Source organism: Mustelus asterias, unplaced genomic scaffold (genome assembly GCF_964213995.1).
Source record: "Mustelus asterias unplaced genomic scaffold, sMusAst1.hap1.1 HAP1_SCAFFOLD_1140, whole genome shotgun sequence".
Taxonomy (NCBI): domain Eukaryota; kingdom Metazoa; phylum Chordata; class Chondrichthyes; order Carcharhiniformes; family Triakidae; genus Mustelus; species Mustelus asterias.
In genome coordinates this window covers 3515-72370 of record NW_027591085.1, presented here as the reverse complement: position 1 = coordinate 72370, position 68856 = coordinate 3515, and the positions used below count along the sequence as shown (strand labels likewise).

Below are 68856 nucleotides of genomic sequence, written 5' to 3'. Positions count from 1 at the left end.
CGGTTGATGGAGGAGAACCGGTGGATGCGGTGTTTTTGGATTTCCAAAAGGCGTTTGATAAGGTGCCCCATAAAAGGCTGCTGAAGAAGATTAGGGCTCACGGAGTTGGGGGTAGTGTGTTAAAGTGGATTGGGGACTGGCTATCCGACAGGAAGCAAAGAGTCGGAATAAATGGGTGTTTTTCCGGTTGGAGGAAGGTAACTAGTGGCGTGCCGCAGGGATCGGTACTCGGGCCGCAACTGTTTACCATTTATATAGATGATCTGGAGGAGGGGACGGAGTGTAGGTTAACGAAGTTTGCAGACGACACAAAGATAAGTGGAAAAGTGAATCGTGTGGAGGACGGAGAAGATCTGCAGAGAGATTTGGACAGGCTGAGTGAGTGGGCGAGGATATGGCAAATGGAGTATAACGTTGAGAAATGCGAGGTTATACACTTTGGAGGAAATAATAACAAATGGGATTACTATCTCAATGGAAACAAACTAAAACATGCTACCGTGCAAAGGGACCTGGGGGTCCTTGTGCATGAGACGCAAAAGCCCAGTCTGCAGGTACAACAGGTGATCAAGAAGGCAAATGGGATGTTGGCCTATATTGCGAGGGGGATAGAATATAAAAGCAGGGATGTCTTGATGCACCTGTACAGGGCATTGGTGAGGCCGCAGCTGGAATACTGTGTGCAGTATTGGTCCCCTTATATGAGGAAGGATATATTGGCATTGGAGGGAGTGCAGAGAAGGTTCACCAGGTTGATGCCGGAGATGAGGGGTTTGGATTATGAGGAGAGGCTGAGGAGATTGGGTTTGTACTCGTTGGAGTTTAGAAGGATGAGGGGGGATCTTATGGAGACTTATAAGATAATGCGGGGGCTGGATAGGGTGGAGGCGGAGAGATTCTTTCCACTTAGTAAGGAAGTTAAAACTAGAGGACACAGCCTCAAAATAAAGGGGGGTCGGTTTAGGACAGAGTTGAGGAGGAACGTCTTCTCCCAGAGGGTGGTGAATCTCTGGAATTCTCTGCCCACTGAGGTGGTGGAGGCTACCTCGCTGAATATGTTTAAAGCGCGGATGGATGGATTCCTGATCGGTAAGGGAATTAAGGGTTATGGGGATCAGGCGGGTAAGTGGTACTGATCCACGTCAGATCAGCCATGATCTTATTGAATGGCAGGGCAGGCTCGAGGGGCTAGATGGCCTACTCCTGCTCCCATTTCTTATGTTCTTAGCTGCTGGAAATCTGAAATGAAAAGAGAAAACGTTGTAAATACTCATCAGGTTAGACAGCACCTATGGAGACAGAAGCAGAGTTAATGTTTGCAGTCACTGACGCTTCTCTAATAAAACACATACCAATAGCTGCTGTTTTATGGGGCCGTGAATCCCACAATCCCCTGTGCCCCAGAAACAGCTCTATCCATCATACACATTTCCCATTATGACACTTCTATGTCAACAGGGCAAGCTGTTTAAAAGTCATCAAGTTCCATTTTTGCGTGTTGATGTTCATTAAAGATACAGATCGACTTCCCCCTTATCATGTTATTATGTATCAATTTCAGATATTTTGGTCGGGAATTTCCATTCCCTTACTTTTTGGTGGATAATGAATGCCTTGAGTACTTAGGTTACAGTATAATTTGATTCCTAATGACTGCACCACGATCCCTAATTTTCACATCGCAGCAGGAAAAGTTCACTGTTCACAAATGAGGCGTCTCGATGGCGTGCGCTTTACCCACCATTCCTCGCGGTAGTGAATGTCCCCTATCCACAGCACGGGAGAGAGCTGCGCATCCGCAGTCAGGCAGTGTGCGGCGCATGCGCAGCGTGAATGATGGCAATGGGGAGAGACATTCCTTTGTCTCATCAGCAACCGGTAAGGATGCGGATACATGGAGGGAGGATTGGAACCGGCAGATGGACGGAGAGGGTTTCTAAATATCTGGTGAAGGTCTCAAACCTCTAATAGGAATCCGCAGGTCCCGTGTTTGCAGCTTTGGATCTTTTTCCCGAGACGAGGCTCAGGTTAACAGCCGCCATCTTGATTCAGCAGGGAGCTCACAGGGAGCGCATGCTGGTGTCTTGATGACGCAACAATAAGGGGGTGGGGCTTCAGCGTATTATGGTCCCAACCGGGTCCTAGTGACCGGATCGCACAGCAGATTGAGCAACAGGTTTTCAACAGCTTCACCCACTCCCAGGGAAAATTGGAGTATGGAAGTAAGCTGGCAGGGAACATAAAAACTGACTGTCAAAGTTTCTATAGATATGTAAAGAGAAGAAGATTGACAAAAACGAATGTTAGAAATGGGAGAATTCATAACGGGGAATAAAGAAATGGCTGAGGGATTAAATTGGTACTTTGCTTCAGTCTTCACAAAGGAAGACGTGAATAATGTACCAGAAGTGCTGAAAGAAACATGTTTTAGTGAGGGGGCTGAAGGAAATCAGCATCTGTCGAGAAATGGCTTTGGGGAAATTGATGGGATTGAAGGTGGATAAATCTCCAGGTCCAGATAATCTTCATCCCAGAGTACTTAAGGAAGTGGTCCTGGAAATAGTGGTTATTTTCCCAAATTCTTTGGAATCGGTAATAGTTCCTACAGATTGGCGGGTAGCTAATGTAAACCCACTGTTCGAAAAGTGAGGGAGAGAGAAAACAGGGAACTATAGACCAGTGAGCCTAACATTGGTACTGGGGAAGTTGCTGGTGTCTATTATCAAGGATTTCACAACTCGGCATTTGGAAGGCAGTGGTATAATCAGACAAAGACAGCATGGATTTACAAAAGGGAAATCATGCTTGACGAATCTATTGGAATTTTGTAAGGATGTAAGGAGTAGAGTTGACCGAGGAGAACCAGTGGATGTGGTTTATTTAGATTTTCAGAAGGCTTTCGACAAGGTCTCACATAATAGACTGCTATGTAAAGTTAAAGGACATGGGATTGCAGGGAATGTCTTGAGATGGATAGAAAGCTGGTTCGCAGATGAGAAGCGAAGCGTTGGCATAAATGAGTCTTTTTCTGATTGGCAGTCAGTGATTAGTGGGGTTTGGCAGGGATCTGTGCTAGGACCCCAACTCTTCAAATTATATATTAATGATTTGGAAGAGGGAACTGAATGTATTATCTCCAAATTTGCAGATAATACAAAGTTGGGTGGGAGGGTGAGCTGTGAGGAGGCTGCTGAGGTGCTTTAGCGTGATTGGGACTGGCTGAGTGTGTGGGCATCTTCAACCGGGATATTGGGTTCATGTCACACTATTTGTAACTCCCACAGTTGCGTGGACCTGCAGAGTTTCACTGGCTGTCCTGTCTGGAGACAATACACATCTTTTTAGCCTGTCTTGTTGCTCTCTCCACTCACATTGTTTCGTCTCTTAAAGACTTGATTAGTTGTAAGTATTTGCATTCCAACCATTATTCATGTAAATTGAGTCTGTGTCTTTATAAGCTCTGTTTGTGAACAGAATTCCCACTCACCTGAAGAAGGGGCTAAGAGCTCCGAAAGCTTGTGTGGCTTTTGCTACCAAATAAACCTGTTGGACTTTAACCTGGTGTTGTTAAACTTCTTACTGTGTTTACCCCAGTCCAACGCCGGCATCTCCACATCGTTATTATATGGGACAGATTTACTTCTGGTCCTGTAATAAATGCATTTATTATTTCCAGTCTTGTAATATAGTCCTGTAGCTACGTTATATATTTCCAGTCATAGAGTCATTCCAGCACAGAAGGAGTCCATTGGATAACTCGAGTGCATACCGACTCTCACTGTAATTTCATACTTTTTCATGATTTTCACAGTGACTTCATTGCAGTGTTAATGTCAGCATCCTTGTGACACTAATTAATAAATTATCAAAAATAAACTGTCTGTCGAGCAATTCTGTCCGTCTGGAGTGGGTCCCATTCTGTAACCCTGCAGCACCCATCTAATCTCATTGAGAAATTATTGATCACCTCTGCTTGACTACCCCCACAGGCAACAAGTTCAAGATCATCATCAATCGCAACCCCCTGTATCTTCACCAACTGGAGCCATCTTATCCATTAAATATATTTTTAGTTCAATCATAGCTGAGGTATTTGTATCATCGATAGTCACAGGTGAGGTGCCTGAAGACTGGAGGGTGGCAAATGTTGTGCCTTTGTTTAAAAAGGGCTGCAGGGAAAAGCCTGGGAACTATAGGCCGGTGAGCCTCACATCTGTGGTGGGTAAGTTGTTGGAAAGTATTTTGAGAGACAGGATCTACAGGCATTTAGAGACGCAAGTACTGATTAGGGACAGTCAGCATGGTTTTGTGAGTGGAAAATCATGTCTCACAAATTTGATTGAGTTTTTTGAAGGGGTAACCAAGAAGGTAGATGAGGGCAGTGCAGTCGATGTTGTCTACATGGACTTTAGCAAGGCCTTTGACAAGGTACTGCCTGGTAGGTTGTTGCATAAGGTTAATTCTTACGGGACCCAGGGTGAGGTAGCTAAATGGATACAAAATTGGCTTCTTGACAGAAGCCAGAGGGTGGTTGTAGAGGGTTGACCAGCGGTGTGCCTCAGGAATCCGTGCTGGGTCCCCTGTTATTTGTCATTTATATTAATGATTTGGATGAGAATATAGGAGGCATGGTTAGTAAGTTTGCAGATGACACAAAGATTGGTGGCATAGTGTAATTAATCTGACTGTAATTAATTATTTATTTTTTCAGTTAATTTTGGGTTTAAAATCGGAGGTTTTTTTCAAAACCGGAAGTCAGGCCAGGAGTGGCCAGGGGAAGTTTTTGGAGGGTTTAAAAAGGGCTTACCTTGGAGGTTCAGCTTCATTGTTCCCAGGAGCAGGCTGAGGGTTAGAGAGTGGGTTTTCTGACTGTAATTAATTAATTATTTTTTCAGTTAATTTTGGGTTTAAAATCGGAGGTTTTTTTCAAAACCGGAAGTCAGGCCAGGAGTGGCCAGGGGAAGTTTTTGGAGGGTTTAAAAGTGCACCAAAGTATACAGCGGGCAGCATCGTAGCAGGCAGCAGAGTGAGTGGGAAGTTGAGTGAGCTGTCAGGGCTTTGGCTCACAGGGCTTGGACGAGCAGGGGTGAGTTTTTGTTTCCTTACACTCTTATTAACTTTTCACTGTCTTACTTGACATAAAGTGTCCAATATGAGTGTGAAACCAGTGTGTTGTTCTCAGTGTAGGATGTGGGAGGTCCTGGAGGCATCTTGCCTCCCGGACATCCACATCTGTGAGGGGTGTGTCGAGCTGCGGTTCCTGAGGGACCGTGTTAGGGAGCTGGAACTACAGCTCGAGGATCTTAGGCTGATGAGGGAGAATGAGAAGGTGATAGACAAGAGCTATCATCAGGTGGTCACACCAGGGCCACGGGAGGAGGCTAAGTGGGTGACGGCCAGGAAGGGTAAGGCTAGGGTGGTTGAGAGCACCCCGGTGGATTTGCCCCTGCACAACAAGTACTCCTGCTTGAGTACTGCTGGGGGGGACAGCCCACCTGGGGGAAGCAGCAGTGGCCGTGTCTCTGCAGTGGAGTCCAGCCCTGTAACTCAGAGGGCTAAGGAAAAGAGGAGGAAGGCGGTATTAATCGGGGACTCGATGGTGAAGGGGACAGACAGGCGTTTCTGCGGAGGTAGGCGGGATTCTCGCATGGTGGTCTGCCTCCCTGGGGCCGGGATCCAGGATGTCGCTAGTCGCGTCCCGGAAATCCTGAGATGGGAGGGAGAGGAGCCTGAGGTAGCGGTACATATTGGTACCGCTGATGTGGGTAGGAAGGGAGAAGGGGTCGTGAAAAGGGAGTACAGGGAATTAGGGAGACAGCTGAGAAAGAGGAAAGCAAAGGTAGTAATCTCAGGATTACTGCCTGTGCCACGGGAAGGTGAGGGCAGGAATGGAGTGAGGTGGAAGATGAATGTGTGGCTGAGGGACTGGTGCAGGGGGCAGGGATTCAGGTTCCTGGACCATTGGGACCTCTTTAGGGGCAGGGGTGATCTGTATACAAAAAACGGGTGGAACTTGAACCACACGGGGACCAATATCCTGGCCGGTAGGTTGGCTAAGGCTACTGGGGAGAATTTAAACTAGATAGGTTGGGGGGAGGGGAGCTAGAAGAGTTGACTAGGATCAAGGAACTAATTGATGGGGGGGGAGGATGCAGGGGTAAGGGGAATTACAAAATTAATGGTAGAGGAGAGGGTGCAAGTGAATGAAGGCGGTAATTTAGATAAGGGAGTAGAGGGAGAGGGTGTTCGCGACTCATCAAAGCGGGTCCAGATAAAAGCTGGAATAAGGACACTTTGCCTGAATGCACGAAGCATTCGGAACAAGGTGAATGAGTTGATGGTGCAAATCAGCACAAGTGGGTACGATCTAGTGTCCATTACAGAAACGTGGCTGAAAGGTGACCAGGACTGGGAGATGAATATCCAGGGGTATCAGGCGTTTAGGAAGAATAGACAGGAAGGAAAAGGTGGTGGGGTCGCGCTATTAATAAGAGATAATATCAGGGTAGTACTGAGGGATGACATAGGCTCTGAGGAACAAAACGTGGAATCGTTATGGGTAGAGATGAGGAATAGTAGAGGGAGAAAGACACTAGTAGGTGTGGTATATAGGCCCCCAAATAATAATGTTGAGGTGGGGAGGGCTATAAACAAGCAGATAAGGGATGCGTGTAAAAACGGAACGGCAATAATCATGGGGGACTTCAACATGCACATTGACTGGCAGACTCAAGTCGGTAAGGGTGGAATGGAGGAAGAGTTCTTAGAATGCTGTTGGGATAGTTTCCTTGAACAGCATGTTACGGAACCGACGAGGGAACGAGCTATTTTGGATCTGGTATTGTGTAACGAGGTAGGTAGAATTAAGGATCTTATTGTGAAGGACCCTCTTGGGTCTAGTGACCACAATATGGTCGAATTTCTGATTCAGATGGAAGAGGAGAAAGTTTGGTCTCAAACCAGTGTCCTCTGTTTGAACAGAGGGAAATATGATAGGATGAGGGATGAATTGGCTAAGGTAGACTGGGAGAGCAGGCTGGCAGGTAGGATAGCTGAGGAACAGTGGAGGATTTTTAAGGAGATCCTTTTCAGTTCTCAGCAAAAATATATTCCAGCAAAAAACAAGGATTGTAAGAAAAGGGAGAACCAGCCGTGGATAACGAAGGAAATAAAGGAGAGTATTAAAATAAAAACAGCTGCGTACAGAGTGGCCAAAAATAGTGGAGAAACAAGTGATTGGGAAAAATTTAAGAAACAACAAAGAGAGACTAAGAAAGCGATAAAGAAAGGAAGGATAGACTATGAAGCTAGGCTAGCAATTAATATAAAAAATGATAGTAAAAGTTTTTATAAATATATAAAAAGGAATAGAGTGGCTAGAGTGAATGTTGGACCCTTGGAGGACGAGAGGGGGGAGTTAATAGTGGGAAATGAGGATATGGCTGAGTCTTTAAATAAGTTTTTTGTGTCGGTCTTCACAGTGGAGGACACAAATAGTATGCCAAATATTAACGATAGAGGGTTGGCAGCAGGAGAAATACTTAATACGATTAATGTTACCAGAGAGGCAGTGCTGGGTAGACTAATGGGACTGAAGGTGGACAAGTCCCCGGGTCCGGATGGAATGCATCCCAGGGTATTGAAAGAAATGTCAGAGGTAATAGTGGATGCGTTAGTGATTATTTATCAAAACTCGTTGCATTCTGGGGTAGTGCCGGTTGATTGGAAAACGGCTAATGTTACGCCGCTGTTTAAAAAAGGAAGGAGACAAAAGGCGGGTAACTATAGGCCGGTCAGCTTAACGTCTGTAGTAGGGAAAATGCTGGAATCCATTATTAAAGAGGAGATAGCAGGGCATCTGGATAGAAATGGTTCGATCAATCAGACGCAGCATGGATTCATGAGGGGAAAGTCGTGCTTGACGAACATGTTGGATTTTTATGAAGATGTGACGAGGGCGGTTGATGGAGGAGAACCGGTGGATGCGGTGTTTTTGGATTTCCAAAAGGCGTTTGATAAGGTGCCCCATAAAAGGCTGCTGAAGAAGATTAGGGCACACGGAGTTGGGGGTAGTGTGTTAAAGTGGATTGGGGACTGGCTATCCGACAGGAAGCAAAGAGTCGGAATAAATGGGTGTTTTTCCGGTTGGAGGAAGGTAACTAGTGGCGTGCCGCAGGGATCGGTACTCGGGCCGCAACTGTTTACCATTTATATAGATGATCTGGAGGAGGGGACGGAGTGTAGGGTAACGAAGTTTGCAGACGACACAAAGATAAGTGGAAAAGTGAATCGTGTGGAGGACGGAGAAGATCTGCAGAGAGATTTGGACAGGCTGAGTGAGTGGGCGAGGATATGGCAAATGGAGTATAACGTTGAGAAATGCGAGGTTATACACTTTGGAGGAAATAATAACAAATGGGATTACTATCTCAATGGAAACAAACTAAAACATGCTACCGTGCAAAGGGACCTGGGGGTCCTTGTGCATGAGACGCAAAAGCCCAGTCTGCAGGTACAACAGGTGATCAAGAAGGCAAATGGGATGTTGGCCTATATTGCGAGGGGGATAGAATATAAAAGCAGGGATGTCTTGATGCACCTGTACAGGGCATTGGTGAGGCCGCAGCTGGAATACTGTGTGCAGTATTGGTCCCCTTATATGAGGAAGGATATATTGGCATTGGAGGGAGTGCAGAGAAGGTTCACCAGGTTGATGCCGGAGATGAGGGGTTTGGATTATGAGGAGAGGCTGAGGAGATTGGGTTTGTACTCGTTGGAGTTTAGAAGGATGAGGGGGGATCTTATGGAGACTTATAAGATAATGCGGGGGCTGGATAGGGTGGAGGCGGAGAGATTCTTTCCACTTAGTAAGGAAGTTAAAACTAGAGGACACAGCCTCAAAATAAAGGGGGGTCGGTTTAGGACAGAGTTGAGGAGGAACTTCTTCTCCCAGAGGGTGGTGAATCTCTGGAATTCTCTGCCCACTGAGGTGGTGGAGGCTACCTCGCTGAATATGTTTAAAGCGCGGATGGATGGATTCCTGATCGGTAAGGGAATTAAGGGTTATGGGGATCAGGCGGGTAAGTGGTACTGATCCACGTCAGATCAGCCATGATCTTATTGAATGGCGGGGCAGGCTCGAGGGGCTAGATGGCCTACTCCTGCTCCTATTTCTTACGTTCTTATGTTCTTATAGTGGACAGTGAAGAAGGTTATCTCAGATTGCAATGGGATCTTGATTTATTGGGCCAGTGGGCTGACGAATGGCAGATGGAGTTTAATATAGATAAAGGCAAGGTGATGCATTTTGGTAGATTGAACCAGGGCAGGACTTACTGAGTTAATGGTAGGGCGTTGGGGAGAGTTACAGAACAAAGAGATCTCGGGGTACAGGTTTATAGCTCCTTGAAAGTGGAGTCACAGGTGGACAGAGTGGTGAAGAAGGCATTCGGCATGCTTGGTTTCATTGGTCAGGACAATGAATACGGGAGTTGGGATGTCTTGTTGAAGTTGCACAAGATATTGGTAAAGCCACACTTGGAATGCTGTGTACAGTTATGGTCACCCTATTATAGAAAGGATATTATTAAACTTGAAAGAGTGTAGAAAATACTTACTAGGATGCTACCCAGACTTGGTGGTTTGAATTATAAGGAGAGGCTGGATAGACTGAAACGTTTTTCCCTGGAGCGTAGGAGGCTGAGGGGTGATCTTATAAAGGTCTATAAAATAATGAGGGACATAGATCAGCTAGCTCGTAAATATATTTTCCCAAAGGTAGGGGAGTCTAAAACTAGAGGGCATAGGTTTAAGGGGAGGAAGGAGAGATAAAAAAGGGTCCAGAGGGGCAACTTTTTCACACAGGGTGGTGAGTGTCTGGAACAAGCTGCCAGAGGTAGTAGTAGAGGCAGGTACAATTTTGTCTTTTAAAAAGCATTTCGACAGTGACATGGGTAAGATGGGTATAGAGGGATATGGGCCAAATGCGGGCAATTGGGATTAGCTTAGGGGTTTAAAAAAAAAGGTGGCATGGACAAGTTCGGCCAAAGAGCCTGTTTCCTCTATGACTCTACAAAGACATATATCTGTCTGGCCGCCTGCATGGAGATTTTCAGCTCTCTGTGTCCAGGACAGGAAGCAGTGAGCATGGATCTGTCAATCAGCCTCAATCAGCCCCTTCAGGAGAATTGGGAGGGTGAATATTAGATACAGCAGAGTGAGAATGGAGGGAGAGTGTGTGGGATGGAGAGTCACAGCTTTTGGGGAATGAGAGAGGAAAGAATGTTCCATAGAAACTAGAATTGTCTGTTCTGAATTTCTATCCTGTACTGACTGTGATGACTTTTGTAAACTCCTTTTACAGGATATCTAGAAGGTGAGGATTTACAGACAAAAATCTCAGACCAAATGTCACATCAACATCTGACAGAGTCACTCAATTCATCGGGACCTGAATATCATCAGCCTTTGAATCTCGAAGGAGAGATGTTTCTTTGCTCTGTCTTTCATATTTTAAATATCAGTGTGACTGGAAAGCACCGAATCTGACACACACCAGAGTGAGAGTGTTCCAGTTCATTGCATGTGGAAAACGCTTCAGTTGCACAGCCTGAAAAAACATCGCAGCATTCACAGCGGGGAGAGACTGTACCCGTGTTCTGTGCGTGGATGAGGTTTCAACTGTTTGTCCGACCTGGAGAGTCACAAGGACACCTGCACCATGGAGAAACGGTGGAAATGTGGGGACTGTGGGAAGGGATTTAGATACCCTTCTCACCTGGAAACTCATCGACACAGTCACACTGGGGAGAGACCGTTCACCTGTTCTCAGTGTGGGAATGGATTCAGTCGATTATCCACTCTGCAGACACACCAGAGAGTTCACAATGAGGAAAGGCCATTCATCTGCTTTCATTGTGGGAAGAGATTCACTCAGTCATCCAGCCTGCAGACACACCAGCGAGTTCACAATGAGGAGAGACCATTCATCTGCTCTCAGTGTGGGAAGGGATTCAGTCAGTCATCCAGCCTGCGGACACACCAGCGAGTTCACACTAGGGAGAGGCCGTTTATCTGCTCTCAGTGTGGGAATGGGTTCACTCAGTTATCCCATCTGAAGACACACCAACGGTTTCACACTGGGGAGAGGCCGTTCACCTGCCCTCAGTGCGAGAAGGGATTTGCTCAGTTATCCACTCTTCAGACACACCAGCGAGTCCACACCAAGGAGAGACCATTCACCTGCTCTCAGTGTGGGAAAGGATTCACTCAGTTATCCAATCTGCGGAGACACCAACAAGTTCACGAGTGATTCCAGGGGTTGGATTCTGCTGTTATTGTTTCTGCTCTCAGTTACATCCAGGACTGCATTTTGTTCATTCTCACAGTTGGTCACTGGGGAGAATTGGAGGCTCTCTGTCTGCTGGACTGGCCGGTCTCACAACTTTGCCTCCAGTGGGCTGATAATCTTTTAACCTTGTTGCGAATATCTGGCTTTGGATTTCTCAAGGATCACAGAGTGAAAGGGTGTTTGGAAGTTTAAAGATATTTTGTTCGCAATTATGTTTGGAAGGCTCGCAAAGCACGCAGAGGGAGTAGTGAGCATGAGGAACTGAAAGAGATTAGTATTCGTGAAAAAGTAGCACTGGAGAAATTAATGGGGTTGGAAGTGAATAAATCGGCAAAAAGCTGCTGATCTACATCCCAGAGTGTTGGAAGAGGTGGCTGTGGAGATAGTGGATACATTGGTGGTCATCTTTCCAAATTCTATAGATTGTGGAATTTTTGCTGCAGATTGGAAGGTGGTAAATGAAACCCCACTGTTTAAGGAGGGAGAGAGAAAACGGGGAACCACAGACCCATCAGCCTGACATCAGCCGGAGGGAAAATGCTACAATCTATTGTACAGGATGTGATAACAAATGAATATGCACATTCAGAACAGGGGTACGTCCCTCACGCCTGCTCCACCATTCAATACGTGCACAGCTGATCTGATTGTAACCTCAACTTCACATTCCCGCCGACCCCCCGATAAACTTTCACCCCCTTGCTTATTAAGAATCTATCCAGCTCTGCCTTCAAAAGATTCAGAGACTCTGCGTCCACTGCCCTTTGAGAAAGAGAGTTCCAGACATTCAGACCCTCTGAGAGGAAGAAGTTCTCCTGTTATTTGTTTTAATCGAGCCGCCTCTTACTCTTCTAAACTCCAGTAGATACAAGTCTAACCTGTCCAATCATTCCTCATTAGACAAACCAGCCATTTCAGGTATTAGTCCAGTAAACCTTCTCTGAGCTGTTTCCAATGTGTTTACATCTTTCCGAAGTGAGAGCCATATTGTACACACTACTCCAGATGGTTTCACCAATATCCTGTATAACTGAAGCATAACCTTCCTACTTTTTTATTAAATTCCCTTCGCAATAAACAGTAACAGTCTATTAGCTTTCCCAATTCCTTGCTGTACCTGTATACCGGCCTTTTGTGATTCACGCACTGGGACACCCAGATCCCTCTGCAATCCCAGCTCTGCAATCTCACACCATTTAAATGATAAGCTTCTCTTTTATTCTTCCTGCCAAAATGGATGATTTGACTTTTTGCCACATTATATTCCATTTGGCAGATCTTTGCCCCGGTCTTAACCTATCGATATATTTTTGTAACCAAAAAGAGAAAATGCTGGAAAATCTCAGCAGGTCTGGCAGCATCTGTAAGGAGAGAAAAGAGCTGATGTTTCGAGTCCAGACGGCCCTTTGTTAAAGCTAAAAGGCAGAGAAAGTGGGAGATGTTTATACTGCCGGGTGAGGGAATTAAAGATGAGTCATAGCCACAGAAACCAGGGGAAAAGACTGCTCATAGCTGTCCACAGAGAGAATAAAGGGTGTGAATGGCCAAAAGACAGAGAAGCTAAAATGAAGATGTTTGGGATTTGTGGGGCGGGTGGGGGGGGGGGGGGGGGGGGGGGGGTGGCGGGGGGGAGCATGGGGGTGGAATGAATGGGACGAGGTAAGATTTAGCAAAGGGGGAGAAAAGGTCAGGGAAGGGGAATAAAGAAGGGGGAAAGAGTGGGAGGGAGGAAGAAAAATGAAGAAACACAATAAAGAAATAAAAGAAATCTCCTTATGTCGTCTTCACAACTTTCCCACCTATCTTTATGCCATTAGCAAATTTAGCAACCATCCCCTCAGTCCTTTCACCCAAGTCTAAGGGCTAAAAGGGGTCACGAGAAAGCATTGGGCAGCAGGATTAAGGAAAATCCCAAGGCTTTTTATACATATATAAAGAGCAACAGGGAGAGGGTTGGCCCACTCAAGGACAGTGGAGGGAATCTATGCACGGAGGCAGAGGAAATGGCGATGTATTAAATGAGTACTTTGCGTCCGTATTCATCAAAGAGAAGGACTTGGTGGATGATGAGTCTGGGAAAGGATGTGTAGATAGTTTGAGTCATGTTGAGATCAAAAAGGAGGAGGTATTGGGGTTCTTGAGAAACATTAAGATAGACAAGTCCCCAGGGCCTGATGGGATATACCCCAGAATACTGAGGGAGGCAAGGGAGGAAATTGCTGGGGCCTTGAGAGAAATCTTTGTATCATCACTGGCTACAGAGGAGGTAAACACAGTAAGAAGTTTAACAACACCATGTTAAAGTCCAACAGGTTTATTTGGTAGCAAATGCCACTAGCTTTCGGAGCGCTGCCCCTTCGTCAGGTGGACTTGCAAATCTCACTAGCTCTCCTGTCTGGAGACAATACATATCTCTTTAACCTGTGCTTAATGCTCCCTCCACTCACATTGTCTGTACCTTTAAGACTTGATTAGCTGTATTAGCGTTGATTAGCATTCCAATCATTATTCTGTAAATTGAGTTTGTGTCTCTGTATGTCCTGTTTGTGAGCACATCTCCCACTCCACCTGACGAAGGGGCAGCACTCCGAAAGCTAGTGGCATTTGCTACCAAATAAACCTGTTGGACTTTAAGCTGGTGTTGTTAGACTTCTTACTGTGTTTAGCCCAGTCCAACGCTGGCATCTCCACATACAGAGGAGGTCCCAGAGGATTGGAGAATAGCCAATCTTGTTCCTTTGTTTAAGAAGAGTAGCAAGAACAATCCAGGTAATTACAGGCTGCTGAGCATTACATCAGTGGTAGGGAAATTATTGGAGTGGATTCTTCAAGATAGGATTTATTCCCACTTGGAAACAAGTGGATGTATTAGCAAGAAGCAACATGGTTTTGTGAAGGGGAGGTCGTGTCTCATTAAATTGATTGAGTTTTTCAAGGAAGTGATGAAGATGATTGATGAGGGTAGGGCAGTGGATGTTGTCTACATGGATTTCAGTAAGGCCTTTGACAAATGTAACTGGTTTGCGGACGACTCAAAGGTTGGTGGATTTGTGGATAGTGTTCACGACCATCAGAGGATACAGCAGGATATAGATCGGTTGGATGGCAGATGGAGTTTAATCTGGACAAATGTGAGGTAATGAATTTTGGGATGTCTAATACAGATAGGAAATATACAGTAAATGGCAGAACCCTTTAGAGCATTGATAGGCAAAGGGATCTGGGTGGACAGGTACACAGGTCACTGAAAGTGGCAATGCAGGTGGAGAAGGTAGTCAAGAAGACATACGGCATGCTTGCCTTCATTGGCTGAGGCATTGAGTTTAAAAATTGGCAATTCATGTTGCAGCTTTAGAGAAGCTTAGGCTTCACTTGGAATATAGTGTTCAATTCCGGTCGCCACACTACCAGAAGGATGTGGGAGGCTTTGGAGAGGGTACAGAAAAGATTTACCAGGATGTTGCCTGGTGTGGAGGGCATTAGCTATGAGGAGAGGTTGGAGAAACTTGGTTTGTTCTCACCGGAGCGACCTAGTACTGTCTGCAATTCGGGTCGCCACATTTTAGCAAGGATGTGATGGCGCTCGAGAAGGTGCAGAGGAGATTCACCAGGATGCTGCCTGGGCTGGAAAGTTTCAGCCATGAAGAGAGGCTGGTGAGGCTGGAATTGTTTTCCCTAATTCAGAGAAGGCTGAGGGGGCCCTGATTGGGGTGGACAAAAATATGAACCCTTAGTTCAAGTAACTTTAGTCGCTGGGTCAACTTCCAGATTTAAGGGGAGGGGCAGGAGATTTAGAGGGGAATTGAGGGAAAAGATTTTCACCCAGAGGGTTATGGAATCAGGAACTCACTGCCTGAAAGGGTGGTAGAGGTGGGAACGCTCAACATTAAGAAGCATTTAGATGAGCACTTGAAATGCCATCGCTTACAAGGCTACTACTGATCAAATGGTGGAAGGTGGGATTAGAACAGATCGATGCTTGAGAGCTGGCACAAATTCGATGGGCCAAAGGGCCTCTTGCTGTGCTTTAAAACTCTGAGAACAGAAATATGACCAGTGTTGTTATGTGATAAATATCAGATGGTTCTGCAATAAAGGACATTTATTATTATTTCTAGTCTTGTAATATTGTACTGTAGCTACGTTATATATTTCCAGTCAGAGTCATTACAGCACAGGAGGAGTTCATTGGACAACTCCAGACCCTGCTGAGCAATCCTGTCCGTCTGGAGTGGGTCCCATTCTGTAACCCTGCAGCACCCATCCAATCACATTCAAAATTACTGACCATCTCTGCTTGACTCCCCTCACAGGCAGCAAGTTCGAGAACATGACCAATCACAACCCCCTGTATCTTAACCAATTTACAGATTTAGGGGAATGCGTGGGGAAAGAATGTTCCTTAGAAACTAGAATTCTAGTTCTGAATTTTGATCCTGTACTGACTGTGATTTCTGCCGCAAACTCCTTTACAGGATATCAGAAGGTTAAGATCCATAGACGGAAATCCCAAACCAAACATCACATCAAGATCTGACAGTCGCTCAATTCATCTGGACCTCAACATCATCGACCTTTGAATCTAGAAGGAGAAATATTTCTCTGTTTTTTCTGCTTCAGAATGTTTAAACATCAGTGTGACTGGAAAGCACCGAGACACAAACACACCAGAGTGAGAGTGTTCCAGTGCAGTGAGTGTGGAAAGAGCTTTAACCAGTTACACAGCCTGAAAATACATCGCAGCATTCACAGCGGGGAGAGACTGTACCCACGTTCTGTGTGAGATTTAACTGATTGTTTAACCTGGAGAGTCACAAGGACACCCGCATCATGAAGAAACTGTGGAAATGTGGGGACTGTGGGAAGGGATTCAGGTTCCCATCTCAGCTGGAAACTCATCAATGCAATTACACTGGGGAGCGGCCGTTCACCTGCTCTGTGTGTGGGAAGGAATTCACTCGGTCATCCAATCTGCTGAGTCACAATCTCACTCATACCAGTGAGAGACCCTTTAAATGCTCTGACTGTGGGACTGGTTTCGAAAGCTCTCGGGATCTGGTGTCCCACCAGCGCATTCACACTGTGGCGAGACCGTTCAGCTGCTCTCACTGCACAAAGACGTTTAGAAGATCATCCAACCTGCGGAATCACCAACGAGTTCACACGAGGGAGTGGCCATTCACCTGCTGTGTGTGTGGGAGGGGATGCAGTGATTTATCCAGCTTGCAGTCACAAAGTCAATCACAGCAATGAGCGACCCTTTAAATGCTCTGACTGCGGGAAAGATTTCAAAAGTTCTCATCAACTGTTGGTCCACCCGCGCATTCACACTGAGGAGAGACCGTTCAGCTGCTCTCACTGCACAAAGAGGTTTACAACATCAACCTACCTGTGGGAACACCAGCGAGTTCACACCAATGAGCGACCCTTTAAATGCTCTGACTGTGGGAGTGGCTTCAAAAGGTCTCAGGATCTGGTGTCCCACCAGCGCATTCACACTGAGGAGCGACTGTTCACCTGCTCTCACTGCACAAAGAGCTTCAGAACTTCATCCAACCTGCGGAAACATGAGCGAGTTCACACCGGAGCGAAACCGTTCACATGCTCTCTGTGTGGGAAGGGATTCAGTGATTCATGCAACCTGCGAGAACACCAGCGAGTTCACACCGGGGAGAGGCCATTCACCCGCTCTCAGTGTGGGAAAGGATTTAGTGATTCATCCCTCCTGCTGAGACACCAGCGAATTCACAAGTGATTACTGGTGTTGGATTCTGCTGTTATTGCTGCTGTTAATCACATCCAGGACTGAACAGTGTTCGTTCTGACAGTTGGTGAAGTGGGAGGGTCGGAGGGTTTCTTTCTGCTGGACTGGCCGGTCTCCCAACTTTGCTTCCAGTGGGCTGATGCTCTTTGAGCTTGGGAGAGCGCATTTCCACTGAAATGATCCACAAAAGCTGATGAAGGACATTTATTTTATCCTGGATAGTAAAGAGTGCTTTTCCTATGACTAAGGTAGATTTAAAATAAATACAGAAAGAACTGAAAAAACACAGCAGGTCTGGCAGCATCTGTGGAGAGAGAAACAGAGAATGTTTCACGTCCAATGTAACTCTACTTCAGAACGAAAGAGAGGGAGAAATGTGATGGGTTTGATGCTGCTGAGAAAGGGGGGAGGGGCAGGTAGAACTAAAGGGAGAGTCAGGGATTGGTTAGAGGACGGGTGAGATTAAATGACAAAAATGTCCTGGAACAAAAGGCAAAGGGAGAGGTAATGGTTGTAATAAAGAAACAATCAGAGTTTTAACAACAGCAGGTTAAAGTCCAACAGGAACCTGGTGTTGTTAAAACTCTTACGGTGTTTACCCCAGTCCAACGCCGGCATCTCCACATCGTAAAGAAACAAAGCATTGGTAAGTGTTAATGGCAGAATAAAGGACAGCTCTGTCTGGAAGCAAAAAAACATGAAAACAAGATGCAGACTGGCACTCAGCAAATAAAAAACAAATCAAAATGGAGGAGAGAGTTCAGGGTGTGAAGTTGTTGAACTCAATGTTGAGTCCAGGAGGCTGTAAAGTGCCTCATCGGAAGATGAGGGGCTGTTTGTCCAGCTTGTGTTGGGCTTCTCCGGAACATTGCAGCAGGCCGAGGACAGAAATGTGAGTGTGAGAGCAAGGTGGTGAATTCTAATGGCAAGCGGAAGGTCAGGGTCATGCTTGTGGACTGAGCGGAGGTGTTCCACAAAGAGGGCAGGGAACAGGCTACAGATGAATTAAAGAGAAACCATATTTGTGTCCAGAACATTGTGAACATCCTTTTACTCTGGTTGTCTTTGATCCTCAAGTCATTTTCTGTTTGTTTTAACCATGTTCTGTTTCATTAATAAACTTTTATCAGTAAATGTTACATAGAACATAGAACATAGAAAGCCACAGCACAAACAGGCCCTTCGGCCCACAAGTTGCGCCGATCACATCCCCACCTCTAGGCCTATCTATAGCCCTCAATCCCATTAAATCCCATGTACTCATCCAGAAGTCTCTTAAAAGACCCCAACGAGTTTGCCTCCACCACCACCGACGTCAGCTGATTCCACTCACCCACCACCCTCTGAGTGAAAAACTTACCCCTGACATCTCCTCTGTACCTACCCCCCAGCACCTTAAACCTGTGTCCTCTCGTAGCAACCATTTCAGCCCTTGGAAATAGCCTCTGAGAGTCTACCCTATCCAGACCTCTCAACATCTTGTAAACCTCTATCAGGTCACCTCTCATCCTTCGTCTCTCCAGGGAGAAGAGACCAAGCTCCCTCAACCTATCCTCATAAGGCATGCCCCCCAATCCAGGCAACATCCTTGTAAATCTCCTCTGCACCCTTTCAATGGCTTCAACATCTTTCCTGTAATGAGGTGACCAGAACTGCGCGCAGTACTCCAAGTGGGGTCTAACCAGGGTCCTATAAAGCTGCAGCATTATCTCCCGACTCCTAAACTCAATCCCTCGATTAATGAAGGCCAGTACGCCGTACGCCTTCTTGACCGCATCCTCCACCTGCGAGGCCGATTTAAGAGTCCTATGGACCCGGACCCCAAGGTCCTTCTGATCCTCTACACTGCTAAGAATGGTACCCTTCATATTATACTGCTGCTTCATCCCATTGGATCTGCCAAAATGGATCACCACACACTTATCCGGTTCCTCCAGTTTGCATTGGAGTGCCTCCTGTTACCATTGTTTATTGCCCCTTCCGTCACGTTACAGATGATCAAGAGTAGACTGGTAGTTATTGGCGGTGTTGGATTTGATCTGAGTTTTGTAAAGCGGGCAATCTTGGGCATATTGTACCATTGGCGGTTAGATGCCCGTGTTCTAGCTGAGGAACATCTTAGCTAAGGTTGCGGCAAGTGCTGAAGCACAATTCTTCAGCACCATTGCCAGAATCTTTTTCAGGGCTGTAGTATTTGCTCTTTCCAATGCTCCAAGTTTGTTTTTTTCTTGAAATCATAAGGAATGGTGAAGTGTATCTGTTCCGTTCAATGTCTACCCCACTCTGTCTCTATATTTACCTCTTTCTCTCTGGACATCTGCCTTGGTCTTTCCCTCTTTCAGTCTAACTCTCCATTTCCCCTCTTTTGTTTTTGTTCCTTCTCTTCTCTCCCTGTCTGGGTGGAATCAAGTTTCATTGATTTGATTCCTGAAATGAGGTGGTCGTTGAGCTGGGGATCCGTCTTGATTTTAAATGGCAGAAGAGACTCAAAGGGACATGTGACCGAATTCAACTCCATTGATTTTGTTCACTGCCAATACCAGCTCTGACAGCAATGACTTCTGCTGCTGCCGTTGTTGGGAAGTCTAAGACACAAATTTAGGATCGTGATGTTTATGGCGGAGTGGGATCAAATCCCCCACTGTCACATTTTCACTTAAATTACTATAAACGTTCTGAACACCTTTGGTCAAAGCATGTGATTACTTGAATTGAATGCAGTAGAATGTATCATCATTCATTTTGACTCGAAAAACCAGCAGAGACAATGCAAAGCGAGTAACTGACAGCCTTGAAACGAGTTTAGTTGTTCCGCCAGTTAGCCGGATCTGTTTCACATGCATGCATCGCCGTGTTTCTGTAGTGTAGTGGTTGTCACGTTGGCCTCACATGTGGAAGGTCCCCGGTCACATTTGAACATTTCCATAATGGTTCTGATTTCAGTTGTTCTCGTTTCGCATGAAACATTAATTGAGCTGATGAGTTTTTCCAGCATTTAGGACGGGAATCACACAGTGAAAAGAATCCCTGTGATAGCGAGCAAGACAGGATGGATTAACTGACACAAGGATTGATGGACAAGGACAACGTTGATTGGTTCTCATTAATTTTAAACGTTGCTGCATCACCTCTCAAACTGAGACTGTCTCCATCCCGCTTTGCTAATCTCACAGTTACTGTTTTCTGAATGAAAACTGCTTACAATCAGTCGAAGTCAAATAGTTTAGTGTTTCATTCAGTGAGAAGTTTTTTGTCATTTCGCCCGAGATTTTCATCCACAAATGAGTGATTTTTCTGTCAGTGCACACGGTTAAATCTGACCCATTACCCAGACTTTACCCTGTATCACCACATCCATCGTCAGTGCTTTGCATCCGAACACCCCCTTTTCACTATCTGTGTTTGTTCTCAGCCTGTTGCCCATGTGACTTTTCCAACTGGGAAGCAAAATCTCACTCGACTGATGCTGACAGAGTTGCTTTCGATCAGGAAGTAATTCAAGTTTGTTTATCAAAAACATTAAATCTTAATATATCGAAGCCAGTCTGCGACCCTGAAAGCGCTGAACCCTTACCACTAGACCAGCAGGATGGTAGGGCGTTGGGGAAAGTTCTAGAACAAAGAGATCAACAGGTACATGTTCATAGCTCATTGAAGGTGGAGTCACATGTGGACAGAGCAGTGAAGAAGGCACTCGACATGCTTGGTTTCATTCGTCAGAAAATTGAATACAGGAGTTGGGACGTCTTGTTGAAGTTGTACAAAATATTGGTACGGCCACACTTGGAATACTTTGTGCAGTTCTGGTCGCCCTATTATAGGAAGGGTATTATTAATCTTGAAAGAGTGCAGAAAAGATTTACTAGGATGCTACCGGGACTTGATGGTTTAAATTATAATGAGTAGTTGGATAGATTGGGGCTTTTAATTTCTGGAGCGTAGGAGGCTGAGTGGTGATCTTACAGAGGTCTATAAAATAATAAGGCGCATAGATCAGCTTGATAGTAAATATATTTTCCCAAAGGTAGGGGAGCCTGAAACGAGAAGGCATAAGTTTAAGGTGAGAGAGGAGAGATATAAAGGGGTCCAGAGGGGTAATTCTTTCACACAGAGGGTGGTGAGTGTCTGGAACAAGCTGCCAGACAGTCTTTTAAAAAGCGCATAGAGAGTTGCATGGCTATCGAGGGTAATGGGTCAAACGCGGGCAATTAGGACGAGCTTTGTCGTTAAAAAGGGCGGCATGGACATGTTGGGCCGAAGGGCCTGTTTGCATGCTTATACCTCTGTGACTCTATGACTCTATCTCACCTTCCTGATTCTCCCAGATACTGATTACAGATGAGTCAGCCTCCGATTTAAATGGATGAAGGAGATATGAAGGCCTGTTTCTGAGCTGTAATTTTCTATGGTTCTATCATGGATGAGAGGGGTGTGGCGGGATATGGTCCAAGTGCAGGTCAGTGGGACTAGGCATAAAATGGTTCGGCACAGCCAAGAAGGGCCAAAAGGCCTGTTTCTGAGCTGTAATTTTCTATGGTTCTATGTTTCTATATCATTATGCTGTGTTGTAAAATGCGATTGCCTGAGCAACTTGTCAGGAATTATTATTGATGTATGTTTACTGAACGTAATTGATTCTTAAACTAACATGAGGTCGAAACGATCGGTACGAAAATCTATAATTGATCTGTTATTGATGGTACACGTTAGATGCATCGGAAAGATCCTGCCGCTCTATTCCAGAGCTTCTTAACCCTTTTGGTCATCTCCAAGCAGCTGATAGTTCTGTTTTTGTTTTAAATAAATGTTCCGTCCTTACACAGAGATATCTGCCACGTGAGTTTTATATTGTCTGTAGTTAAATACAGTATTGGTCATCTCAAATTATCCCATAGCACTCGCCTTAATTTGGAAATTTGTAATCTATTATGTGCTTATGTGAACTGCACCTCAGTCTCTTGGTTTCACCTCATGGTTTGCACCTCTGCTCTGTATGTGTTCTCTATCTAGCTTGTGGCATGTCTGCCTTGTAAGTATTTCATCGGACGAAATATAGAGAGATTCACACTGTTAACCCACGCTGCAGCGTGGTTTTTTTAAGGGGCAGTGTAAAGGAAACTATCTTCTGCCACACACTGTCCTGCATCGGCCTCTGATGAAATAGAGCCTTTGCTTTTTAGAATGACCTGAAACTCGGTCAGTGACAGACCAGTTTATGAGTGAAATCACCGAGGTTCTCCTCATTCTTCACTCGCTCTGTCTCTGGATTTTATCATAAAAAGGCAGAGATGAAGGTGTCTTTATACGGATTGGCCACTGGGTGGCGCAGTGACTCTTTCACTGAACGGCCTTGAGTTCAAACACATCCCGCACAGGACTGGGGAACAGACATGTCTGGGAAAGAGGGGAAACCGTATAATATGGAATATGGGGCGGAGTTGATGGGCTTTGGAAAACGGAATTAAACCAAGCCAGAGATGGTTAAATTTTCATTCAATATTTATTTTAAAAATTCAGAGAATATTTTACAGCGACATTATTTTTTAAAGTTAGAAAAGTGAATTTAACGATCGAGCTTCACATTGAGAACACAACACATGCACAGGGAATCCGTCAATATTTGTACATCTGTTACATACACCAGAAAGAGAAAACAGGACCTTAATAGAAAGAGGAATTAACAAATATGGATAAGGAATGAGAAAAGTTTCTTATTTATACATGATATTTAAACTATGGGGAAACTGTTAACCACAATTACATTATAACAAAAAATGCCTCGTGCTTTTCACTCTGAAAACTGAAATACCGTCTATGATTGTCTCAGTTACAGATTCAGAATGATAAACTGAGAGAATTTTACTGATAGAGTCACCAAGAGCAGATATTGTATTTGTGTCATACGGAGATCATAATAATCAGCTGAGGGAAATCTGCAGCATCCAAAATTCAACCCATCACTTGATCTGTAAAAGAAAGATACAATAATGAAGCAGATGTTTATGATGCGGGACATTAAAGTTAGAGTTTTTAATCAGTGGAACATTGAGAGATTTTTCAAATCCATTCTGTCAGTTTGATATGTGAGTGCATTCAATCATCTCACCTTCACCAGAGTGACCGCAGTGCTGTAGAAAATGCTCAGGAAGAACAGGACAATGAATGTGGAAGCCGTTGTCCAGATGTTACTGTTATCATCCTCATTGTCTTCAATCCAGATGCGGTCGGTGGAGTCTAGGGGACGGAGACCAGGAGAGGAAATTAGATTACTTTATTTATCCAGGTAATCTTATTGTTATTTTTCTTTTCCCCGTTCTCCTTTTTAAACTGTTCATTTATTCTTGAACTTAATTTTCAATGTATACCTACTCTTAAGCTCAGGACACTCAGTAACCAATCTCCGTAACTATTTTCACACCTGATCTTTATTGACATTCCTTGGACAGTCCATGTCAGAAAGCACTGAAGATGTTTTCTTGAAAATCAGTTGATTTTTTGACAATTCGGAACTATCCCTTATTGAAGAGTATTATGACTGATATCGAGGAACGTTCACTGATCAATGATTGTTTTCACAGATGGTTACTGATCTGTAAACTGTGAATGTTGTTGTTTAAGAGTTGGGATGTAATTTCCGATCTGTGCTTCTTTATGGTGGAAATATTTAGTCGATCGTGAGCTTAATTCAGTTTCTCAGCGTGTTTATATGTTCATTGTACATTGGGATAATAAATCTGTGGATATCTCCATTAAAAAGTCACGTTTAAATTTTACTTTCATCATTTGCCTACCGTTTGTATTGAAGATTTTGCATTTGTGTGCGTGTGCATGAGCATCTCGTGCTCTGCATTAATCTTTGGCTCTGAGTTAATATGTGATTATGAGTGTTAATGTACGCGTTCATTTGCCAGTGATTGTTGATTTGTGTAGTTGTGTGTCTGCATCTGTGCGCATATTTTATTCTTTTGTCATTGTGTATATATGACTCTATTATTGTGTGAAGTCTATGAATATATATTAATGCCACTATTAATGCGTGCACATGTGTTTATGCCTATTGCTATGTGTTAATTTCTGTCACTCTAATAATGTTTGTTTCCCTTTCTGTGGAGTTGCCGGCGTTGGACTGGGGTCGGCACAGTAAGTAGTCTCACAACACCAGATTAAAGTCCAACAGGTTTATTTGGTTGCACGAGCTTTCGGAGCGTTGTCCCTTCATCAGGTGACTACTTACTGTTTCCCTTTCTGTGTGCGTCTGTGCACGCCTGTTAACATGTCAGTGTATGTATACACGTGTTGACATTCTTTATAACGGTACGTTGATGTATATTTGTGTTTCGATGTGCAGTAATGTGTGCTATGGTGTTCTGTTCTATGAGCATGTTAATGTTTGCGTCTACATGTTTGTGTGTAAATGTTTTGCTGTCTGTTCTTCTATATGCAGTCTGGTGATTTGTTTATATGTATTTCCATATATGTTTGTGAATGTGTATAACATTGTGTGTCTTTATATCTATATTCCTATCAGCGTGAACGTGTGCTAATATATGTATTTATTTGAGTCTAAGTATGTGCTTGTGTATTTATGTGGGTCTGCATGCGTGTGTATCTGTCTGTATTGTGTCTATGCATGTATGTGTTTGTGTTTGAGTCTGTACCTACTCACGTATGTGTATGTGTATGCACTTGTGTTTCATGTGTACATGTGTGCGTTTGTACATATTTGATTATGTGTGTGTATGTTGTTGTTTTAGTGTCTGTTTGTCCAAGAGCGCGTGTCTATGTGTTCGTATGTGTGTGTGTGTGTGTGTATGTGTGCGTGTGTATGTGTGTGTGTGTGTGTGTGTGAGAGAGAGAGAGAGAGAGAGAGAATGGGTGTGTCCCTATGTATATTTGTGTACGGATGTGTTTGTGTATGGGTGTATTTTTGTGTGGGTGTATTTGTGTAAGTGTGTATTTCTGTTTGTGCATGTTTTGCCCATGAGTGCATTTGTGTGTGCATTCTTGTTTCTCTGCATGTGTGTTCGTTTGTGCAAGTATTGAGTGTACCTATGATGTGTGAAAGTGTATCTGTTGTGTATTTGTGTGTTTCTGTGTCTGTATTTGAATGTGCCTGTCCCTATTTCTGTATATGTATGTGTGTGGGGGTATGTGCATGCGTTTGTGTGTGTATATTTACATGTGTCTTTCTGTATTTGTGTGCATATGTGTGAGTATGTGTATTTGTGTGTGTAGTTGTGCATTTGTGTCGATGTGTGTGTGTGTGTGTGTGTGTGTGTGAGTGTGTGTGTGTGTGCGCTTATGTGTGTATTTATAATTGTGACAGTTTTGTGGAGTATTGTGGGTGTGTGTATTTTTTAGCTGTTGCTCCAAGTTTCACCGCAATCATTAACTGAAAATGATCCAAACAATACGAATAATGGAGCATATTTTCAATGTTTTGCTGTATGAATGTAGTTTATGTGAGTGGCACGGTGATATCAGGAGAACGAATGAAATCATTCATTGATGCATCTCAGAAACATCAGGGACAGAACAGTAAAAACCGGGGAGGATTCAATCATTTGTTTCAATTTGCATTATGGGAAATCAATGCCAGGACATGATTAACAGGAACAAGAGTGCAGAAACATTTTATAATTATGTTGCATAAGTATATATGCATCACATTGATTAGGATAATGATACTTCAAACTCTGCAGCAAATAAACCAGAAGCTAATTTGTACTGTTGGCAACTGGGTTCTTCTAGTAGAGAGTTGGTCCCTTCCAAACACGTTACTTGCGAAGAGGGAGGAGAGTGAGCTCATAATTTCCCTCTCTCTACCCGGTGAAGCAATGTGCCTGATGGTTCTAACCAGTGACGAGGTGGAGGTGAGTGGATTAAATAATGACATTCCTCCTCATTTCATTGAGGAAGTGGTGGTACATGGGTTAGCTGCTGCTCTCCCCTCTCTTTGTTGGGTGAGTAGGAGTCCGGTATGTTAACAATTTCACTCTCTCCTCTCTCTGATGGGGGATTGTTGCTCCATGTTTCTGTGTGACCCTCACTTCAGTTCCCAGTGGGTGTGGTGCAGCAGCTTAAAGCTGACATCAATGGTAAAGGCATGGACAATGAGAGAAGCAGGAATACCGAGATCTAAATTGTGTTTGTTTGTCAGAAATGTTGAAATTGTCAGATTTCTCCTCAGTGGGAGGAAAGTCGGTGAAGATATTTTGCAGAATACTGTAATGAATGTGCTCTACTCTGTCTCTAACCCAGGGTGTATCTGAGCTGGGTGCACTGGTTCAACAAGGCTTGGGCCCAAGACGTGAAAATACCTGACTCAAACCAAAGATACATAGTGGAAGTAAAATTGAAAACCAATCAATTAAGCAATTGGGTATTTCATTTATCGTTGGAGGAAAAAGATTTTATTCTTTTTATTGAAGTTTTTAATGTAACCGAGTGATTCTCATTGACATGAATTAACGGTGTCCATCAGTGCAAGGGAAATGTTCACAAAACTGGGTTTACCGCTGGATTTGTCAACTGTTCTGTTGATGATCTTCAAGGGGATGGCTTCATGTCCCACCACACAGGAGTAAGAAGCGCCGCTGGACCACTCCTCCGCTGCAATGGATAACAGACTGTACATGAAGAAGGAGCTATTCCCGCTCTCCGCGACCACCTCGGTGTTCTTATAGTTCCCAGGATTCACTGGCTTGTCGTTGACGGTCCACTTGACGAAGATCTCTCGAGGGGAGAAACGTCTCACTAAGCAGCTGAGGGAGACGAATCTCTGAGCGGAGACTTCTTCTGCCGAGGGCAAGAGGACAGAGACGAACGGTTCCCGCGGATTTGGATCTGCAGAAAAAGTACAATAAATGTCAATAAACTGGAGAATTCTGGAGACAATGAAACTGCTGGCTCGGTATCAGAAAAATGTGCTTCGCTTTCGATTTTAAATGTTTCCATTTTTGACTTCCAGCTTGGAGGAGAGTTGAACGCAATTGTTTTCTCAAATAACTCAGCGGGTTGGACTGGAAAGTTTCAGAAAGTTTACAGCACTGAATCAGGCTCTTCGGCCCAACTGATCTGCTTTTTTTATTGGTTTTCATGCTCCACATCAGGCTCCTCCCTCCTTATTCGATCTAAATCCAATAACATCGCCTTCAGTTCACTTTTCATTCATCAACACATCAAATATCCCCCTAAAACTATCTGCAGGACCAGAGTCTTTAGTTAGTGGAGTTTCCACTCAGGGGACACCATTAATGCACTGAATACTAAATATTGACCAGTACACTGACACTGGAAATAGACACAGTGACACATTTATTGCTTCAATCTCTCAGCTCACCTGTTTCCTTGTGGATGGATTTTCTTAAAGGAGTCGGTAGATCCTGATGGCTCACCACGCAGTGAAACACAGCCGCACTCAGCCAGGCTTCTGTCGAGATGTTTAATTTGCTGACCACGCTGTCAGGATCCGCTCCTGGCTTTTCGGCAATCTCTGATTTCAAATACTTCCTGTCTCGGATCCAGGACACATTGACTCCATAAGGAGCATTAGAAATGATGCAGGTTAAGGTCACTGTTGCCTCCAGTAAGACCTGTTCTATTGGTGGTGGCTGTATCGTCACTGTGGAATCATGGCACTGGCAAGGACCTGTGAATGACAAATGAAAATCAACCCAAGTTCCCTCTTCAGAAGCAGGACAGTAGTATTCAGCCTGAAGGAGAAAAAGTCGCCTTCGAGATATCAACCTCTAAGTATCGCCTTTAAACTTCTATAGACGATGGAAAACCAGCTTGTTCTGTGAAATTATTCTCTTTATTAAAATATTTTAGCAGCGGTATCATTCTCATGAATCAGCATTGCAGCATTCCAAACCATGCCCCTACTCAGGAACACAGCACTTGTCATTGATTTATTATTAGGGTGAATGCACTTTCCAACATTTAACCCCTCCGCTTTGACCTGTGAAACAGTCCAACACCAACTGTTTCTCCAAATCTTACCAGCCGTCTCAGGAAAAAAGCTGACATCAAGGCCGCCTCGCTCACTATGTTACTTCAAAATAGAAAGAAACACTCTTTCAAGGGGAGGCAGTGGTATTGTCAATGGACTTGTAATCCAAGAGACCGAGGACAAGACTCTAATTGAAGAGACACGGATTCGAATCTCACCACTGCAAATGGTGAAATTTGAATTCAATAAAAATCTATAATTAAAAGTCAAATGATCATCATGAAGCCGTTGTTGTAAAAGCCCACCTGGTTCACGAATGCCCTTTAAAAAAGTAAATCTGCTGTCTTTATCTGGCCTGGCATGCATGTGACTCCAGGTCCACAGCAACGTGGTTGACACTTAAGTGCCCTCAGGGATGGGAAATAAATGCACATCTCATGAAGGAATAACAAAAATTGCTGTTGTGATGAAATTCTGAATGGGGCACTGTCCTAATGCAGCAAACCACATGACAGCAAATTAGAAGTTGTTCTGTGCTTTGTACTAACTTTAATAGACCCCTAATTCCGATTAACATCGGAATGGTATATTTTATTTTATCCTCGGTTTGAGTCTCTTACCCAGAGATCCGCTGATGTTCTGACTCTGAGTGAATTCTTGATGAGTGACCTGGCAGGTATAGACCGCTTTGCTGATCCATTCCTGAGCGGAGACTGTCAGCCGACTGCTGGCCGAGAAGTTCCTGTTCACCTCATAGGCGGGAGAGGTGACAATTCCTGAATCCATGGGTTGTCCATTCTTCAGCCACTTCACCGTCATTGACTTTGGCTGGAAATCGATGATTGAACAGACGATGATTGCAAATTTTCTGGTGGTGATTTCTTCACTGGAACTCACGGTGAGGATAACGGTTGGGGTGATAACGATTGGGCCTTCAACAAACAAATGTTCAGACGTTACTTGAAGATTCAATTGACATTAATTATAAATTAGTTCTTTTATTTGAGCAAAATAGCTGCCGATTTGAGAATTATATCCATGGTTTGGTTGAATTGGCAGGGAAATGGCGAATGGAATTCAACGGTCAAAAGTGCCACACAATGCATTTGGGGAGGGAAAACAAAGCAAGGCAATAAACTGGAATGTTAAGTGGGATTGAGGAAATGCAAGACCTTAGAGTGCACGTCCACAGGTCCTTGTAGATGGTAGGGCAGCTGGAAAAGTTGATCAAGAAAGCATATCGGATTAGTTTCTCTATTATGTGAGATATTGAATGCAAAAACAGTGATGCAATGATGGAGATGCATAAAACCTAGTTAGGCCACGTTTCGAGTTTGCTGTACAGTTCTGGTCACCACGTTGCAGGAATAACGTAATGACTCTGGAGAGAGATGAGGTTTACAAGAATGTTGCCAGGGCCTGAAAATTCCCGCCATGAGGCGAGATTGGATAGGCAGGGTTTGTTCTCTTTAGGAAAAGAGGAGGCTGAGGCGTGACATAATTGTGGTTCACAAAAAAATAAGGGACGTAGGCAGAAATAATTCATTCCCCAAGTGGAGGGCTCAATTACCAGGGAGCATGGTCATTTAAAAGGTATCTGGGTCTGCATCTCAATTGCTTTAAGCTGCAATGCTACGGAGCAAGGGCTGGAAAATAGACTTAACTTGTCTGGCTAGTTTATTTGTTCTCCCTTTTGACCAGCACAGACATGATGGGCTAAATGGCCTCATTCTGCACAGTATCATTTCTGTTGTTCTTTGATTCTGAGCAACTTTTCAGTCAGTAGACACTTACCTGGATTTTGCATAATTCAATTTTTCAGAATGCTACAGATCAGTTATAACAAAGGCCTTATAGAGTTCAATCAGAGCGCCCCTGTCTTGCCCAGGTTCCACAACACTTACATTGCATTTCAATGCTCTTGACTGAGCCGCTGTGTCGAACCTCACAGTCGATTTTGCTGCACTCTCCCTTTGACTGGGTGATGGTTAACTGGCTGCTCAGGGTGTAGGTTCCCTTCGTGTTTCTCACTGATGGGTAAGTCTTAAATCCAGTGGTGATCAGCTGTCCATTTTTCTTCCAGGTGAGACTGGTGATTTCTGGGGAGTAGTCCATCGCCAAACAGCCATAGGTGACGGAGCCGCCGGTGTTGGGTTGCTGACAGGAGGAGATCAGGCTGTACAGATTGGGCAGAGACGGTGTCGCTGGGAAAGAATAGTCGATTCAACAAGTTAGACTCTTACCTGCGTTTATTAATTAGTCAAACATATTTATACAAGTAAGTTTCTATATTAGGTATAGCTCTTGGGGCTAAAGGGATCAATGGATATGGGTAGTAGACGGGGTCAGGATATTGATGAGCTGTGATCAAAGTGAATGGTAGAGCAGGGTCAGAGGGCCGAATGGCCTACTGCTGCTTCTATTTTCTATGTTTCTACATCACGATTTGTCTAGAATTATGAACTTAACTTAATATTTCCCGATTAAGACCTACATACACCTTTCAGCTTTTGTTACTCCTATCATTTGAGAATCGCCATCTTTGTAGAAACTCACATCACTGTCTCGACCTCTATCAGATTGGAAAGACAAAAACATTTTGATGTCATTGTAATGACATACCATTCATTAGATTAACAGAGAAGTGTAAAGAGTTTCTCCATTACTTCAGGCACTCGCTATTTCTCAAACAACAGCACTTTGTGATGAAGAAGTTGTCTCTTCATTCATATCAGCCACTCACCTGATGAAAGAGCTCCAAAAGCTCACGATTCCAAATAAGTCTGTTGTACTTTAACCTGGTGTTGTGAGACTCCTTACTGTGCCCACCCCAACCTGGCGTCGGCATATCCACATTGTAGTTTTGGATATTGCCCATGTACAAACTAACTGATGTCCCTTCCTCTCTCCAACTCACTGCCCCTCACTCCACAAAACGAAGATGAGTGACTTTGCTTCAAAACTACCTTCGGAATGAATACTTACTGAATGACCAGGAAACTCTCAATGTGATTACAAATTCAAATAATTGCAACATTGACTAATTGAAGGGTCAGACATTAATAGCAAGAGTTGGCCATTCGGGCCCTGAAGTCTCCTCCATTATTCACTGAGATTACAGATGATCTGGTTGTGGTGCTAGCTCTATTTTGCACATCCTCACTCCCCACGTCGATCACCCACTCTCTGCCCATTTCCCCCGATTCTCTGCCCTTTCCCCTGGCTCTCTGCTATTCCCTGTGGCTCTTTACCCCTTTCACCCGGCTCTCCGCACTTCCACCTGGCTCTCTACACTTCCCTCCAGCTCTGTGCCCTCTCCCCCGGCTATCTGCCCTTTCCCTCGGCTCCCTACACTTTCCCCCGGCTCTCTGCCCGGTGTCCCTGCTCCCTATCCACTTTCCCCTTTCCCTTGGCTCTCTGACCGTTACCCCGGCTCTCTGCCCTTTCCCCCTGACTCTCTGCCTTTCTCCCTGAATCTCTGCCCTTTCCCCTGGGCTCTCTTTCACTATTCCTCGGCTCCCTGTCGTTTCCCCGGCTTCCCTGCCCTTATTCCTGGCTCTCTCCCCTTTCCCTGGTCCCTCTGCCCTTTCCCCTGGTTCTTTGCCTTTCACCTGGCTCCCTGCCCTTTCTCCTGGCTCTCTGCCCTCCTCCGCACCCCTCCTTCCCCCCCCCCCCCCGCCTCTGCTCTCTGCCCTCCCCCCTCCCCCCCCCTGCTCTCTGCCCTTTACCACGCCTCCTGTTCTCCCCCGCTCTTTGCCATTGTCCTTGGCCCTGAGCCCCCAGGGATTTCCCCCAGCTCTCCACATTCGCAGGGCAGCTCCCACATTTGAACACCAAACTGCCGCTTGAGATCGTTCTTCTCTCTCGTTGCAGACCTCCACACACAGGTTTAGTGAGGGTGAGTGAGAGAATGTGAGTGCGTGAGGATGAGTGAGTGAAGGAGTGAGAGTGGATGAGTGATGGTGTGTGAGTGACAGAGAGTGGATAAGTGAGGGTGAGTGAATGAAGTTCTTTGAGTGAGGATGAGTGATTGAGGGTGAGTGAGTAAGTGTGGGTGAGGGTGAGAGGGCGTTAGTAAATGAGGGTGTGTGCGAGAGGGGGTGTGTGAGTGACGGTGGCTGAATGGGTGAGTGAAAGTGTGTGAGTGAATGTTGGTGAGCGAGAATGAATGAATGAGGGTGAGTGAGTGAGGATGCATGAAGGTTAGCGAAGGTGGGTGAGTGAGAGCGAGTGAATGAGGGTGAGGGAATGAATATGACTTAGTAAATGAGGGTGAGAGAGTGAGTAAGTCAGGGTGTGTTATTGGGGGTGGTGTGTGAGACTGTGAGGGAGATTGAATGCGGATGGGTGGATGAGTGAGGATGAGTGAGTGAAGGTGTTTGAGTGAGGTTGAGTGATTGAGGATCTGTGAGTTAGGGTGGGTGAAGTTGAGTGATGGTGAGTACGTGAGGGTGTGTGAGTGAATGTAGGTGCGTGAGTCTGAGTGAGTTTGAATGGGTCAGGTGGCGTAAGTGAAAGAGAGAGGGTGATTGAGCTTGAGTGTGTGGGGGTGAGTCTAGGTGAGTGAGGGTGGGTAAGTGGGGAGAGTGAGTGAGGGTGAGTGGAGTGAGTGAGACTGGATGAGTGAGGGTGGGTAAGTGCGGTGAGTGAGTGAGAGTGAGTGAGACTGGGTGAGTGAGGGTGGGTAAGTAGGGTGAGTGAATGAGGGTGAGTATGAGTGTTGGTGAGTGACTGAGGGTTAGTGAGTGAGGTTGAGTGTGTGATGGTGTGTGAGTGTGGGTGGCTGAGTGACAGTGCGTGAATGAGGGTGAGTAAATGAGGGTATCTGAGGGTGAGTGAGTGTGAGTGAATGAATGCGGGTGCGTGAGTGAGGGTGTGAGAGTGAGTGAATGAGGGTGACTGAATGTGAGTGAGTAAGTGAGGGTGTGAGGATGAGTGATTCAGGATGTGTGATTGAGGTTGAATGAGTGAGGTTGAGTGAGGGTGTGTGAGTGAGTGTGGGTGAGTGAGTGAGGATGGGTGAGAGTGAGTGAGCGAATGTTTGTGAGTGATTGTGAGTGAGTGAGGGTGTGAGGGTGAGTGACTCAGGGTGAATGAGGATCAGTGAGTTTCTGAGGGTGAGTGTGTGAGGGTGACTATGTGAGGTAGAGTGTGTGAGGTAGAGTGTGTGAGGTAGAGTGTGTGAGGTTGAGTGTGTGAGGTTGAGTGTGTGATGCTCAGTGTTTGAGGTTGAGTGTGTGAAGGTGAGTGTGTGAAGGTGAGTGTGTGAGGGTGAGTGTGTGAGGGTGAGTGTGTGAGGCTGAGTGTATGAGGGTGAGTGTGTGAGGGTGAGTGTGTGAGGGTGAGTGTGTGAGGGTGAGTGTGTGAGGTTGGATGAGTGAGCAAGGGAGAGTGAGCGGGGATGAGTGAGCGGGGATGAGTGAGCGGGGATGAGTGAGCGGGGATGAGTGAGCGGGGATGAGTGAGTGGGGATGAGTGAGTGGGGATGAGTGAGTGAGAGTGTGTCAGCGAGGGAAGTTGGGTAAGTGAAGGTGAGTGAGTGAAGTTCTTTGAGTGAGGATGAGAGATTGAGGGTGAGTGAGGAAGTGTGGGCGGGGGTGAGAGAGTCAGTGGGCCACCTCCTCCTCTTCCTCTCCATCGATCTTTTCCCGATTGTCTACATTGATCAGCTTTCTGTAACAGGGCTGTGTAAAGTCAGGCAGCAGTGTAGATCACCGGGCAGCTGCTTTAATGTCGGTGCCTTTCTTTAAGAAACGCGTATCAGTTAATAAATAGACAGACTGAGGGAGCTGGAAGGGAAGCTGACAGCGCAACCAGAATGGGTCGCACAGGAATCAAACAGCAGGTTTACACCAGTATTGGGGAGCCAGGCGGCCTTGGTCTCAGCCAAGTCCCTTCTTACTTATTGCGTCTTTGTGTCCGGTGTAACACATGGAAATCTCTACTTCTGACCTCATGTTGGATGGAATGTCTTTGGTGAAGCAGTAGAAGATTGTTGGTCCCAGAACAATCCCCTGCCGAACTTTTGCAGTGAAATCTGAACTTAGATGTTTGACCTCCAACAACCAACACCATCTTGCTTTGTGCTAAGTATGACTCCGAACAGAGAAGAATTTCCCGCCGATTCTTATTGACTTGAGTTTTACTCGGGCTCCTCGATCCCACCCTCATTCAAATGCTAGCGGGGGTTGGGGGGGTGGGCGGTGGCACGGTGATTAGCACTGCTGCCTCACAGTTCGATTCCCGACTTGGCTCACTGTCTGTGTGGAGTTTGCAAGTTCACCCCGTGTCTGCTTGGGTTTCCTACGGGTGCTCCTGTTTCCCCCCCACAGTCCAAACATGTGCGGGTTCGTTGGATTGGCCGTGCTAAATTGCCCCGTAGTGTCAGAGGGACTAGTTAGGGTAAATACATGTGGTTATGGGGATAGGGCTTTGGTGGGACTGCTGTTGGTGCAGACTCAATGGGCTGATTGGCCCCTTCTGCACTGGAGGATCCTATGCTTCAATTTATGATGTCAAGGACAATTACTCTGACGTATGTGAGATGGAAAGTGGAGAGGGTGTTTGGCTGTGTGAGAGAGATAGAGGGTGAATGTATGTGTGAGGGTGCCTGTGTGTGATAGACTGCGTTTGCACGTGTGTGAGACAGTGGGCTGTGTGTGCAAGAGGGGAGAGTGTGTGTGAGAGAAAGGTGTGTGAGATAACGTGTGTGTGTGTGAGAGAGAATGTGTGTTTGAAAAGTTATTCTTTGTGTGTGAGAGTGTGTCTCTTCTTGAAAGTGTGTGTGTGGGCAGTCTGTGTGAGAGAGTACTTCGGTGTGTGATTGAGTGTGTGTTTATGTGAAAAGAAGTGTGTCTATATGAGATACAGGGTGTCTATGAAAGTGAGTGTGTGTGCTTGAGGGAGGGTGTGTGTGTGTGGGAGAGAGTGTTGTGTTCATGTGAAAGACAGTATGTGTGAGAGGGAGTGCCTATTGGAAAGCAAAATAATATGTTCATGAGTGTGTGAAAGTGTGCATGGGATGGCGTGTGAGTGAGAACGATATGTGCAATGTGTGTGGGTGATAGAAGCGATGTGTTTGAGTGTGTGTGTGTGTGTGTGCGTGTGTGAGACAGAGAGAGAGAATTTTTGTGAGAGAGAGAGACGTTGTGTTGGTTTATGTGTGTGAGAGTGTGTCAGACACATGAGTGTTTTGCACGTGTTTGAGAAAGTGGTCTGTGTGTGCAAGAGGAGAGAGTGTGCGTGAGAGAAAGGATATGTGAGATAGAGAATGCGTGTGTGCGAGAGAGTGTGTGTGTGTTTGAAGAGTTATTTTTTATGTGTGTGAGAGTATTTTTCTGTTCTTCAAAGTATATGTGTGTGCGTGTGTGTGTGTGGAGGGGCGGGGAGAGTGTGTGTGAGTGAGAAAAACTGTGAAAATGATGCAGAATGGATGCGTGAGTGTGTGTGAGTGAAATAACGGTTGAGAGGACATGTGTCTGTGATAGGTGGAGTGTTTAAGAGAGATACATTGTGTATACATGTGTGTTCGTGTGTGAGAGACGGAGAGACTGTGTGCGTGTGAGAGAGAGAGGGTGTTTGTGAGATACAGTGTTTGAGAGCAAGATTGTGCGTGTGTGAGACAATGTGTAAGGGAGTGAGCGGGTGAAAGAGAGATAAAAACGTACCTGTGTGAGAGAATGCGTGTGCAAGTGTCCGTATGAGAGAGAGAGAGCATGGGAATGTGTGTGAGACGGAGTGAGAGCACGGAAGAGGGAATGTGAGAGGGATAGTGCATGTGTGTGTGTGTGTGTGTGTGTATGTGTGTGTGTGTGTGAGGGAGAATGTGTGCGCGAGACTGTGCTTATGTGAGAGACTGTGTCTGTGTGTAAGAGTGTGTGTCCGAGTGTGTGCGTGGGTCTATGTTTGTGAGAGAGTGTGTTTATGAGAGAGCCAGTGTGTGAGAGCAAGAATGTACAGGTGTGAGATAGTGTGTGCAAGAGCTTTAGAAATATATGCGTGTGTGTATGTGTGAGTGAGAGAGAGAGATGCGTGCGCAAGAGGAATTGTGAGAGAGCGTGTGTGAATAAATGTGAGACAGCTTGAGCGTGTGTGACAGAGTGTGGGAGAGAGAGTGCATGTGAGAGTGTGAGACTGTGCTTATGTGAGAGTGTGTGTCTGTGTGTAAGAGAGAATGTGTGTCGGGGGTGTGCGTGTGAGTGCTTTTGTGTATGGTGGTATGAGAGAGCGAGAGTATGTGTGTATTTGTATTTGAGAGAATGTATGTAGAACGTGAGAGAGAATGTGTATGGGTGTGTGAGAGAGATCGGATGAGAGACAAAGTAAGTGTGAATATATATGTGTGCATGTGTGAGAGACTATGAGAATGTGTATGTGTGTATTTATGTGTGTGAGAGTGTGTGATGTGTGTAAGTCTCTCTCTGGCTGATTCAGTCTGGAAAAACACCCTCACTTCACATACACACTCACCCACTCACACAGTAAATGGGAGTGACAAGTGAGCACAATACGGAGCGCGGGCCAAGGGTTGGAAAAACATTTAAATCTTTCACAAGTCAGTTCACAATTGAATAATTTCCTCTTTCCTCAATGAGCGAAACTTGTAAAAACTCAAGGAATTTGACACAATCCAGGACAAAGCCACCCACAAGATTACCCAACCCCCTCAGTCACCCTATTCACTCTCTCTATCACTAACAAGCAGTTACAGCAGTGTATAATATACAAGATGCACTGCAGCAACTCACCAAGACTCCATAGAAAGCACTGTCCAAAGCCACTGCCTTTACAGCCTAACGGGACAAGGGCAGAAGCCACATATGAACACTATCACCTGCAAGCTCCCCGACAAGACACACACCATCTTGACTTGAAACAATATCTCAGTTCCTTCACAGTCGCTGGGTCAAAATCCTGGAACTTCCTGCCCATCAGCACGGCGGACGCCTGCAGCATATGCACTGCAGTTATTCAAGGATACTTAATATCAATTCTTTCCCAAGGAACAATTATGTAGGGACATATTTAAAATTCTTGCTTTGCAAGCGACTCTAAATTGCCTTTAGAAATTAAGAATAAGATGCAAACGAATTTGACCCTGTAACTGTTCGACTAAACAGGTCAGGGACCGCTATAGTATACAGTACAATATAGTAAATCTCCCTTTGCATTTGCTCATCCAAAGTTCCCAAAGCCGGTATATCACTGGTTAAGAATCAACCAAATCTCTCTCTGCAGCCTGACGTTTCTGCTCTCTCTAACGGTCACAGTGTGCTTTAGGGATCTTATTTCTGAGACTCCGAGTCAAACATCAGATCAACCTGTCACGTTTCTCACAGATACAAGTTTATTGAAGAAATAAATCAATTTTCACTCCCGGAAATACAGGGGAAGGAACCAAAAGGTTTATAACCAGTCAGGCAGATTCTTGGTGCCAACACAGTGACCACGCGCACAGAAACAGAACAGACACAAACGGTGCAACAATCGAGTGCCCAGCAGATAGATCTGTTCAATCTGTCAATTTCATTCAAATTGTTGGATTCTAATTGATCAATGGTCAACTTACAACAACAGAAAATCAATAACCTACTTTAAATTAAACTGATATTCATTTCAGAACTCCTTTCGACTTTTAATTATTTCTCTGTCTCACTTCTCGAAAACTATGTAAAAATGTAATTTTGCTGAAAATGAGCAATGAAAAATAACAGGTTCAGGACAGTTCAATGTCCCTAACAGAGATGCAGTGACACAGTCAGAATTAAACAAATCAGGAAACATTTACATTGAAAATCATTATCTGATTCGAGTTAATTTCTTAATTAAATTAATGAACAAAATAATCAAGGCAAAATACTTTATCGAGCTGAGCATAGCTGAGTAAAGAAATGTTTTGTTTCTGAATTCATTTTCGATACAATTAAATATTCTCTAAAACTAATTGTATTTTGCACACCTGTACAATATTCAAGTTCTTTTGTTTTAAATTAATCAGCAGCAATATTATATTTTAAGTTATTGTTAATTGCCAGTTAGTTCTCTTATCAGCTGATTTGAACTCTGTAATAAAATGAGTTTTCAATCATTCAAAACGTGCTTCTACCTCCAGCATTGTTAAATAATTAGGTTACAATTAAACCTTATACAATGTTAAACAATAATTTCAAATTACTGAATGGAAACATTCAGAATCTGTCATTCATTTACTTAAATCCAATCACATTGTAATATTTTACTTTTCCACTTTTACTACAAATATCGTATTATAACCTAGAAACGTGTTAAAAATGCATACTTCTGAATTTGTATAGGCTGTAACGGCCTGGCAGTTTGAAATCAATAATAATGCATTCTAGATGTAAAAAGTTAGCCCATCCATATAACTTAATTACTGAACACATTGTTTAATTAAAGAAAATCTGAATTAAACAGTGCAAACACAAAGAGGACAATTGATTCAAATCCTCTAAAGCACGATGCAGAATATAAGTCCAGACTTTTTCTTCATTATAATATTTAACAAGTATTAAACATAAGGTTCAGATATAATCAATTCTTCTATTCTGTCATTTATTCTTCCCATAATTCTATCCTGAGTTCAGCAGTAATGGGAGACATGATGTTATTATTAAGTGCAGAGCTAATATTATTTTTATAGTATCAGAATATTTTTACATAAATTAATCTTTTTGAATTTCAAGCATTAACTTGTCCATCTCTAGCCAGTTTGTGTTGACACTTTACTACAATTCAAACACAATCATATGAACAATTGCTTGAGTGTCAGCGAATTCCACCTGTCAGAAAACTCTGTTCACTCTGTCAAATTTATACAAACTCTTTGATTCTAATTGATCAAAGGTCAAATTACAACAACAAAAAAATCAATACATATTTTAAATTAACCTGATGTTCATTTCAAAACTCCCTTCGCCTTTTAACTATCTCTCCCTGTCTGTCTCAAATCCCGAAAACTGGGCAAAAATGTATTTTTTCTGAAAATGAGCACATCAAATATAAAAGATTCAGGGTAGTGTAATGTCCCTAACAGAGATACGGTGACACAGTAAGAATTGTAATTCATGATTTATTTTAATCTGTAAGCATCAGTTAACATGAATAAAAGTCCTAACATATATTTATTTTATTTTTCCGAAACCTGTTTACTTTACCCCTCCAAGAATTTTCAAACGCAGTTTTATTTTCATTTAGCCAGAAAACGTGTAACCGTTCAGTATCACTGAGTTGAACCAATACAGAAACAATTGAGAAACACCAAACCATTTCACAAATTTTGAGATGAGATTAGTAATTAATTATCTCGGTATCCAATTACAAATTACTTGGAAGGAATAATCTGGTTGCGACTGCACAGGAAAAAAATGTAGTATTCGGATACAAAAATAGCCAAAAAGCAACGTCTTATTCTGCAAAACTCGTATTCCAGTGAATGCGAACTTAATCTGGGATATAACGACTAATGCCAAGTATCGTGTTCAGCTGAGAGCTGCTGTGGAAACAGCATGTTATCATTGAAATAATTTCTGGAATTGTCACAAAATATTTGCAGTCTGGAAATTTTTCTGGTCATGTTAATTGTGTGAAAAGCACAACAGAACTATTAAAGGGGATGACTGCTAAATTATATCAATACAAAGTAATCTTTGGTGAATATGGAGTTATATTACCGATTAATAATTGTTTGATTTATATTAATTTTACTATTAAACTTGTTAATGAGAAGTTTTTGATTGCAGCAACGACGTAGTGTCCGAATGAGCGTTGTACGTCATGATGTATTTTAATTTGTAAGCGTTAGTTAAAATTTATAAAAATGCTGTAATATCTTTATTTTAGTTTTTTTTCCAAAACCTGCTCGTTTTCTCCCTACAAGGATTTTCAAACTCAAAGATTGTTTGCATTCAACCAGAAAACGTCTAACCGCTCAGTGGCACCGAGTTTGAACAATGCAGAAATAATGCAGCAAAGCCAAACTATTTCACAAATTTTAAACATTCATAGTGACCAAACCACAGAATCTCCTCAACGGAAACACACCAAAACACATCAATGAGGGAATGAATCCGTTTCATGGAGAAACAGCTCAATTATCCATTGAACAGAATCAAATGTCACATTGCAAGAAAATCTCAATATCGAATCTAGCAAACCAGCTCTTAACCAATTGTTAAAGGTAACATAAATCTGGAATAATAACAATAGCATTGCGAGGAGATGGAATATGCCCAACAAATTAGTATTGAAACGTTATCACATTTTATTCAGATTGGAATATATTTCAAACATATTTAAACATTTGGATGGTAAAAGCTCCAGCCATCAAATGCCACCGAGATTAAACATTGCAGGTACCTCAGATTGTGAATGCCGTGACAAACTATGTTCTGAACGAGCGGCGTAAACCGTGGTTTATTTTAACCTGCAATTATCACTTAAAATTTTAAAAATACAAACACACTAAAGCCTGTCTGATTTCTGCCTGCAGTCATGCGTCAAGCAATTGTAAACCCGCAGCGTGTAACAGCTGTGTCACCGAGTTTAAACAATGCAGAAACACCAAACTATGTCACAAATTTTACTTACTTAAAGTCACCCAGATACATAATCTCACCAGAAAAAACGCACCACTGAGAGTCTGAACCCCGCTTCCTGCAGAAGCAGCTCAATTCTACAAACACTTTCAACAGAATCAAATGTAACATTGACAGAAATTTTTAATATAAATTCCAGCCAATCCACCCATCACCAAAGTAATTAATGTTTATAATAAGCAGAAATATTGCATAGCAGCACCAGCACTGCTAGTGAGTGGAACATGTTCACTGGATTAATCTAGAAATTTTAGAACTTTAAAAAAATATTCGGTTAGATTTCAAACACTTGTGCAGTTGATGGTACAACCCGCAGCCACTAGATGTCACCGAGATTAAACATTGCAGAAACGCTGAATTGTTTAACAGACGTCAGGCTTTTAAAGTAACCCAGCCACACAGTAACCTCAACAGATAAACACAACATCGCAAGAACGAGGGATTGAATCGCTCAGCAGCCTCTATTGTCAAGAAACAGCATAATTCTAGAAGCCCTTTGCAGCAGAATCACAGGAAACATTGTAAAAAAATCACAATCCAGAATCCACCAAACCCCCATTTAAGTAAACAAATGGATTATGAGTATCGACAAAAATGTAAAATAAAGACACATGAAAGCCAATTACTCAATAAGTGCATGGTTCTTACCTGCAGTCACCGTCACCATGGTTCCTTGTCCCCAGTAGTCGAACTCGTCACAGTGTCACATTCTCTGGGCTGTGTCATACAATAACCGTCCCTGCACAAAATAAACACAAAACCACCATTATTTTAAATATTCACAAACCAGAGGAAAAACAGTCAATTAATGTTCATTAAATTATCATTGCATTTCTGGATACCATTCTCCATTCATAAATGACATTGATGTTATATATTTCACAGAGGAACACATGAACATGTTATTGAAAACACCAACTGATAATTGAGTAATTATCACATATCTTCCATGTTCATTCTTATCATGTGGTCAGTGCTCGACATAAATAATACTGTACTGTGATTAAAGTTGGAAGTTACAAGTGACTCTGATCCAGCCTCAATCAATTGGTACTGAGGGGTTTTTGTATTGACAGTAACTACTGTGCCACCCAGTTATCACAGTGAGACACAGCATGACAAATACTGCGGCAGACTGTTAACTGTATCATGCAGATGGTTAATTCCACTGCTATTTCAAAAGCCTGTTTCCATCCCGTTTAAGAGTGAGTCAGTGAGATATTTCAATTTTTACTGGTCATGAGATTGATAAAGGGGATTAGAAACTTTGAGACTCTCTGTGCACATTCAGCATGTAAACCAATAACAATAAATTTGAAGTATTTTATACCTTATAAAAAACAATGCTGCTTCTACATATTATTTTGTTGGAATCCTCACTTTGTTTAGCATTCGGCAGTGGCACTGATCACATATTTAAGCAAAGTCTTTCTCTGAGGTTTTTGTATGAGGATGTCGCTGTGTTCAGCACAGTGACCCACTGCTGTATCACAGTGACAGACACCCGTACAAAAACTGCACTTGCTCTGTTCAGTACTGCCGCTCAATATTCACTTCAAATGGACCATTTGTTCTGCTCTAACTTAAAATGTAGGCAACTGTTTATATAACACAATCTATCAGAAATATTAAAACGATAGTGCTGTACTTGCTGAAACGACAATAAATATAAAGTCAGTGAAAAGCTCACCCCGTTATATCGGTGACTTTGTTAAATTTTACTGTTAAATGCTTTCTTTGTTACTTTTTAAACACGATTATGGTTTGGTTCTGACCACTGTCGATGATATTACATTTAAAACAGATACTGACCTTCAGGTTATGATGGAAGTTGCTGAATTCCCTCTCGAGCTGTTCTTGTTCGGGTCCATCCCTGGTTCCTCTCGCTGTGGTCTCTTGCACAGTAATAGATGGCGGTGTCTTCGGTCTTCAGGCTCGTCATGTCCAAAGCGAAGATGCTGTTTGAAAGGTCTTTGGACGCAGTAAATCGGCCCTGAATCCCGGAGGCGTAATAGTTGCTTGATGAAGTATAGTAGCTAACCAGCCACTCCAGGCCCTGCCCGGGAACCTGTCGGATCCAACCCGTGTAGTAGCCTCCAAGATCGAATCCGCTGGTTTTACAGGTCAGTTTCAGGGAGCCTCCGGGACGCCCGGTCTCTGCCTCTGGCTGAGTCAACACAACCTCCGACTGGACACCTGTAAAAATAGATCAGGAAACCCGAGGATTAATCTTGGTGACATGGTTGCTGACTCTGGACCATTCCAGAGATAGACTAACATTGAGACAGTAACAATGAGGGACTTGGACAATTAAAAAAAACTACTCACCGGAGAAGAAAGTCAGCAACAAACTGAGAGAAATCGCCGACCTCATCCTTCTGGTAAATTGGGGGAAATGGTTGTGTCAGGAACTCAGTGAACAAACCAGCTCCCGGACTGTTGGATTCCGGTCCCAGTGAGCGTCATTTAAATACCCGGCAGAAGGGGGCGGCTTTCCAGGCGCCGCCTGTTGATTCCCTGCTGGAGGCGGCGACTGGGTCCACGTCCCACCTTCCACACGCCAACAGAATGGACTCCGAGATTTACAATAGGTTAATATTAAAATGGGCATTTTATCTGTGTCGGGATATTTGTTTGGCTGAATATGTTCAATGTATTGTCTCCATTATTTCTGATGGTGATATTGCAGTTCATCAGCTCTTTATTTAAAAAAGAAACTAATTCCATTGTAAATATGGTGCTTTTATTACCACGCCCCTGACAAGAACACAACTCTAACAATGATGAAATAACATTTTTGGAAAATAAGGAGACCGTCAGTCTATTTTGCAACAATTCCGGGTCTGTCACATTACAATAATAAAGCATCATTTATCAGAAGAATTGTTATCGATTTCTGTAACTAAATGTGGGGGATGAACAAAGTGATTCTATTTACAGTGTGGATGGCTATCACTGTACAATTTGGGTTCGGAGATGAGAAGAAACTCTCACACAATACAATGTTTCTCCTTATATTTGTCAAACTGTCCAATCTCGAAGACAACCCTTTGAAAATAATAAGAATCCAGCCCTCCTGAGAATTAAACACTGAGTTGATTGTGAAACATAAAAATAAATCGACTTTTGACAGAGAATTTAATGAATCGGAACGGACACGGAGATCATGAAAGTTCTCCTTCAGCATCTAAATAATTGCAGCTCAATCTGTAGGCCACCGGCTGTCGAACATTCGCTGGTATTGCGAACACAGGATATCAGGGCTATGCGGCACATTGCAAATATCACAAGAATAAATGTTTTATCTTCCATTGAATCAGGCAATGAAGTGATCAAGTAGATAAGGTTGTTAAAAAGGCATATGGTGTCTTGGCGTTTATTGGTAGGGGGATTGAATTTAGGAGTCGTAGCGTTATGTTGCAACTGTACACAACTCTGGTGCGGCCGCACTTGGAGTACTGTGTGCAGTTCTGGTCCCCACATTACAGGAAGGATGTGGAGGCTTTGGAGAGGGTGCAGAGGAGGTTTACCAGGATGTTGCCTGGTATGGAGGGGAGATCCTATGAGGAGAGGCTGAGGGATTTGGGATTGTTTTCGCTGGAAAGGCGGCGGCTAAGAGGGGATCTTATTGAAACATATAAGATGATTAGAGGTTTAGATAGGGTGGATAGTGATAGCCTTTTTCCTCTGATGGAGAAATCCAGCACGAGGGGGCATGGCTTTAAATTGAGGGGGGGTAGTTATAGAACCGATGTCAGGGGTAGGTTCTTTACCCAGAGGGTGGTGAGGGATTGGAATGCCCTGCCAGCATCAGTAGTAAATGCGCCTAGTTTGGGGGCGTTTAAGAGATCCGTAGATAGGTTCATGGACGAAAAGAAATTGGTTTAGGTTGGAGGGTCACAGTTTTTTTTTTTAACTGGTCGGTGCAACATCGTGGGCCGAAGGGCCTGTTCTGCGCTGTAATGTTCTATGTTCTATGTTCTATGTTCTAAGTTTATTTATTAATGTCACAAGTAGGCTTACATTAACACTGCAATGAAGTTACTGTGAAAATTCCCGTGTCGCCACATTGCGGCGTCTGTTCGGGTACACTGAGGGGGAATTTAGCCTGGCCGTGAACCTTACCTGCATGCCTTTTTGGACTGTGGGAGGAAACTGGAGCACCCAGAGGAAATCCGCGCATACACGAAAAATGTGCAGACTCCGCACAGACACTGACCCAAGTTGGGAAGCAAACCTGTGGCCCTGGCGCTGTGAGGCAATAGAGCTAACCACTGTGCCACCCTGCCACCCACCATTCCACAAGAGATGTATGATTCAAATTCAACACACATTTTGCAAAGTAAGTCAATGGAAGAGAATGCTCCAGCCACAGACATATCTCAGTCATAGCATCACGGGAAAGATATTTGCTGGGGTCACACTTGGAAAACATCATCTGCTTGCAGACCGGGTGTTCCTGATGTGCAGTGTAGTGACTGTGTTGGAACATTTACTCCAGACAACAACCTCTCCATGTTCCATATGTGTCCATATCTTTAACGTACTTTGGTCAATCACGCGAAGACATTCAACACCGTCAGCACGGCAAAGACTACAGGATTTTGGTGATAACTGGCTCCACACCAAAGTTCCTAATATCCATTCATAATACAAAAACGATAACACACAATGACAAATGGTAGCTTCATGGGCAGCACTTGTGGCAGAACTAACCTTTCAAAAATTGTCCTCCTCAATCATCAGAAAAGGTAACATATGTAAAGGAAGCCAATCTGAATTGGATGTGTTTATTGTGCGTCCAACATGTACTGTAAATGGAAGAATGCAAGTGATCATTTTGAAATTAATTTCTATAAACATGATGTATTTCACAAAACACACGCACACCAAGATGCTCAATTTTTGTTCCGCCAGGATCACTCGATTCCCGAAATGATTGAAAATGAGTCCAAATATAGATAAAAAATTTAAATTAAAAGGTGAATAGAGAGTGCGTGCCCTTGACATCGACACAGCATTTGACCTTTTGTAGCATCAAGGAACCCGAGCGAAACTGCAGTTAATGGAAATCAGGGGGGAAAACAGTCCACTGGCTGGAGCACAAAGGAAGATGCTTGTTGTTGTTAATGGTTAATCATCTCAGTCACAGGGCTCTGCAGGAATTCTTCAGGTTAGTGACCTAGCCCCAAGATTCAGCCATCATCAAAGTTCATATGTGGGACGTTCACTGATGATTGAACAAATTTCAGCACCAATTCCGACTCCTGAGGTACTGACACAGTCTGTGTCCATATGAAGCAGGACTTAGAAAACATTCAGTCTTGGGCTAATGAGTGGCAAGTAACACTAATGCCACACAAGTGGCAGGCAATGACCCTCTCCAACAAGGGAGATTCCAGCCATCTCCCCTTGACACTAAGCAGCATTACGAGCGCAGAATCCCTCACTATCAACATCCTGGACATTATACTTCGTGAAAATCTGAACTGGAACAGGCATTTAAATCATGTGGCTGCAACAGCAGGTCTGATGCCAGGAGTTCTGCGGCGAACATCTCACCACCTGAATTCCCAAACCCTATCCATCATCTACAAGGCAAAAGTCAGGAGTATGAACAAAGAACAAAAAACAGTACAGCACATGAACAGGCCCTTCTGCCCTCCAAGTCTGTTCCAACACAGATGATTGAATATTCTCTACTTGCCTAACTTGTGCCACTCAAAAAGCTCAATGCCATTATGGAAAAAGTAGCTGTCTCGAAGAACACCCCACCCACCAGCTTCCCAAAGCTTGCCACCACATTCTCAAAGGAAATTAGGATTTGGAAACAAAAGTTGACTTCACATAAGTGACACCAAAATCTCATGAAACAATTTTAAACATTTCACATCCCTGCTTATATTCAACTCGCCTCTGACCCTGTCTGTATTACACTCGGCTCTGCCTGGATCACATTCCATGAGGTCCTATCTAAGTTTTTTCCTGCACTCTGCTCAATTTGAGGTGTTCATATACGAGGCACAGGCCCTGTGAATATTATAATTTCTAAGTTATGGCTGCACTTAGCCAGTTCTCTTCTAATCTGACAAGAGGCCGTGTCTTAATTCTTACTGCCTCAGGACATTTAACACTGTATACTAAACTGGAAATACTGTCTTCATGCATTACACATGGTACTGTCACATTTATTATACTAATAGTTCATTAGATTTTAATAGTTTAGGTCTTGCTTAAGTTAATGCTTCACCAGTCCATGTATTTGATTATTTAAGACTGTCATGTCTCCGTTTCATTGTACGTCGCAATACGTCCTAATAGCTGCTTTGTCCGAACCACAGTGTGTATCAGTCGAGGTCCTGCATCAACAATTACCACGAATAAAATGGGCTCTGTCTCAGTTTATATCATTCTAGGTACTGTATCAGTAATTATCACTAACACACTGGACTCTGTCTCAATTTAAACCGGTCTCAGTCCTCTATCAGTAGTTATTACTAATGCACTTGGCTCCATCTCAGTTCATACAAGTCTCGCTCCAGTATCATTAATTACTCGGCTCTGTCTCAGTTCATATCGCTCAAGCTCCTATATCCAGTGAAACTGCACTAAAACACTGTCTCCGTTTGCTTTTCCTTGACAATGTCATAAATATTTTTTTAATGTTTCTGTCATGGGATGGTGGGTGTCATTGGAAATACCAGTATTTGATATTTGACCATCCCCACTTGGCAGTCGGCACTAACTCATTTCTATTTTATTGGATCAGGCCCCTGTTTATATTAAAATACAGTCTGGTTCTGTTATCTGCTAGACCAGAACTCAGTTTATATTGCACTGGACACTCTCTCTGGATATTTAATATTTGATACTGACCCTGTATATATTTCACTAGACTGTGTCAGTGTTATTCCTTCACTTAACTATGTCTCTGTTTGAGTTATGTCTGTATTACTACACGGTTCTGCGAGAAGAAGAGATAATATATTGGGATAAAAACATTGCTATCAGGCAGGATCCAGAAACGGGCAGTATTGGATCGACAGTATTTGGTTGGTGCAGTCTTGGAGGGCCGACGGGCCTTTTCCTGTGCTGTAATTTTCTTTCTTTTTTGTTCTTTGTTGACAGTGCATGCTACACAGGGCTTGGTATCCATTTTCAATGCAGTTAGCAGAAGTAGACTTCAGATATCTCTTCTTCTTTTCCAGTGCCCAAAACCTCATCAAGTTTGCACATGCAGAAGGATGCAGAGAATTGTGTTCCCCCAACCAATTTCATCATTACTGGCATTGACTGATTAAAAACTGAGACTATGTCCAATGCAATATAAACGTGGACACGATCAATTGCAGAAATAAGATTGCATCTAGTTTGATACAAGCAGAGACAGATCTAAATTAATGTAAACAGAGACAACGTCTCGCTTAATATAAACAGAAACATGGTGACGTATAATATAAACAGGGTCAGCTTCAAGTTTAGTATAAACAGATAAAACATCCAGTTTAATATGAGTAGAGACAGGCAATATAAAATTCTACGTGCAATATAAAAAGAGTTAAGGTCTAGTGAAAAATAAACAAAGGCATGGCTTCATAATATAAGTTGACACAGGGGAAATTTACTGTAATATAAAGAGACTGCTTCAGTCCCCATGAAATTTGTAGAGACGGCCGACTGTCCCATCAAAATCTTACAGGACAGGAGGAACATCGGGTTAGCTGCAGAATGCAAAGTTCCCTCTGCATTGCCAAATTAAACACTCCCAAGGCAGAAATAGCATGAGTTAGATACAAGTGAATCTCCCTCTACACTATCCAAATGAAACACTCCCAGAACAGTATACTGTCTGGAAACAGAATGAAACTCCCTCTATAAAGTCTGCTCAAACAAAATGAAGGCAGAAAGAGTATGGACTCTCTTATAGATAAAACCTCTTCTGCACTCTTCCATTAGAGATTCGGGAGGCAGGTTTACATTAGTGTTAGTTACAGGGGAAAGACCGTCTACACAGTTCTATAAAACACACCCAGGTCAGGTACAGCAGAAATTAGATACGGATTAAATCTTCCTTGACAAAGTCATATCAAACATTCAAAAGGCAGGTACAGTGAGTTTAGATGCAGAGTAAATATTCCTTGACACTGTCCAGTCAAATACTCCAAGGACAGGGACAGCACCGGCTAAATATAGGGAAAGATCCTTCGATATTGCCACATCGAATCCTTATCACTTGGTACATCTCTGTTAGATACAAAAAAAAATGTCTCAAGCATTTCAAGATCACAGGATGCTCAAGAGATCTTTTAGAGTAAATCTCACTCACGGATCCAATTTATTGAAATACATTCTTTTAGGAGCCTATAACTCTGGCTGAGAGAATACATTGGGCAGACACTGACTTTAAACTGTGGAGTGAAGACGATGAACCATCGTGGAGAGACAAAGAACAAAGAACAAAGAACAGTACAGCACAGGAAACAGGCCCTTCGGCCCTCCAAGCCTGTGCCGCTCCTTGGTCCAACTAGACCAATCGTTTGTAGCCCTCCATTCCCAGGCTGCTCATGTGACTATCCAGGTAAGTCTTAAACGATGTCAGCGTGCCTGCCTCCACCACCCTACTTGGCAGCGCATTCCAGGCCCCCACCACCCTCTGTGTAAAAAACGTCCCTCTGATGTCTGAGTTATACTTCGCCCCTCTCAGCTTGAGCCCGTGACCCCTCGTGATCGTCACCTCCGACCTGGGAAAAAGCTTCCCACTGTTCACCCTATCTATACCCTTCATAATCTTGTATACCTCTATTAGATCTCCTCACATTCTCCGTCTTTCCAAGGAGAACAACCCCAGTCTACCCAATCTCTCCTCATAGCTAAGACCCTCCATACCAGGCAACATCCTGGTAAACCTTCTCTGCACTCTCTCCAATGCCTCCACGTCCTTCTGGTAGTGCGGCGACCAGAACTGGACGCAGTACTCCAAATGTGGCCTAACCAGCGTTCTATACAGCTGCATCATCAGACTCCAGCTTTTATACTCTATACCCCGTCCTATAAAGGCAAGCATACCATATGCCTTCTTCACCACCTTCTCCACCTGTGTTGCCACCTTCAAGGATTTGTGGACTTGCACACCTAGGTCCCTCTGTGTTTCTATACTCCTGATGACTCTGCCATTTATTGTATAACTCCTCCCTACATTATTTCTTCCAAAATGCATCACTTCGCATTTATCCGGATTAAACTCCATCTGCCACCTCTCCGCCCAATTTTCCAGCCTATCTATATCCTGCTGTATTGCCCGACAATGCTCTTCGCTATCCGCAATTTCAGCCATCTTCGTGTCATCCGCAAACTTACTGATTACACCAGTTACACCTTCTTCCAAATCATTTATATATATCACAAATAGCAGAGGTCCCAGTACAGAGCCCTGCGAACACCACTGGTCACAGACCTCCAGCCGGAAAACGACCCTTCGACCACTACCCTCTGTCTCCTATGGCCAAGCCAGTTCTCCACCCATCTAGCCACTTCCCCTTGTATCCCATGGGCCTTAACCTTCTTAACCAACCTGCCATGTGGGACTTTGTCAAATGCCTTACTGAAATCCATACAGACGACATCCATGGCCCTTCCTTCATCAACCGTTTTTGTCACTTCCTCAAAAAACTCCACCAAATTTGTAAGGCACGATCTCCCTCTTACAAAACCATGCTGTCTGTCACTAATGAGATACAAAACCAGAAAGGAGAAAGACAGAGAAAGAGATGAAACACATGAAATTTCTACGAACACATTTGCCGTGTTATTATATTTCGGGATCAGAGGAATTATTTCCGAATTCTAAACATAGATATCATCATGATGTTTTTCTTCACATAACTGATAAATAAATAATGTTGAAAAACAACCATTACTGGGATCCGTTGATTGATTTGCATGGTTGTCTCTATTTCTGTGCTGTGTTCGTGGGGAAATATTTGTTGTGTTTTTGTCAGTCAACAATCTAATTTGGAATTTCTATTTTTGTATTTATTTACATAAACACCTCACTGGTTACAACGAAATGTCCATGACAGCAAAACCAGATAAACCGTCACTTATTGATAAGTTTCAACTCAAAATAGAGGTTTATTTTAAGAATATTAACAGTTGGTTCAAAATGAATAGAAACGTTTTGAACATTCATTACACCAGTTGTATTTAATTAAAAGAAAATGAAAAATTCCATTTCAGAATTAGTTCTGTAAGTTCTGATGTCACAATTAGTAAAGCATCTGTGAACAGGCAGATATTAATTTGATTGAGCATTTAATATGTTTAAACTAGATAAGTTAAAACAAAGAAACAGATCTGATGTCTGAAGTATTCCTGTCACAAATAGTGATCACACTCACACAAGGGAAGAATAAAAAATCCAGTGTGGTTATCAATGAGAGATACAATTAGCTTTGCTGCCTCACAGCGACAGAGAAGCGGGTTCGATTCCAACCTCAGGTGACTGTGTGTGGTTTTCACATTCTACCCATATCCATGTGAGTTTCCTCCGAGAGCTCCAGTTTCCTTCCACAGTCCAAGGATGTGCAGGTTAGGTGGATTGGCTATGATAAATTGCCCCTTAGCGTCCAATGATGTGCAACTTAGAATCATAGAATCCCTACAGTGCAGAAGGAGACCATTCGGTTCATCAAGTCTGCACCAGCTATCCAGCAAAGCATCCTTCCCAGGCCCAAGGTGGATTGTCTATGCTAAATTTCCTGTTAGTGTCCAATGATGTGTAGATTCTGGCTATTAGCATGTGAATATGTGTTGTTGTCGGGATAGCGTGAAGGCTGGGCCCAGGTAGGATGCTCTGCTGGAGAACCACTGCAGACTTGTTGGACCGAATGGCCTCTTTTTGAACTGTCGGGATTCTATGATTTTATGCTGCTATGATCAGAGAGAAGAGTGACTATATTCGCATTAATCACAGCGCTTCCAAAGAATTACAACTTACATTTTGGTGGAACTTGCATTTATAGAACACTTTACCCGACCTCATGTCGTCCCAAAGTTCTTAAAGCTCACTGATGTACCTTTGCTGAATTTACTCACTGCTGTAATGTTGGAAATATAGCAGTATAATTTGCGTAAACTTGCTCCAACAAACCGAGATGTGACAAATGGCAAGTAAATTTGCGATTTTATTTGAAGAATGAGAATTTGGGTAGGATATTGGGCAGAACAGCCTTGCCCTTCATAATTATATCAAGAGATTTTGCATCCTGGCATCGATCTTAAATGTGATTCTAGTTCTGGCTCTGCTGATGCCCATTGAGATGCTGAGTAGCACTTTTGTTGTTTTAGTATTAGATTTCCGAAATCTGCAGAACTTTGCACTGCTTTTATTGAATCTCTGGATGTGAGCATCACTGACAAAGCCAACAGTAATTGTCCCTACTGAGAAGGCGATTGTGAGCCACCTAGTTGAAACCTGCCCTCGAGATGATTTTATTGTTTGACTTTCCATAGCAGCTTTGACACAACTGGATGGCTTGCTCGGCAATTTCATTGGTGGCGAAGAGTCATTTTCATCACAGTGGAACTGGAGTCTATGTAGGACAGACAGGGGAAAGTTGGGAATCTTCGATTTTCATGTTATTTCCAAAGAGACGACGTTGTTTGAAGTATAAAAGCAAATTACTGCGGATTCTGGAATTGAAACCAAAAGAATAAATGCTGGAAAATCTCAGCAGGCCTGGTAATATCTGTAAGGAGAGCAAAGAGCTGACGTTTCGAGTCCAGATGGCCCTTTGAAAAAGCTTTGACAAAGGGTCATCTGTGCTCGAAACGTCAGCTCTTCTCTCTCCTTACAGATGATGCCAGACTTGCTGAGATTTTCCAGCATTTTCTCTTTACGTTGTTTTAAGTGTCTTTGGGCGGAGTAAATTGATTCTGAATCCCTGGGGCGGAGGAATTGTAGGTTTGTTCCAAATCTATCCTCCTGAAGAAGACACTATAAACGTTGTCCAGGGACCTGTGGGACCCGAACCATCCAGTTGCTGCCAATATTCGACGCGTTGGCTTTCCAGCTCAGTCTCAGGGAGCCTCAGGGACGCCCGGTTTCTGCCTCTGGCTGAGTGAACATAACCTCCGATTCGATACTTGTAAAAATATAAAGAAAACAATGAAAACGAAAGGCCACACACCCCAAACATACTCTCTCACCTTTTTACATCGGGAACAAGATACAAAAGTATTAGGACACGTACAAACCGACTAAAAAAAACGCTTCTTTCCTGCTGCAATCAGACTTTTGAATGGACCTTCCTCGCATTAAGTTGATCTTTCTCTATACCCTTACTATGACTACAACACTACATTCTGCACTCGCTCGTTTCCATCTCTATGTACGGTATGCTTTCTCTGTGTAGTGCGCAAGAAACAATAATTTTCATTGTATACTAATATGCACGCCAATAATAAATCAAATGAAACCAAACCAAATCAAATCAAATAAATCAAAAACCCTGAGGATTATTCCCGATGAATTGATTGCTGACACTGCGAAATTCCAGAGATAGGCTAACACTGAGGCAGCAACAGTGAGATCCATTGTCATGTCTCTGCTAGTCCAAGAGGTGAAATTGCATTTGAGCATCTGTTATAGAAAAAAAACCAATTTCATTGTAAATTAAGTCCCTTCATTTATCCACCCCTCCACAAGGGAATAGACATAAAGAAGATGACATTAACTTATCAGGGTAAAGATGTCAATCTGATTTGCAATAATTCTGTGTCTCTAACACATTGCATCAAAAATATAATTCATTTAAGGAATTATTATCGATTTATTGTATTTCTGGTGTGGGTAACTATCATTGTAACTTGGGACTGGATATAAGAAGAAAGGAATACAATGGCCTAGTGTTTTTATCGCTAGACAATTAATCCACAAACTCAACTAATGGTCTCAGGATCTGGCTTCGAGTCCCGCCACGGCAGATGGTGGAATTTAAATTCAGTAAAAACATCTGGAATCAAGAATCTACTTATGACCATGATATCATTGCCGATTGTGTAAAAACCTTTCTGGTTCACTAATGTCTTTTAGGGAAGGGAATCTGCTGTCCTTACTTGGTCTGGCCTACATGTGATTCCAGAGCCACAACAATGTGGTTGGCTCTCAACTGCCCTCGGAAAACGAGGTGGGCCATAAATGCTGATCATTCAGCGGCACCCATGTCCATAGAATCCCTACAGAGCAGAAGGAGTCCATTTGGCCTATCGGGCCCGCACCGACACCATTCTCTCCCAGGCCCTATACCCATCACCCCACGTATATTCCCTGCTAATTCCCTTGACACTATGGGACAATTTATCATCGCCAATCAGCCTAAGCAGCACATCCTTGGATCGTATGAGTAAATAGGCAGACAATTGGAGAATGTGCATGCTCCACAGAGACAGTGACTCCACACAGACCCAAACCGGTAATTGAGCCCGGGTCCCTGGCGCTGGGAGGCAGAAGTGCTAACAACTATGCCACTGTGCCTCCCACGAATGAATTCAAAAAAGAAAATCCTCATATGATACAGTATTACACTTTATATTTCTCCAACAGCTCCTTAACCCTGTGACAATTAGCGGTGAACGAAACCTGGTTGGCTTATAATTAATTGATCTGGCAGAGAAACAAAATTGAAATCGACTTTTGACAGAATTGAATAAATCAGGACGGACACAGCGATCAGGAAAATTCTCCGTTAGCATCCAAATCATTGTAGCTCATCTTATTGACCACCGGCTGTCTCACATTCACTGGTAGTGGGAGCACAGGGCATCAGGACTTTGCAGCATATTGCACAATATCACAAGAGTAAATGCTTTATCTTCCACAGAACCAGGTTATGAACTGGACATTTCTTCACAGATTGGCAGCTCTGAGAGGCACTGTTAAATAATCAAAATCAAATTATGCTGCACATTAGAACATGGTACTACTCAGGTACAAGAGACGTTGCCTTTCTAATGAGGGGCAGAAGACTGAGAATATTCCAGGAATCCGCGCTGTTCAAGGCAATTATATGACTTTATTTTACTTTTAATTATTTTCATTTTTGGGCCATTACACTGATCTCATTGGACTGAGGGATTGGGGACATCAAAATCTCTTTCCTGCGCTTCATTGAAGTTGCTCACAAAGTGGCTTTAATTGTTGGAAGGACATTTATTTGTAAGTCATACAAATGAAATAGCACCCAGCCAATTGACTAGTTTCCGATACTGTTTAATCACATAATCAACAGTGCATTCATTAAAAGTATTTGCTTGGAATGAATACCATTTAAAACGTGTCTTTCTTGTGGGAATCAGACATTTATTGCATAACTGGCTAAGTCCCATTTTATCCTTACATATTAACGTTAATCTGTCCACGCAGTGTTTGGCAGCGGTCCAACCTGCTGCCAAATATCCGAAAATATTTACAGGAAGCATCTGAGGGTGTTTGTTCAGAAACTCAAAGATCTGTTTCCTCAGTACTGAGCGCTTGGCTGCAAGCCAACTTCAAACTCTCAGCATTGTCAATGGGGCCTATTTATAAATAAATCTGCCCAGCAACAGTACTGGAGGCAACTTGATTATTTTTAATGTTGTAAACCTGTATGAATGTTTCCCATTTCTTTGGAAAAGAAAGTTTCCATCTTCTCTGGCTCCTTGTTAGCAACAATGATGATCTCTCCAACACAACAAAACACTGTGGTCGATGGATAGAAATAAATACAGGCAGATTGTGAGAGTTGATTCAGAGAGGTGATATATCTTATACTGCATAAACATGTATGTTTGTGTTTTATTTCACTTGATTCTTCCATGGGACGAGGGAGTCTCTGGAAAGTCCAACATTTGTTTCCTGTGCTTAATTTATTTTCAACTGAGGGGTGTGCTAGGGCATTTCGGAAGGCATTGCCCAGTTACACATACTGCTGCCTGTCTGTAGTCACACCCTGGTGAGACCAAGTAGGGATGGCAGATTTCCTTGATTGGGGAATCAGAGAGGTTTATCTGGTCGCTGTAAGTATGAATCCAGATTTATTGATTGAAATCAAATTCCACCAGCTGCCATGGTCGGATTTAATCTCGTGTTCCCTCATCACTGGCCTGGGCTTCTGGATTACTGCTCCACTGGCATTAATATTACGCCACCATCGACACAAGAAATAAATAAATGCCTGTGTTGATGCAGGGATGAACGATAGTTGGATACCTGAATGTTTTCATTGAGGAATCAGTGAATGGACTGATGGATGCGACGATAGCTGGTCCTGAAATTGGTTGTTCTACATTCGCTTACTTGTGTTTTACTACTTCAAAAATCGAATCTAGTCCTTTATTACAATTGTGTCAGTCTGCAACCTTTAATCCTTCCAGATTTTCTGGGTGAAATCCATCCCCGGGATACCGGGAACAAATGAATTGAACCTCACTAAGATTAGTCTCATTTTTCCCCATGTTGGTGGTAAATCTTCAAATCCAAAATGGAAAGAGGGAACATGATTAGGTTGATGAGGGAGGATTGTAATATTTGGAACATGTGGCCTTTCCAGTGCAACACAATCACTCAACAGATCATCACCCAAATTAGTGAAGCCTAATAAATAAATAATGTGGCAACGAAAATATTGTGTAACTCACTGGACAGCTTGAAGTTTTGAATTACTTTCCAGAACTGTGTAAAAATGAATCGGGATTTTTAAGCTTCTATAAATTCATATAAGATACAGATACTTTCAGTTATACAGCCATTTTTAAAATGGTGACGCATTCCAGTTATTTATCAGGAGTTTCTGTGTGATGATGAGGTGATTACTTGTAATAAAACGTAGAGGCTGCTGGGTAGCTGCTACTATTTGGTCTGATTTAAATCAATTTCCCGCTGAATTCTGAGGCAGATTTGATTCTTTCGTGACAGAAAGGCGAATGCTGTCTCAATACATTTGAATCTCAATAAATTGTACTAAATAAACTGCAATTATATTCGCATCAAATAAAATACTGACAATAATTGGTGAAATATTAATTAATTTTTGTGTATTGAAGATTATTGGTAATATTGGTGCCAAAAAGGGAGAATCTACCCATTGCTCCTTTTCACTCAATGATATTATGATACTGAATCACCCACTATAAACATCGTCAGGGTTACCAATGGCTAACAAGAATATAAGAACATAAGAAGTAGGAGCAGGAGTAGGCCACCTAGCCCCACGAGCCTGCCCCGCCATTCAATAAAACCATGGCTGATCTGATAGTAAGTTCCACTTACCCGCCCGCTCCCCATAACCCTTAATTCCCTTATTGATCAGAAATCTATCTACCTGTGACTTAAACATATTGAACGAGGTAGCCTCCACTGCTTCAATGGGCAGAGAATTCATTCCAAAGATTCGCTACCCTCTGAGAGAAGAAGTTCCTCCTCAACTCTGTTCTAAACTGACTCCCCCTTATTTTGAGGCTGTGTCCTCTCGTTCTTGTTTCCTTTCTAAGTGGAAAGAATCTCTCTGCCTCTACCCTGTCTAGTCCGTTCATTATCTTATATGCCTCTATACGATCTCTCCTCAGCCTTCTAAACTCCAATGAGTACAGGCCCAATCTATTCAATCTCTCCTCATAAGCTAACCCCCTCATCTCCGGTATCAACCTGGTGAACCTTCTCTGTACTCCCTCCAAGGCCAATATATCCTTCCGCAAATAAGGGGACCAAAATTGCACACAGCACTCTAGTTGCGGCCTCACCAGTACATTGTAGAATTGCAGCAAGACCTGCCTGCTTTTATACTCCATCCCCTTCGCGATAAAGGCCAACATTCCATTTGCCTTCTTGATCACCTGCTGCACCTGCAAACTGAGTTTTTGCGATTCATGCACAAGGACCCACAGGTCTCTCTGCACAGTAGCATGTTGTAATTTTTCATCATATAAATAATAGTCCATTTTACTATTATTGCTTCCAAAGTGGATAACCTCACACTTGTCAACGTTATATTCCATCTGCTGCATTATAATCGCTGCATTAACGAGGTATATAAATGCTCCGGCTGGAATATCAGGTCAGCCTGCTGTGAGTAACCCACCTCCAGACTCCCCAAACCTGTGCACCAACTACACGACATAAGTCAGGAGAGTAAAAGGGTTCTTTCCACTTGCTTGAATAAGTGGAGCTCAAACAACATTCAAGAATCTTCATACCATTCAGGACAAAGCAGCCGGCTTGACTGGCATAGAATTTGAAAATGCTCACTCCCTCCACCACAGAGAGCAGTATTATGTACCATTTACAAGTTTCACTTCCGAAACTCACCAAGACTCCTTAGGCAGCAACTTCCAACCACACGACAGTTACCATCTGGAAGGACAGGGGTAACAGTTACCAGGGAATATCACCTATAAATTCCCCTCCAAATCAGTCATATACCTGACTTGTAAACATATCGTCCTTCCTACACTGTCGCTGGATTGAAATCCTAGAACAGCACAGTGTGGGTACCTACACCACAGGTTCTGCAGCAATTCAAGAAGTTAGCTCATCACCAGCTTACTAAGGGCAATTAGGTATAGGCAACAAATGCTGACTTAGCCAGCAACACCCATGTCCCTTGAATTAAAACTTAAATGCATTAATGTTTATGAATGGATGATAACTTGCGAACAAAATTGTGCAACTTTGTGAATGGATGGCAATTGGTGAAAATAAACACCAACTTTATGACCTTCTCTTTCTCTGCCAGAAGATAGGTTCCGTTCCACAGGAGATTCATGATTCAAAAACATCACACTATCCGAAGACAAGGCCGACAGAGGAGACGGCAACATCTGCAGCAGTATCTCAATCATAGCATCACGGGAAAGGCCTTTGATAGGATTACAATTTTGTTACTCATCTGCTGCAAGACCGGGATTAATCTGAAGCACAGTGTTGTGGTTGTGTTGGAAGATATTCGTATCATAACCATACTTTCGTGAATCGCAAGAAGACATTCGACACTCGCATCAGAGCAGAGACTGCAAGATTTGGGGGAACTAGGCTCTCCACCAAAAAGTCCTCGGTCTCATTCATGACACACAAAACGACAATCTACAACCACAACTGATAGCGTCATGGGCAACACTTGTAGTTGAATAAAACTCTCAAAAGTTGTCCTCCTCAGTCATCAACAAATTTGACATATGCAAAAGAAACCAAACTGAAATGAATGTGTTTACTGTGTTTCTAACTTCTATTGTAAATGGAAGGATGCCGGTTATCATTGTGACATTGATTTGTAAACAATATGACATTTTTCCAACAACGCACACAGACACACACACACACATTCTCTCTTGTTCTCATTCTGTCCCACAAATTGTCTCCCTTTCATACGCACGTACACGTACAGAAATAGAAACACACACACACACACACACACACACACGCACACACAAACACACACACACTTTCCTTCAACTTAAAACTCCATCTTGGCTTCCGAGGAATCTTCAGAGATAATGACCCCAACTATCTTTCAGATGGAACGATGAAGAAATAAACTTTCCCCAACGCCATGTTTGATGAGCTGGACGTTAAAGGTCCCATGGTCTCCAACAGCGCCCTGGTCAACATCCCTCCTTTTAACCAAAATGAACAAAAATACATTACCATGGATTGAGCTATTTTGATCTGATTCTGACCTGGCAACATCGGAACATAGCCGCAGGAATAGGCCATTCAGCTCCTCGAACTCGCCTCGCCATTCAATAAGTTCATGGCTGATCTGTGGCCGAATACATGTACCTTCCCTCGGCCCATGTTGATACCCCTGTTCAATAAAAGAAAATCGATCTCAGACTTCAATCTAACAATTGAACCAGCACCCACCGGCGTCTGCGGAAGAGAGTTCCAAACATCCATCTCTCTCTGCGTGTACAAATTCTTTCTATTAACTCCTCTGAACGGCCTGTCCCTATTTTTTTAAACTATGGCCCTTTATTCTCGAACTTTCAACGTGTGGAAACATTTTATCTTTATCTACCTTCCCTGTAAATATTTCATAGATTTCTATCAGAGCAGCCCTCAACCTTCTGAATTCGAGAGAAAAAGTCTTAATTTGTCTGATCTCTCCTCGCATCTTGCGTTGAACTCCCTCCAGAGCCAACATCTTTCCAAAGATTTGTTGCCCATGCCTGCTCACAGTACTCTTTTTGTGGTCTAACAAAGATTTCCACAATTGCAGTACAACATCTGCATCCCTATACTCCAGTCCTTTGGGTATGAAGGCCAGCATTCCGTTGGCCTTAATGTCTATTTTCTGCATCAGTTCGTGGCATTTTGAGAAACTATGCGCCTGAAGCCCCAAATCTCGTTGGGCATCCACTAAATTTAATTTTGTGCCTTCTAAAAATACCTTGATCTATCATTTGGACATTTGACTTTCCATGCCATTATCTAAGCCATTAATGAATACTGTCAATAATTGAGGCCCCAAGACAGATTCCTGCGGGACACCACTTAAGCTGCATGATTCAGCAACGTACGTGTACAATTCGTTGCACCTTACAATTTGGCACCTTCCGCAGAAGGGGATGTGGTATTACATTAATGGATGTGAATTCGTGGTACATTCATACCATAGATCATACCTAACAGCGATATTTTCACAGTAACTGTAATTACAGAGTTTTGCCAGCAGATGGAAATGAAATCTTGATGGGTTACATTACATGACGCAATGAATGCCGCAATAAATACTACACTGGACCCTGTATCTGTTCATTTTGAATTGACCTCCATATGTATCTATTTAGAATGGGCACAGTCTCTGATTATACTACATTATATTATATGGCACCCTGTTTAAACTAATATTGCACCAGCACATGTCAATGTATACATCACACAATCACTCTGATCCGAATATTTCCAGGAAGGATCAAACTTTGCAGTTCTGCCGCATGCAGTCCTGAATGGTCATGGACATTAAAACAATTAACCGCAGCAGGAGCCTCAAATAAAACCCACATTCTTAATGATGTGGGACCTCAGCAAAGGGTAAAGAAACAAAACTGAAACAATTGCTACCATCTCCAGCCGGAAGTGCCGAGAAGATGTTCCATCTCAGCCTCCTCCTGAGGTCCCCAGCATCACAGATGCCAGTTTCCAAGCAGTTCAATTCATTTCACAGTGTAACATTGGAAGAGGAATAGGCCATTCAAGCCCTGGAGCCCGCTCCGCCATGCAATATGTTCATGATTGATCTGTGGCCTAACACTGTGCTGAAGGCTTTGGACACTGCAAAGGTTATTGGTCCTGACAATATTTCAGCAATAATAATGACGATTTGTGCTCTGGAGCTAGCTGCGCCCCAGCCAATCTATTCAAGTATATACATCACGGTCACAGACCCAACAGTATGGAAAATTGGCAGACATGTCCTGTCACGAAAAGCAGGGAAAATCCAATCCGGCCAATTATCGCCCAATGCGTCCTCACTCGATCAACGTAATAGAAAGTATCAAGGATCATCCGATCAGCAATAATAATAATAATCTGCTCAATGATGCTCTCTCTGGGTCCCACTAGGGGCACGCGGTTCCAGAAATCATTTAAACTTAGTCCAAATATAGTAGAAATAGCTGATTTAATAAGGTAAGGTGAGAGTGCCTGCCCTCGACAATAACGCAGCACTTGACCGATTGTGGCATCAATAAGCCCGAGCGAAGCTGCAGTCAATGGGGATCCGGGGGTAAACATTCCACTGGCTTCAGTCAAACCGAACATAGAGTAAGATGGTTGTGGTTGTTGAAAGCCAATCATCTGAGTCACAGGGCATTGCTGCAGGAAGTCCTCAGGATAGTGCCCTCGGCCTAATCTTCACCCTTCATTGGAAGGTCAGAAGTGGGATGTTCACTAATGATTGCACAGTGTTCAGCACATTTGCGACTCCTCAGATGCTGAAGCAGTCCGTGTCCATATGCAGCAAGACTTAGAACACATTCAGGCTTTTCTGAGGATTAGAGAATAACATTCACGCCACACAAGTGGCAGGCAATGACCTTCTTCAAGTAAGAGAGATTCCAAACATCTCCCTTTGACACTAAATGGCATGACGACCGCTGAAACCCCCACTATCATCATTCTGTGAATTACCGTTGATTAAAAAACTGAATTGGGACAGCCATGTAAATAATATTGCGACAAGAACATGTCAGAGGCTGGGAATTTTGTGTTGAGTCACTCACCCCCTGACTTCTCAAACCCTCTCTATCATGTACAGGGCAAAGGTCAGGAGTCTGATTGAATGTTCTCCACTTGTCGGACGTGTGACCCTGAAGCAACACCCAAATATCTCGAAACCACCCAGCAAAAAGCAGGTTGCTCGATGAACGCCCCACACACCACTTGAAGCATTCACTCTCTACGTCACAGATGTACAACTCCAGTAGTGTGAGCTATACACAACTTACATAGCAGCAACATAATCCTTCGATAGCACCTTCCAAACACATTCATTCTGATACTTAAAACGACAAGGGCAGCAGATGCACGAGAACACAATTACCTGCAAGTGCCCATAAAGCCCACACGCCATCTTGACTGTATATTTCAGTGTCAATGGATGAAAACCTTGTAATTCCCTTCCTGTCAGCACTGTGCGTGTATTTACTCTGTGGAATTCAATGGCTCGAGAAGAGGGCTCACCACTACATTCTCAAAGGGAAAAACGAAGTGGCAACAAATGCTACTTTACCAGTGACACAAAAATCTCATAAAATAACTTTAAACAAAGAACAAAGAACAAAGAACAATACAGCACAGGAACAGGCCCTTCGGCCCTCCAAGCCCGCGCCGCTCCCCGGTCCAGGATTGAATCCTGAATCCAGGATCCCCGCCCAATTTTCCAGCCTATCTACATACCAATATCCTATCCACCGAGCTGTCCCTCACAGCTACGATGCTTTGTTCATTACAACCTATTAACTTACTCCCACCCCCCCATTCCAGACCATGTGATCTCCAGGGAGAGGCGAAAACCCAGAGTGAAAAACCCCAGGGCCAATATGGGGAAAAAAAATCTGGGAAATTCCTCTCCGACCCCCTGAGGCGATCGAAACGAGTCCAGGAGATCACAATGGCCCCGATCGGAAAATGCTTCCCAACCCTAGTCATTTCCACTTCCACGAACACCATATGAATTCCCTGCCCCCGAGACAGGTTCCCAACTATCCGCAGTCTCACTCTGTACTGGCACCAGCAAGATGATCGTAGAATGAAGCCTTGAAACGAGAAACCAGGAACAATTAGCCCGCGCCGCTCCCTGGTCCAAACTAGACCACTCTTTTGTATCCCCCCATTCCCACTCCGTTCATATAGCTGTCTAGATAAGTCTTAAACGTTCCCAGTGTGTCCGCCTCCACCACCTTGCCCGGCAACACATTCCAGGCCCCCACGACCCTCTGTGTGAAATATGTCCTTCTGATATCTGTGTTTAACCTCCCCCCCTTCACCTTGAACCTATGACCCCTCGTGAACGTCACCACCGACCCGGGGAAAAGCTTCCCACCGTTCACCCTATCTATGCCTTTCATAATTTTATACACCTCTATTAAGTCTCCCCTCATCCTCCGTCTTTCCAAGGAGAACAACCCCAATTTCCCCAATCTCTCCTCATAACCAAGCCCCTCCATACCAGGCAACATCCTGGTAAACCTCCTCTGTACTCTCTCCAAAGCCTCCACGTCCTTCTGGTAGTGTGGCGACCAGAACTGGACGCAGTATTCCAAATGCGGCCGAACCAACGTTCTATACATCTGCAACATCAGACCCCAACTTTTATACTCTATGCCCCGTCCTATAAAGGCAAGCATGCCATATGCCTTCTTCACCACCTTCTCCACCTGTGACGTCACCTTCAAAGATCTGTGGACTTGCACACCCAGGTCCCTCTGCGTCTCTACACCCTTTATGGTTCTTCCATTTATTGTGTAGCTCCTCCCTACATTATTCCCACCAAAATGCATCACTTCGCATTTATCAGGATTGAACTCCATCTGCCATTTCCTTGCCCAAATTTCCAGCCTATCTATATCCTTCTGTAGCCTCTGACAATGTTCCTCACTATCTGCAAGTCCTGCCAGTTTTGTGTCGTCCGCAAACTTACTGATCACCCCAGTTACTCCTTCTTCCAGATCATTTATATAAATCACAAACAGCAGAGGTCCCAATACAGAGCCCTGCGGTACACCACTAGTCACAGGCCTCCAGCCGGAAAAAGACCCTTCCACTACCACCCTCTGTCTTCTATGACCAAGCCAGTTCTCCACCCATCTAGCCACCTCCCCCTTTATCCCATGGGATCCAACCTTTTTCACTAGCCTACCATGAGGGACTTTGTCAAATGCTTTACTAAAGTCCATATAGACAACATCCACGGCCCTTCCTTCGTCAACCATTTTGGTCACTTCTTCAAAAAACACCACCAGGTTCGTGAGGCATGACCTCCCTCTCACAAAACCATGTTGACTATCGTTAATGAGTTTATTCCTTTCTATATGCGCATACATCCTATCTTTAAGAATCTTCTCCAACAACTTCCCCACCACGGACGTCAAGCTCACCGGCCTATAATTACCCGGGTTATCCTTCCTACCCTTCTTAAATAACGGGACCACATTGGCTATCCTCCAATCTCATGTCATATCTCTGCTTATATTCAATTAACCCCCATTTCTGTTTGTATTGAAATAGACCATGTCTCGATCACATTACAACATGTCTTATCTCCATTATTTCTCTACTCGGCTCATTATCAGTTGTTCCTACATGAAGCCAAGGCCCTACTTAGACGATACTTTCTGAGTTATGACTGTGCTGAACTATGTTTCAGTTAATATGGGCGGCACGGTGGCACAATATTTATCACTGCTGCCTGATAGCACCAGGGACCCGGCTTCAATTTCCAGCTATGGTGACTGTCTGTGTGTCGTCTGCATGTTCTCCCTGTGTCTGGGTGGGTTTCATCCGGGTCCTCCGGTTTCCTCCCACAGTCTGAAGGACGTGCTGTTTAGGTGCATTTTGACCATGCTAAATTCTCCCCTGAATTCTACCCAAACAGGCGACTGGGGGATTTTCACAGTAACTTAATTGCAGTGTTGATGTAAGCCTACTTGTCACACTAATAAGTAAGCTTTAAAACTTTAATCTGGCTGTGTCTCAATTCCTACTGCATCACAACATTTATCTGCGTATACTAAACTGAAACAACATTCTTGCACTACAAATGTTTCGGTCACAGTATTTGCTTGAAAAGTTCATTACATCAAATTAACTCGATCTTGTTTTAGTTAGAGCTTGCCGTATGAGGAACCGTTGAGGACTCTGGGTCTGTACTCGTTGGAGTTGAGAAGGATAAGGGGGGATCTTATTGAAACTTGCAGGATACTGCGAGGGTTGGATAGAGTGGACATGGAGAGGATGTTTCCTCTCGTAGGAAAATCAGAGCCAGAGGGCACAACCTCGCGCTAAAGGGGTGATCCTTTAAAACATATAAGAGGAGGAATTCCTTCAGCCAGAGAGTGGTGAATCTGTGGAATTCTTTGCCACAGAAGGCTGTGGAGGCCAGGTCATTGAGTGTCTTTAAGATAGAGGTAGATAGGTTCTTGATTAATAAAGGGATCAGGGGTTTTGGGCAAAAGGCAGGAGAATGAGGATGAGAAAAATATCAGCCATGATTGAATGGCGGAGCAGTCTCGATGGGCCGAGTGGCCTAATTCTGCTACTATGTCTTATGGTATGGTCTTAATGCTGCATCAGTCCATGTATGTGTTTATTTGATCCTGACTCTGCCTATATTTAATGCGACCAGGTCACTGTTATTAATGCACTAGATTATGCCTCTGTTCGAATTAAGGTCGCATTACTCTACGGTTCTATATACATAAATATGCTGTGCTAAAAACATCTGTATTCAGCAGGATCCTGAAACAGAAACGATTGGATCGACAGTGCATCCAGCGCAGGGTTTGATATCTATTTGCAATGCAGTCAGCAGAATTGGATTTCAGATATCACTTCTTCCAGTGCCCAAGACCAGTCTCCATCCCAGAGAGTTGTGTCTGTCGGAATATGCAGAGAAATGTGTTCCCCCAGCCACTTTTCACATTATTGCACCTTGTCTAGCGCAGAAATAACTGAGTCCGTGCCCAAAATAAAATGAACGTGGACATAGTCAAGTGCAGAACTAAGACCGCATCCAATTTAGTACAGAGACGGGTCGACATTAATAGAAGCAGAGTCACTGTCGAGCTTAATGTAAACCGAGATATGGTGACGTGTAATATAAACTGAGACAGCATCTAGTTTAGTACAAACAGAGAGCACATCTAGTGTAATATGAACAGAGACAGAACGTTCTTTAATATAAACTGACGCAGAGATTAGTTAATTTAACATCAGCAGACCAGAATCACAGACGAGTGTATTATAGAGACAGGGCCTAGTGTCCCATCAAACATTCCAAGGACAGGTGTAGCATGTGTTTAGGTACCGAATGTTAAGCTCCGTCCACATTGCAACATTAAACACTCCCAAGGCAGGTGTAGCACGGGACAGATACGAAGTGAATCTCCATCTCCACTGTGCTAATCATACATTCCCAGAAAATGTAGGCTGTTTAGAAACAGTAAAACTCTCTCTACACTGTCCATTGAAACAATTGGGTGGCCGGGACAGGACGAGTTAGATCCACGGAATGACCAATATACATTTTGGAGAAAAGCTCTCTCGATATTGTCCAATTAATTGAATTAGATCCATTTAGTTAGAAGCCTATTAATATGGCTGAGAGAATACATTAGCTGGAGTTTGACTTGATGTTGTTGACAATGACCTGTCGTGGAGAGACAAAACCAGACACAGAATCAGATAGGAGAAAAACACAGAGAGATAAAGCACAGGAAATCTCCACAAATATATTTGCCGTGGCATTATATTTCGAGATTAGAGGGAATCTTTCCTACTTTTGAACACAGAGATGATCATAGCCTTTTTTGCACATATAACCGATGAAGAAAAATGTCCAAAAAACATTCACGACTGGAATCCGTTGATTTATATGCATGTTTGTCTATTTCTGTGCTGTGTTGATGGGGAAATTTTTGTTGTGTTTTTCTCAATCAATAAATGTATTCTGGGATTGCTATTTCTCTGTTTACTTACACAAACACCTCACTGGTTAGAATGAAGTATCACGGCAGAAAAACCAGATAAACAGTCACTTATTGATTCGTTTCAACTCAAAATAACTGTTTAATTTAAGTATATTGACAATTGGTTCAAAATGAATAGAAACTTTCTGAATACCCATTAGAACAGATGCTATTTAATTCAAATAAAGAGATACATTCTGATCAAAAATTTGTTCAGAGTATTCTGATGTCACAATAAATGAAACATATTTGAACAGGTTCCAATTCCACTGAATGTCAATTTTATTGATGATTTGATCTACTTAAACTGGACAAGTTAAGACATCAGGCAACGAAATGAATACAATCACGTTAATCTCAGAGCTTTCAACATATCAAATCTTGCGTTTTCTAATGTTAACATTTGGAAAGAACTTGTATTTAGTTCATGGAAACATAGAAACCCTACAGTGCAGAAGGAGGCCATTCAGCCCGTCGAGTCTGCACCGACAAAAATCCCACGCAGGCCCTATCCCCGTAACCCAACACATTTACCCTGTTAATCTCGCTAACCTGCATATCCTGGGGCACTAAGGGGCAATTTAGCATGGCCTATCAACCTAACCCGTACATCTTTGCACTGTGGGAGGAAACCGGAGCACCCAGAGGAAACCCTCGCAGACATGTGGAGAATGTGCGAGCTCCACACAGACCAGTGACCCAAGCCGGGAATCGAACCACGGCTCTAGAGATGTAAGGCAGCAGTGCTAACCACAGTGCCACCTCACTATGCCACCGTGCCGCCCGCGTATTTATAACGGTTTCCCCGACCTCAGGTCGCCCCAAAGCATTTAAAACTCTCTGATGTATTTTCGCTGAATTTATTCACTACTGTAATACTGTAATATTGGGAATACAGCAAGTATTTGGGGCACAGCAGCCTCCCACAAACCGAGATGTGATAAAGGAACAGCAATTTTGTGATTTTAGTTGAAGAACGAATGGCCCAGGATACTGGGGAGAACAGCCCAGTTCAACATAATTATACCATCGAGATTTTGCATTCTACCATCGGCCTGAAATGAGAATCCGTTTCACTCTCTGCTGATGCCCACTGCTCAACCGTTTTTGTTGTTTTTCTGTCAGATTTCTGGAACTACACTGTTTGCACTGTTTTATTAATTCTCTGGATATGGGCATTACTGACAAAGTCAGCATTAATTGCCCATCCTGAGAAGGCTGATCTGAGCCACCTTTTTGAAAATAATTGCCCTCTGGTCGGTTTTATTTGTGTTTGACTTTCTGCAGCAGCTTTGAAACACCTGAATGGCTATTTCGGAAATCTCAGAGGCATTTAAGTGTCAGCTTCATCACTGTGGAACTGGAGTCACATGTAGGACAGACAGGGTAAACACACTATTTTTTATTCATTCGTGGGACTTGGGCGTCACTGGCTGATGAGCATTCTTTGCCCATCCTTAGGTGCCCTTGGAGGGCAGTTGAGAGTCAACCACATTGCTGTGCCTCTGGAGTCACATGTAGGTCAGACAAGTTAAGGACGGTAGATTTCTTTCCCGAAAGGGACATTAGCGAATCAGATGGGTTTTTACAAAAATTAACAATGGTCTCAGTCATCAATAGATTCTTAGTTCCAGATATTTTTTATTGAATTCAAATTCCACGATCTGCCGTGGTGGGATTTGAACCCAGGTCCTCAGAACATTAGCTAAACATTAGGTACATAGAAACTAGGAGTCGAAGTCGGCCATTCGAACCTGATCCGTCATTCATCATGATCATGGATAGTTTTCTATCTCCAGGCCACATTGTTGCATTCTGTCCACACCTCTTGATAGCATTAAAATTTAATCACAAATCTATTTATTTCTTGAATATATGCAGCGACATGGCATCCACAGTCATCTGTGCCAGATCACTCCGCAGGTTCACTAGCCTCTGAAGTGAAGAGAGCTTT

At 43.4% G+C, this 68856-nt stretch overlaps 1 pseudogene and 1 gene segment (V, D, J or C); both read right to left on the bottom strand.

The window, feature by feature from the left end:
• Window positions 1-22598: 22598 nt before the first annotated feature.
• LOC144487931 (Ig heavy chain C region, membrane-bound form-like) lies at window positions 22599-41382 on the bottom strand. The segment is given in 7 exon segments: window positions 22599-23080; window positions 23221-23348; window positions 26631-26960; window positions 27457-27765; window positions 28689-29000; window positions 29973-30272; window positions 41331-41382. Coding segments are annotated over 7 exon segments (1407 nt in total).
• A 1119-nt stretch (window positions 41383-42501) lies between these two features.
• On the bottom strand, window positions 42502-42878 carry LOC144487932 (Ig heavy chain V region pseudogene; annotated as a pseudogene).
• Window positions 42879-68856: the final 25978 nt, after the last annotated feature.